A 60,948-nucleotide genomic window follows, 5' to 3' on the forward strand; every position below is an offset into this window, starting at 1 on the left:
TACGGTGATGTTGGGGATGAGGTGAGATGGGAGCGGGTCCAGTGCACAGGTGGTTAGATGTGATCTTGAGAGTAGAGTGGAAAGATGATCTTCTGTCATGGTGGAGAAGCTGGATTTTGAGGAAGAAGGCTGAGTTGTTGTGAGGAGTGGCTGTGGTGATTGTGGGCCAAAGCTTGCTCTGATGTTGTCAATCTTCTGCTTGAAGAAAGAGGCAAAGTCTTCAGCTGAGATGAGAGGAGAGGGAGGTGGTGCCGGGGGACGGAGGAGAGAGTTGAAAGTGTTGAATAGCTGTTTAGGGTTGTGGGATAGAGAGGATATGAGGGATGAGAAGTAGGTTTGTTTTGCAGCGGTGAGTGCAGACTTGAAAGTGGTGAGAGCTTGTTTGTATGTAATGAAGTGCTCAGTGGAATGAGACCTCTTCCATCTGTGCTCAGCAGTTCTGGAAGCCCGTCTCAATTCTTTAGTCTGACTCGTGTGCCAGGGTTGCCTGTTGATTGTGCGGGTTTTGGTGTGTGTGAGGGGGGCAGCTGATTCGAGAGCTGCAGAGATGGTGGTGTTGTATAAAGTGGCAGCAGCATCTGCATTGTTTGAAGAAGCAATGTCTGCAAGAGGGAAAAGAGACTGAGAAAGTGAGTGTAAGACAAGGTGATTGAGATTTCTGCGAGGGTGTGAAAGTTTGTGGGGGGGGGGTGTACTTGGAGAAGAGAGGGAAGAGAATGTGAGTAGGTTGTGGTCAGATAGTGGGAGAGGTGAGTTAGAGAGGTTAGATAGGGAGCAGAGGCGAGTGAAGATGAGGTCCAGCGTGTGGCCATCTTTGTGAGTAGCTGCAGAGGACCATTGAGTGAGCCCGAAGGAGGAAGCGAGTGTTAGAAGTTTAGAGACAGATGAGTGAGAAGTGTCAATGGGGATGTTAAAGTCACCCATGATGATGGTGGGGATGTTGGTGGAAAGGAAATGTAGTAGCCAGGTGGTGAAATGGTCAAAAAAGGCAGTGGCTGGCCCTGGAGGGCGATAAATGACAGCCAGTTGGAGATTGGAGGGGGCGTAGATGCGTACGGAGTGCACCTCAAAAGAGGGGAGAGTAACCAAGGGTTGTAGTGGAATTGGGGTAAAGGAGAATTGGTTGGACAGGAGCAAACCCACTCCTCCACCATGCTTGTTACTGGGGCGGGGGTGGGAGAGAGTTGGAGACCGCCATAAGAAAGTGCAGCAGGAGAGGCTGTGTCAGAGGGGGTGAGCCGGGAGAGGCAGGGTCAGAGGGGGTGAGCCAGGAGAGGCAGTGTCAGAGGGGTTGAGCCAGGAGAGGCAGTGTCAGAGGGGGTGAGCCAGGAGAGGCAGTGTCAGAGGGGGTGAGCCAGGAGAGGCAGTGTCAGAGGGGGTGAGCCAGGAGAGGCGGTGTCAGAGGGGGTGAGCCAGGAGAGGCAGTGTCAGAGGGGGTGAGCCAGGAGAGGCAGTGTCAGAGGGGATGAGCCAGGAGAGGCAGTGTCAGAGGGGGTGAGCCGGGAGAGGCAGTGACAGAGGGGGTGAGCCAGGAGAGGCAGTGTCAGAGGGGGTGAGCCAGGAGAGGCAGTGTCAGAGGGGGTGAGCCGGGAGAGGCTGTGTCAGAGGGGGTGAGCCGGGAGAGGCTGTGTCAGAGGGGGTGAGCCAGGAGAGGCAGTGTCAGAGGGGGTGAGCCAGGAGAGGCAGTGTCAGAGGGGGTGAGCCGGGAGAGGCAGTGTCAGAGGGGGTGAGCCATATTTCTGTGATGCCGAGGAAGGAGAGTTTATTAGTGATGAAAAGATCATGAATGTAGGATAGTTTATTGCAGACAGAGCGAGCGTTCCATAGAGCTCCTGTTAGTGGGACTGGGGGAGCGGGGGCTGGGTGAATATGTATAAGGTTAGAGAGGTTGCGGAAATTGGTGTTAGAGTGTGGATGGCAGTTAGATGTGACAATGGGGATGTGGTGAGGAGGGCCAGGATTTGGGGAGATATCCCCAGCAGTGAGGAGAAGCAGTGAGAGTGTTAGTAGGTGGGAGCAGGAGAGGCCATAAGATGGTCGTGTGTGTCTGGAGACAGAGTGTGTAAAGTGGAGGAACAGATCTGAGGAGAGGGTGAGATGTGTGGGGAGGATGGAGGGAGAGACGAAAAGCTCATTACTGGGTGTAGGGATTATAGGGGAAGATAGAAAGTGAAGTATTATAAGTTTGCACTCTGATAATGCTAAAGTATGGAAACCATGAATGTGTGAACATGGACCTGCATTACTGCTAAGGAAAATCTAAGAAAAATGAGATATTTAGCATATAGAAATGGCCATTTGTAAATCTGCCCAGTTGCTCCTTCACGGCATATCTCGTAACTGGGTACCTAACGCTCTGCTGAAGCCTCTCTCTGGGTTAAAAACCTCCTGTGTATGGGCACGTAGGAACCTGCTATATAGGATGAGATTACCTGTGGCAAACCCAGAGAGCGGCTCCAGCAGGGCGTTAGGTACCCAGTTACGAGATATGTCGTGAAGGAGCAACTGGGCAGATTTACAAATGGCCATTTCTATATGCTAAATATCTCATTTTTCTTAGATTTTCCTTAGCAGTAATGCAGGTCCATGTTCACACATTCATGGTTTCCATACGTTAGCATTATCAGAGTGCAAACTGTCTTTTTTTTGCATTTTATGTCATGTTCAGTTATGCACCTGTTCACACGTCAGGTCGACGGAGTGTAGTCAGTCTTTTTTGTATATATTACATCTGTGACTTTCTACTTTGTTGAGTAAGGATATCAGCCTGAGAGATCCTATGGATCTGAAAATTAGGCTCCGGAGTCCATGCTGTCAGACTTAAAGGTTGGTCACTGCTGAAGAAGATCCTGGGCTATTAGAAGAATAAATGGCTGTTCTACCTTTATCTTGTTCGGAAATATAAACTATTTTGTTTTTGGGCCAGAGCAGTGCAATTAGAATTGACAACTAGTGGGGGGCAATCCCAGACCCTGTAAAATTTGGAATATGTACAGGATACTTAGTATCTATGCACTGAATCCGAACATGACGTTCTAAGGGATTTCCATGTAAGTTTTTGGGTTCGGCCACTCAGATAAGGAAAAATAAAGAAACTAGGGAATAAAGTAGGAGCGTTATACTTACTGAGTCTCTGCGCTGCACTAACACTATTTCCAGGGCTGCTCATTAGGGCTCCGCCACACATCCGTGAAAACCACGTCCGTGTAAGACGGGCCGTTTTTCGGGTCCGTTTTCCGTTTTTTATGTCCGTTTTTATGGTATGTGTGGCCTGCGTGTGTATCCCGTATGCTAGCCGTATGTGCGTGTGGAATGTCCGTGTGTGCGTGAGTGAAATATCTGACATGTGTATGTGTTGTCCGTGTGAAATGTACCTGTGTGATGCAAAATGTCGTTACTACATGTCGGAAGACAGAGTAGCGTGATGAGAATGAACTCGGGTGAACTTCACCCGACTTCATTGTCATGCTGCGGCTCTGTCTTTGTGCCGTGTACTGATTAGCGGTCACCTGTGAAGGATTCACCGGTGACCACTAATCCCCCGAGTGACTGAAGTGTCCCCCCCTCTCTCATACTCACCGTTCCCCGATCCCCGGCGCTGCACGGCGTTCACACTGCTCCGGCGGCTTTTTCTAATTTGAAAAAGCCGGCCGCCCATTAATCAATCTCGTATTCCCTGCTTTACCCGCCCACCGGTGGCTGTGATTGGTTGCAGTGAGACACGCCCACCACGCTGAGTGACAGGTGTCACACTGCACCCAATCACAGCAGCCGGTGGGCGTGTCTATACTGTGCAGTAAAATAAATAAATAAATAATTAAAAAAACCCGCGTGCGGTCCCCCCCATTTTAATACCAGCCAGATAAAGCCATACGGCTGAAGGCTGGTATTCTCAGGATGGGGAGCTCCACGTTATGGGGAGCCCCCCACCCTAACAATATCAGTCAGCAGCCGCCCAGAATTACCGCATACATTAGATGCGACAGTTCTGGGACTGTACCCGGCTCTTCCCGATTTGCCCTGGTGCGTTGGCAAACCGGGGTAATAAGGAGTTATTGGCAGCCCATAGCTGCCAATAAGTCCTAGATTAATCATGTCAGGCGTCTATGAGACACCCTCCATGATTAATCTGTAAATTACAGTAAAAAAACACACACACCTGAAAAAATCCTTTATTAGAAATAAAAAACACAAACAAATTCCCTCATTACCAATTTATTAACCCCGACAAACCCTCCATGTCCGGCGTACTCCACGGACCTCCAGCGTCGCGTCCAGCTCTGCTGCATGCAGGTGACAGGAGCAGCAGAAGACACCGCCGCTCCGGTCACCTCCACGCAGCTAATGAGATGAGTAGCGCGATCAGCTGCTGTCACTGAGGTTACCCGCGGCCACCGCTGGATCCAGCGGTGGCCGCGAGTTACCAGACTGACAGCAGCTGATCGCGCTACTCATCTCATTAGTAGTGATGAGCGAGTACTAAAAAGCTCGGGTGCTCGAAGCTCGGGCCGAGCCACCCAAGATACTCGTGTACTCGGGCCGAGCAACGAGCCCAATGTTATCCTATGGGAGACCCGAGTATTTTTGTGAAATGACCCCCCGGCAGCATGTAGAAACCCTAAAAATGTCACAAAAGTATCAGAAGAGTGCTCAAATGACATGGCAACAGCATGGGGAAGACCCCTTGAAGCATTTATCACTCAAAAGTCACAGCTGTGAACAATTTTGTCCGCGTTTCACGCCATTTTTACGGACTCACCAGAAAACCTTCCAAAATGACCCCAAAATGATTTTTCATGGCAGAAATGTTAAGGGCACATACCCAATAGTGAGATAGAGCTGGTGTATGTTACTTTTGGAGATTAATACATGAAAGATTTTACGTGAAAACATTGTGTGGCACTCCGATGTCCCTGAGAAGAGACGTACATGAAGGCCTCTTGAATCTAATGTGCCCATTTTGAGGAAGTGAGTCTTTGTAGTATTTTCCTTTGCCAGGGCAGTCCAAAATTGTGAGGTTCACCAATGCCCCTGCATAGAGACGTGCATGAGGGCCTGTAAACCTGAAGTGCCCATTGGAAGGAAGTGGGTGTATTATAGTATAGCCCTTAGGCAGGGCAGCCAAAAATTGGGAGGCTCCACGTTGTCCCTGGGTAGAGACGTGCATGAGGGCCTCAAAACATTAAGTGTCCATTGTCAGGAAGTGGGTGTATTATAGTATAGCCCTTAGGCAGGGCAGCCAAAAATTGGGAGGCTCCACGTTGTCCCTGGGTAGAGACGTGCATGAGGGCCTCAAAACATTGTTCCCATTGCAAAGGAGCGGGTCTCCTGTCGTTGTAATGTCCATTCTGCAAAGAATGGGCGAACAAATTTACCACTGGGGGTATACCTGAAACAAAGGCCTAAGTATTGCAATTTGTAACAGTCATCATGGTGGCGCATGAGGAGAAGGAGGAGCAGTCCAGCGATTATCCAAAGTCCAGAAGTGTGTACCCATGGGTGAGTGGAGGTACATGGCAAACTTTAAATTCCGCTCTCATTTGCTGGTGGTGTGGTGAAGTCTGGCCCAATCCAACCCTTGTTCATCTTGATCAGAGTCAGCCTGTCAGCATTTTCAGTTGACAGGCGGGTGCGTTTATCTGTAATGACTCCACCTGCAGCACTAAAAACACGCTCTGACAAAACGCTAGCGGCAGGGCAGGCCAGGACTTCCAAGGCGTAGAGAGCCAATTCATGCCACGTGTCCAGCTTGGATACCCAATAATTGTAAGGCACAGAGGAATGTCGGAGTACAGTTGTTCGATCTGCAAGGTACTCCTTCAGCATCTGGGCAAACTTAGGATATCTTGTGGCACTACCCCGCACCTCAGGGGCTGTGGTACGTGAGGGGCTGAGAAAACTGTCCCACATCTTAAAGACTGTTCCCCTACCTCTGGCGGATTGGACTTGTGCCTCTCTCGGCTGTACGCCTCGGTTGTCCACTGATTCCTGACCTATGCCGCTAGCGTTTTGTGAGGGGAATGCTTTGCCTACTTCCGTGACTATGGCCTTCCGGAACTGCTGCATTTTGGTTGACCTCTCCTCCACGGGAATAAGAGACAAAAAGTTCTCCTTGTAGCGTGGGTCTAACAGTGTTACCAACCAGTAATGATTGTCGGCCAAGATGTTCTTAATGCGAGGGTCACGAGACAGGCAGCTTACCATAAAGACAGCCATGTGCGCCAGACTCTTAACAGCCAGGACTTCAGTAGCCTGACCAACAAGATGACTGAACATGCTGTCCTCCTCCTCCTCCTCCTCCTCATCTACCCTGTCCTCTGGCCAGCCACGCTGAACCGAGGATATGACTGGTGTGCATGTCATATCCTCAATTTGGCCGGAGAGTTGCTCCATGTCTTCATCCTCCTCCTCGTCATAGTCCTCCACTGCACGTTGTGATGAGATGAGGCTGGGCTGTGTGTTATCACCCACACCCACTACTGTTTCTTGCTGCAACTCATCGCGCTCCGCCTGCAATGCATCATGTTTGTTTTTCAGCAGAGACCGTTTTAGAAGGCAGAGTAGCGGTATGGTGATGCTAATAATGGCGTCATCACCACTCACCATCTTGGTGGAGTCCTCAAAGTTTTGGAGGATGGTACATAGGTCTGACATCCATCTCCACTCCTCAGGTGTTATGTGTGGAATTTGAACCATTTCCCGACGGCTTAGGTGATGCAGGTACTCAACAACTGCCCTCTTCTGCTCACATATCCTGACCAACATGTGCAGAGTTGAATTCCAACGCGTGGGGACATCACACACCAGTCTGTGAGCCGGAAGATGCAAACTGCGCTGAAAGCCGGCAAGGCCGGCTGAAGCAGTAGGTGACTTTCGAAAATGTGCAGACAGGCGGCAAACTTTTACCAGCAGATCAGACAGCTCTGGGTATGACTTTATAAACCGCTGAACCACGAGGTTGAGCACATGGGCCACGCATGGAACATGTGTCAGCTGGCCTCGCCTCAAAGCCGCCACCAGGTTCCGGCCATTGTCACACACGACCTTTCCTGGCTTTAGGTTCAGAGGTGTGAGCCAGTGATCTGCCTGCTGTTTCAGAGCTGTCCACAGCTCTTCTGCATTGTGGGGTTTGTCACCGATGCAGATTAGCTTCAGCACAGCCTGTTGCCGCTTCGCCGAGGCAGTGCTGCAGTGCTTCCAGCTTGGGACTTTTGTGGAGGGTACAGTGGATGAGGATGCGCAGGAGGAGGAGGAGGCTGAAGAGCATGACATTCCTGAGCTGTAGAGTGTGGGTGAAACACTGACTGAGGTAGGGCCTGCAAACCTTGGTGTGGGAAGGACGTGTTCCGTCCCTCGCTCAGACTGGGTCCCAGCTACCACAATATTAACCCAGTGTGCCGTCAACGAGATGTATCGGCCTTGCCCACAAGCACTTGTCCACGTGTCTGTGGTTAGGTGGACCTTGGGTGAAACAGCGTTGTTCAGGGCACGTGTAATGTTTTGTGACACGTGGTTATGCAACGCGGGGACGGCACACCGGGAGAAATAGTGGCGGCTGGGGACCGAGTAACGTGGGACATCTGCCGCCATCAGGTCGCGGAATGCTTCTGTCTCCACCAGCCTAAAAGGCAACATTTCCAGCGCAAGCAGTCGCGAAATGTTAGCATTTAGAACTGTGGCATGTGGGGTGTTGGCAGTGTATTTGCGCCTGCGTTCCAAGGTTTGCTGAATGGATAACTGAACGCTGCGCTGGGACAAGGACGTGCTTGATGATGGTGTTCTTTCTGCGTAGGCAACTGCAGGTGCAGGAGTGGAGGAGGCTTGTTCGCAGGCAGCATGGACAGGGGATTGGCTCGCATGCACAACCAGCGAAGACGTAGCAGTGACATCAGCAAGCACTGCTCCTCGACTCTGTTGTACTTCCCACAAAGTCGGGTGCTTGGCTGACATGTGCCTGATCATGCTGGTGGTGGTCAGGCTGCTAGTTTTGGTACCCCTGCTGATGCTGGCACGGCAGGTGTTGCAAATGGCCTTTTTAGAATCATCTGGAGCCAACTTAAAAAACTGCCAGACTCGGGAAGACCTAACATTTGTACAGGCACCTTGTGTCGTCGTGTTGTTCCGGGGAACGGTTGCCTGACTTCTGCCTGGGGCCACCACCCTGCTTCTTACTGCCTGTTGTGATGCTACGCCTCCCTCCCCCTGTGCACTGCTGTCCTCGCTCTGCATATCCTCCTGCCAGGTTGGGTCAGTTACTGGATCATCCACCACGTCGTCTTCCTCTTCCGCACCCTGCTCCTCCTCCTGACTTCCTGACAATTGTGTCTCATCATCGTCCACCACTTGTTGAGACACGTTGCCAACTTCGTGAGAACGTGGCTGCTCAAATATTTGGCCATCTGTACAGACGATCTCCTCATGACCCACTTCAATATGAGCTGGCGAGAGGCCAGAATGTGTGAATGGAAACGTGAACAGCTCTTCCGAGTGTCCAAGTGTGGGATCAGTAATGTCCGAGGACGTGTACTCAGCCTTGTGGTAGGAAGGAGGATCAGGTTCAGAAATGTGCGGTGCAGTATCACGGCTACTGACACTTGACCGTGTGGAAGACAGAGTGTTTGTGGTGGTGCCAATCTGACTGGAAGCATTATCTGCTATCCAACTAACAACCTGTTGACACTGGTCTTGGTTCAAGAGCGGTGTACTGCTGCGGTCCCCAAGAATTTGGGACAGGACGTGCGAGCGAGTAGATGTGGCCCTTTGTTCTGGCGAAATTAGAGCTTGCCCATGACCTCGGCCTCTGCCTGCACCACCATCACGTCCACTTCCTTGTTCCTTGCCAATGCCCTTGCGCATTTTGCAATGCTGTGCTGACGTGTATTCACTACTTGTGCGTTATATAATAGTTTGGTAAAAACGCACACAAGTGCACCTGTACGCTGCCACCGACAGGCACACACGTGCGGTTTTTAAATGCAAGCACGGACGCACCAAGAACCTAACACAGGTTTTAGGAGCAAAAATTAAGAACTCTGACACTATCAGCCACTGCTGACTGACGTGTATTATACACTACACTTGTGCGTTATATAGTAGTTTGGTAAAAACGCACACAAGTGCACCTGTACGCTGCCACCGACAGGCACACACGTGCGGTTTTTAAATGCAAGCACGGACGCACTAAGAACCTAACAGGTTTTAGGAGCGACAATTGCTGAGAAGTCTGACACTATCAGGACTGTTTTAGATTGTGTACACCAGCCCCAGATATGATGAAGGCTGGTATACGGTCACCACTAGGAATGGCTATATACCCTGCCTGCCTGCCTGCCTGTATACTGGTACAATAGTCCTGACAAGGACTCTTCTGGTCACTAGCCTGTATTCAGACCTGGCTATACCCTGCCTGTATATAGCAACAATAGTCCTGAGAAGGACTCTGCTACTGTACTCCGACCTGGCTATACCCTGCCTGCCTGTATACAAGTAGAATAGTCCTGAGAAGGACTTTTGGTCACACTGTTTGCAGCCCTGCAACTGAAAAAGCTATAAAGGGCCGCAAAGCTTTCCCTGAATCAGCGACACTCTCCCTGCACTCACTGTCTGGATAGCTGTGAGCAGAGCACAGCGCGCCGGCCGGTATAAAGGCTCGGACACGCTGTGCAGGCCGGCCAATCACTGCAATTCCACAACTAACAGGGCTGTGGCATTGCAGTGGTCTGCCAGCCAATCCCTGCATGAGGGCTGGCTCTCAAAAGAGCGCCAACATGCAGGGATGAAGACCACGAGTACAGCACGAGTATCGCGAGATTACTCGGTCCCCGCCGAGCAGCCCGAGTACAGCGATACTCGTGCGAGTACCGAGTAGTTACAAGCATGCTCGCTCATCACTACTCATTAGCTGCGTGGAGGTGACCGGAGTGGCGGTGTCTTCTGCTGCTCCTGTCACCTGCATGCAGCAGAGCTGGACGCGACGCTGGAGGTCCGTGGAGTACGCCGGACATGGAGGGTTTGTCGGGGTTAATAAATTGGTAATGAGGGAATTTGTTTGTGTTTTTTATTTATAATAAAGGATTGTTCGGGTGTGTGTGTTTATTTACTGTAATTTACAGATTAATCATGGAGGGTGTCTCATAGACGCCTGACATGATTAATCTAGGACTTATTGGCAGCTATGGGCTGCCATTAACTCCTTATTACCCCGAATTGCCAACGCACCAGGGTAAATCGGGAAGAGCCGGGTACAGCCCCAGAACTGTCGCATATAATGTATGCGGCAATTCTGGGCGGCTGCTGACTGATATTGTTAGGGTGGGGGGCCCCCCATAACGTGGAGCTCCCCATCCTGAGAATACCAGCCTTCAGCCGTATGGCTTTATCTGGCTGGTATTAAAATGGGGGGGGACCGCACGCCGTTTTTTTTAATTATTTATTTATTTATTTTACTGCACAGTATAGACACGCCCACCGGCTGCTGTGATTGGGTGCAGTGTGACACCTGTCACTCAGCGTGGTGGGCGTGTCTCACTGCAACCAATCACAGCCGCCGGTGGGCGGGTAAAGCAGGGAATACGAGATTGATTAATGGGCGGCCGGCTTTTTCAAAATAGTAAAAGCCGCCGAAGTTTTTATAACAGCCGTGCAGCGCCGCGCTGGAGATCGGGGAATGGTAAGTATGAGAGAGGGGGGAACTGACCGACAGACAGCTAGAGGGACAGATAAGACAGAGAGACCGACCGACAGACATAGAGACCGACCGACGGACTGAGGGAGAGAACGAAACATAAAAAGAAAAAAGACTGACATGACATGAAAAAAGCACAAAACATACAGGGAACAAACAGAGATGCGTCCGTGTCACTCGGACGTGCGCACAGACCCATTGACTTTCATTGGGTCCGTGCTGCGTGTTGCGTGAATAAAACGGACATGCTGGCGTGAGACACGGCCCACAAAACGCATCACGGAGACGGACTAACGGACATAACCAAAAACGCAAGTGTAACCGCTGAGATATAGTAACATTGGTGCACGTTTGGCCGTGTCTCCAGTATACACGGAAACGGACCAAACACGCACGTGTTTCACGGATGTGTGTTTCAAGCCTTACCCTCATACATATTCGCTGCTTCCCCTCCCCATCGGCAGTATAAGCATCTGATTGGTTACAGTCAGACCGTGCCCCCATTTGGTATGACAGTATGTGTGATAGCTTGGAATCAGACGTTATCTGTGTCTCTATAGAAGTGTAAAAATAAATAAAATAATTGGCTTAAGGTCCTTCCATATTGTGATATCCAGCACAGATAAAGGCTACGGCTACAGGCTGCAGCTACAAAGCCCATGTGCTGATCTTGGCTGTATGTTAAAATAAAAGGGACTCTATGAGTTGTTCTTTTATTTTTCTTAATTATTTAAATAAATAATAAAAAAAACCTCTGTCATCCCCAAATTCTACACCCAGCAATGATAAAGCCGTCAGCTGCGGGCTGATATTCTCAGGCAGAGAAAGCCCATGTTTACTGGGCATCCCCAGTCTAAAAATAGCAACCTGCAGCCACCCAAATATGTTACATCCATTAGATGTAACAATCCCAGCACTTTACCCGACTCAGCCCGATTTCCTTGGCACAGTAAAAATCGTGGTAATACAAGTGGTTAATGACAGCTTACTGCTGCCACTAAGCCCTAGATAAGTAATGGGATGCTTTTTTCAGACCCATCCTCATTACTAATGCTATAAGTGAAAAGATATTAACCAACAGATAAAAAATACTTTATTTGAAATAAAATACAAAAAATCCCCACCCTATTTTTTAACCCCAACCACCCACTTGTGATGTAATCCACACTAGGCCCCACAACAATCCTGGATCTACTACATATTGAGGTCACAGCGGGCAGCCACAGAACATGACCGCACCCAATTGCGTCAGGCATAGTCTAACTGAGCCACAGCTGTGACATCACTCAGTTTATCTACGGTCACACCTGAAGGTTCCACGGTACCCCACCTGTGACCTGCAGGTAACCTGACCAAAGGTGACCTCATTGAACTCAGTGACCTCACCTCAGGTGAACAGAGTTTGCAGATCTGCATCTTCTGGCAGAAAACTGTTTTTCTTTTCTTTGTGGGGGTGTTGCCAAGAGATGCAGATTTAGTGCTGAAATTTATACACCATATTCCTGCACTGAATCTGCATCTTCTAGCAAAAAAGCATCAAAATGCAATGCGGCATTTATGCATTTTTTATGTTGGGGGTGGGGTAGTAGATGCAAGAATATGGTATATAAATTTCAGCACCAAATCTGCATCAGTAGATGCAGAAATCTGGTGAAGACGTTTCAGCACCAAATTTGTATCTTCTGGCAGAAAACCGCACCGAAACAGAGTCAAAACTATTTTTGTGTAGTTGTTTTGGAGGGAGGGGTTGCTAAGAGATGCAGATCTGGTGCTGAAATTTTTACACCATATCCTGCACCGAATCTGCATCTCCTACCCCCCACCTTCAAAAAAAAAAAAAACCAACAACAACAACCAGGGATGTGACTTACAGCCTAACATTAATTTGATTGCCATAGCAGCGGCTTTCAAATGTTGCCCTCTGCTGTTTCTTACGGCAGGGGACCTTTGCTTGACCTTGGGGTTTGATCGCTATGACTAAACCACTAAATACAGCGATCGGACTGTTTTGGGCTAAAAAAAATGCCCAAACCGTGCGATCCGGTATGATCCAGCAATGATTTGCTTCAACAGCATCAGATCATAGGATGGAGATCAGCAAACAGGGCATCATGGGGGTGTGTGGGGATATGCTGCAGAGCGCAGGATAAGAAAGAATCTACAGAGACAAGCTGCGGATGTGAAAAGTTATAAAGGCCTCTAGACAAGATGGAGATTAAAAGAAACATGACTCAGAGAAGATGGACCTGGATGTCACCGCTCACTGCATAGAGAGCGGCAGTTTTAACTGCACCTCTGTCACTTATTGACAGCCGTCCTTAATGATGACTTCCAAATGTGGCGCCCCTGAGGCTTCAGGCACCACAGGGTACTGCATCCCCGTTAGGGTGTAGGCTTAAGGGTACGTCTCACATAGCGAGATCGCTAGCGAGATTGCTGCTGAGTCACAGGTTTTGTGATGCACCAGTGACCTCATTAGCGATCTCGCTGTGTGTGACACTAAGCAGCGACCTGGCCCCTGCTCTGAAATCGCTGATCGTTACACACTGCTTTGGTTCATTTTTTGGTCCTCGGGCTCTCGCAGGTCAGCGCACATCGCTGTGTTTGACGCTGTGTGACAGTGTCCCAATGACCGCTGAGATCGTTATACAGGTCGCTTCTGCGACCTCTATTGTTAATGCATCGGTGGTAAGGTCTGACTGTGTGACATCTCACCAGTGACCTCCCAGTGACTTACCAGCGATCCCTATCAGGTCGTATCCAGGATCCAGGGAAGATTGGTACTGGTTCCCACCTGCACAAACATACAGTCAGTGGGTTGCCCTCAGCAATGGGGACTGGACTAGGGTCGGATCACAGTAGGGGGTCAATACAGCGGTGGGTTTATAGGACGTCACCACACCAGGGGCTCCCCAGATCCCCGGGACTGGAGACTCAGAGTCAGGGAGAAGCAACCACCAGGGTGAGTCAGCAGCACGCAGTGGGAAGAGCAGGTTGACCTAGTGAGAGTAGTGAACCAGCCGGTGGCAGCAGCTGGGGGTAACAGCTCAGAACACACAACACTACAGAAGGAGAACAGCTTCAGACACAGACAGAGCGGACGTGCCATGAGCAGATCTGTGGGTCAAGGCATTCAACATAGTCGCTGGGGAGAAGCAGGCGCTTTTGGGATACAAAATACTAGGACAGGAATACGTCACGTTGTCTACCAACTCTGCAAGGGTCACAGGGAACAGCTACAGTCACCAGACCCGTCCCACGAGTCTGTAGCAAGTAGCACATAGTATCCGGGGTTTAGTGTTTAGCGTGTGCTCCAGCATGTAAATGACTGGAATTGTCATGCTGATAATGGCATTGTCAGCGCTAAACATATTCCTCGCCATGTCGAAACTGTGCAGAAGGGTGCGTAGGTCCTTGATCTGAGACCACTCCATCAGGGTGATCTGCCCCACCTCTGCATCTCGTTGGCCCAGGCTATACGTCATGACGTATTGCACCAGGGCTCGGCGGTGCTGCCACAGTCGCTGTAACATGTGGAGAGTAGAATTCCAGCGTGTCGCCACATCACATTTCAGGCGATGAACCGGCAGGCCGAAAGACTTCTGGAGCGATACAAGTCGCTCAGCTGCGGCGGATGAAAGGCGGAAGTGAGCAGACAGTTTTCGTGCCCTGTTCAGAAGGCCATCTAGGCCAGGATAGTGTGTTAAAAATTGCTGGACAACAAGGTTCAACACGTGAGCCATACAAGGCACGTGTGTCACCTCGCCCAGGCGAAGGGCCGCACCCAGGTTTGCAGCATTGTCGCACACGGCCTTACCAAGCTGCAGGTTGAGTGGAGACAACCATTTACCAAACTCAGTCTCTAGAGCTGCCCACAACTCAGCCGCTGTGTGACTCTTATTTCCAAGACATTTCAAGATAAAGACCGCCTGATGCCGTTGCGCTCTCTTGCCAGCATAGTAATGAGGGGTGCGTGATTCCTTGTGCGCAGTTACAACGCTGGTGGCCTGACCAGGCAGGCTTGGGGCGGAGGTGGAGGAACCAGACGAGGTTGAGGAGGCAGAAGCAGTGGAGGAACTTGGACAGACAGAGGATTGATGCCCAAGTCGTGGGGACGGCAAGACTTGTGCAGCAGACCCTTCACCATCTATCACCATAGTTACCCAGTGCCCAGTCAGCGACATGTAACGCCCCTGTCCATGCTTACTGGTCCAAATATCAGTGGTGAAATGCACCCGTTCACACACAGAGTTTCTCAAGGAAGCGGTGGTGTTGTGTGCGACATGCTGGTGTAGCGCAGGCACACCTTTCTTAGAGAAGTAGTGGCGACTGGGCATCTGGTACTGGGGCACAGCGACAGACATAAGGTCTCGAAAATCCTGTGTGTCTACCAGGCGGAAAGGCAGCATTTAGGTAGCCAAGAGCTTACAGAGGGATAAAGTCAACCTCTTATCTTTGTCATGGGTCGCAGGAAATGGCCTTTTATTTGTCCACATCTGAGGGACAGAGATCTGGCTGCTGTTTGTAGACAGTGGTGAGTAGGGTGTCCCTGGAAAAATGCAGGTTTGTGAGGAAAGTGCAGGCGGAGACATGATGTTGCCTTCATCCAACGTTGGTGCTATCGATGTCTGAGAGAGCTGTACACATGCACTTGTTTCCCCTTCCAAACTAACTGACGACCTACCAAGAGTTTTTAAAGTGCAAAACAGTACAAATTTTTATTTAGACAAGGTGAGGGTAAACATCCAAAATATCATTAAAAACACATTAAAAGATTAATGACAGATTAGTCCCATATAAAATAGTGACATTGGCAATGGTGTACACGTAAAAAACACATGAAAGCAGCACTATCAGTTTTACAGGAAGGACACGTGGGCATTAGGTGTCAGTGAGCTGTTTCTCTAGATACCAAACAGCCCATAAGCATTACAGTATAAAGTTGTATCTAGCCCAGATAGGGCAAATAGCCCCACTGCAACCCCTGCACCGATAGGCATGAATAGTGCCTATTAAAGAAGAAAACACCAATACTCAGCCAAAGAAGGTGGAGATAAGGGGGACACCGTCAGGAACGAGCCTCAAGATAACCTACGTACGTTTCGACTTTGACTAATGGTAATCTTCATCAGGGAGAGGCATCTCGTACCGCTCACTCCTGATGGCAGGCTTTAAATGTATGGTAGTAATCGCCACGGACCCGGAAGTCTCGCTAACGGCGGTTGCGCCAGTACGCCGAGCGAAGTCACGTGAGACGCTGGCTGTCACGTCACACTCGCACATGCGCGGGAGCGGGGACGCGTCTCCAAGGCTCCCGCGCATCAGATGATGGATCATACGATTAGTTTCTATGTCCTGTGGTGCTCTCCTGTGACAAATACGAACATGAAGTCCTCAGACAACTTCGTGACAGAAGCACCTATAAGAGACTCCCCTCCAACCCCCTGGTTGTGTTTTCCACCGAACTCACCGCGATATTACATAGGGCTCTGGATACCGGCCTCATCAATAAAAAGATGTTTGACGGATTATGTAAAAAACATCCCAGAGTTCCCACATTTTATATACTGCCCAAGATCCACAAAGATGCTGTCAATCCGCCTGGACGTCCGATTGTGTCCGGCATAGGGGGTTTATGTGATCCAATTTGCAAATTTATAGATTACCATTTAAAACCTTTGGTTGAGACATTACCCTCTTATGTCCAGGACACTACGGACATCCTTAGGCCCATTGACAGCATTTTTCTGGAGGATGACATGATCCTTGTGACAGCCGACATTGAGAGCCTCTACACGTGTATATCTCACACAGATGGAATATGAGCGGTCCGTTTCTTTCTTGAAGTGTCCGGTCGGGGTGGCGAGTTGAATGAGCTGATAATCGAGCTGCTTGAGTTTGCCCTGTCGCACAACTTTTTTGTATTCAAGGATGTCTACTATTTACAGCAGCGCGGCACTGCCATGGGCGCGGCTTGTGCGCCCTCGTACGCGGGCCTCTTCCTGGGCTACTGGGAGCCTGGGCTACTGGGAGAGGTTGGTCTTTGCTGACGAGGGCTCCAGGCTTAGTGCCCATGTGCAGTGCTGGCTAAGATACATTGACGACATTTTGTTTGTGTGGCAGGGCACGACTGAGCAGCTCGATCGGTTCATGGGACAGTTAAACATCAATAACTTTAATATCAAGCTCACTTATAAGAGTAGCAGATGTAGGACTGAATTCCTTGATATCTCGATTGAGGTGGATCAGAAGGGATCGATCCAGACGGATGTTTTCCGTAAGGAGACATCCGTCAACGCATTACTACATGCTTCATCTGCTCACAACCCCTCAACAATACGCGCCATCCCGACCAGTCAGTATTTAAGAATGAGACGGATTTGCTCTTCCAATAGTAGTTTTGAGGCTCAGTCGGCTGATCTCAGGGACCGATTCCGTGAAAGAGGTTACAGTGGCAGAAGTATCAGGGCAGGCTATAATCGGGCCAAGAGGACCTCCCCGCTACAGCTGCTCACGGATACCTCAAATAAACAGGCACAACGTGATGTCGCGGTGAGATTCATTGGAACATACAACCAGGAGTGGGAGACTATGCGTCACATCCTGAATAAGCACTGGCCGGTCCTAATGACAGACCCGGCCTTAACAGAAATACTTGCCCCGAACCCCTCAATGACCTCTAGGAGAGCAAGAAATTTGAAGGACCTTTTGGTCCAGAGCCACTACGTTCCACCTCAAGTGAATCCATTTGGGTCTCGGGGACCTCCACATGGATGCTTTCCATGTGGTCACTGTATGGCCTGCAGTAATGTCCTTCGGAGTAACACATTCAGTTCATCAGATGGACAGAAACAATTTAACATCAAACAATATATTACATGTGGAACTACATATGTAGTGTATTTTGCCACATGCACGTGCCCCCTGACCTACGTGGGACTCACCTCTCGGGAGCTCCGCGTTAGGGTCAGGGAGCACATGAGGGACATTGCTGCGGCCAAAACGGAGGAAGATCCGACGATACTCAAAACACTGCCCAGGCACTTCAGATCACACCACTCGTGTGATCCCTCGAAATTAAAGATTAGGGGAATTGATGTAGTAACGGGGGGAATCAGGGGTGGTGACCTTAAGAAACGCCTGGCGCAGTGTGAGACTAAATGGATAGTGACTCTGGACACATTAATTCCCAAGGGCCTTAATGAATCGGTGAGCTATGCTCCTTTTTTATAAATATAAGATGACACCGATCGTATGTATGTATATTTGTATATATGCATGTGTATGTGTGTGTATATGTATATATATATATATATATGTATATGCTTGCTCCCTTTTATGTGGGTGTATGTGTATATATGTGTGTACATACTTGCTCCCCTGGAGATCATTGATCCCCACAGTATCTGGTCTATGCAATTACATATATTCATTTTTATATATGTGATACCTAACTACATGATATTAGGATTTTGTGATTTTGACATGTTTTCATTACCTGCATCCTTTATCTTTTAAGTTTTTTAACCTTTTTACCATGTGCTCGTACATCTCCCCCTGAAGTTCAGGCTTATGTAATTTTTTATATGTCCTTTTTGTTAATAGGACATAGAAACTAATCGTAGGATCCGTCATCTGAATAATTAAGATCTTTGTCCTACAAAGAAATCCAAGGATGAACTTCCTGATATGACGTTGTTATGCTCCATGAATATTGAACATCACAAGATGCGGATTACATGCACAGGGACTAATGTTTGTGATTACCTCTGCTGTTGTGATGCGCGGCTGTCTCTGTGCGGTCGCGCTTGGTGCCGGGGCTCTCCGCGCACAGCCGCGGCCGTCTATGCGTCGCGCGCATGCGCGGGAGCCTTGGAGACGCGTCCTCGCTCCCGCGCATGCGCGAGTGTGACGTGATGGTCAGCGTCTCGCGCGACTTCGCCCGGCGTACTGGTGCGACCGCCGTTAGCGAGACTTCCGGGTCCGTGGCAATTACTACCATACATATAAAGCCTGCCATCGGGAGTGAGCGGTACAAAATGCCTCTCCCTGATGACAATTACCATTAGTCAAAATCGAAACGTACGTAGGTTATCTTGAGGCTCGTTCCTGATGGTGTCCCCCTTATCTCCACCTTCTTTGGCTGAGTATTGGTGTTTACTTCTTTAATAGGCACTATTCATGCCTATCGGTGCAGGGGTTGCAGTGGGGCTCTTTGCCCTATCTGGGCTAGATACAACTTTATACTGTAATGCTTATGGGCTGTTTGGTATCTAGAGAAACAGCTCACTGACACCTAATGCCCACGTGTCCTTCCTGTAAAACTGATAGTGCTGCTTTCATGTGTTTTTTACGTGTACACCATTGCCAATGTCACTATTCTATATGGGACTAATCTGTCATTAATCTTTTAATGGGTTTTTAATGATATTTTGGATGTTTACCCTCACCTCGTCTAAATGAAAATTTGTACTGTTTTGCACTTTAAAAACTCTTGTTCTCTTATACTATGCTATGTTTTTGAGTTTGTGCTAATGGTGTGGGGTCCCAGCAGAATCTGGAACCACCCCTCAACCTTTTTGGTTCCTTGGAGTACCTTTTCCCTGACGACCTACCAAGTAAACTGCCTGTTGCGGTTACAGTGGTGGAAGGTGTGCGTGGAAAACCAGGTGTGACAGCTGTCCCCACAGTCCTAGAAGATGAAGAGCGCACGGATGCACTGGAAGGGGCAGGCGGTGGATGGTCCGCTCCGCTAGGCCGCATTGTAGCATGGTGAGCTTCCCACTGGGACATATGATATTTATTCATGTGACGATTCATGGAAGAAGTTGTCAAACTGCTGAGGTTTTTGCCTCTACTAACAGATTCCCGACACATTTTACAGATCACATGATTTGGGCGATCCTTTGCAAGGTAAAAAAAGGACCAGGCTAGGCAAGGCTTAGAGGACATGCGACCTGCTGAGCCACCACGACTAGTGCTCAGAGGCAGAGTGGTGGCTGAGGATGCAGTTGTAGACGTGCTTCCAGTACTCCTCCTCTGTCCAGGAAGGCGCAAGGTAACTTCGTCGTCAGTTGCATCCTCCTCCACGGCCTCTGTTGACCTCCTTGAGTGCCTGACTGTGGGTTGACAGTAGGTGGGATCTAGAACTTCCTCATCAAGCATTGTGTTTGCACTCCCCTCACCCTCAGACAGAGCTTCTTCCTGCCCTGACCGAATATTTAAGTTGTCATCCCAAACTAGTATCTGCGTCTCATCGTCATCAGTATGTTCCTTATTGTCTATAACAAAAGATGTTACAGTTTGTGAATAAGGGTCAACATTATGCTCAGAAACTTGGTCATCATGGCCTGAATCTGAGTCCTAAGGGTTCTGGGCATCACTGCAGACCATTTCCTAGTCTGTACTCACTGTAGCTTGGGAGCATACCTCTGATTCCCAGGCTATAGTGTGACTGAACAGCTCTGCAGACTCAGCCACCATACTGTGCAGGGCGGATGGAGACTTGAGAGCTGGGAGAAAGCAAGTGTGATTGGGATGACAACTCAGAGGACTGTTTTTTTTTTGGGATGCGGTAGTTGAGGTGGAGGAGAGGGCACTTGTTGGAGCACTTGAGATCCATTCAAGCATGTTCTTTTTGTGCATCATCTACCTTTCTTACAGTTGTTCGGGCCTGTAAAAAAGGAAGCACATCGGATTGTCCACGGAAAGTAGTAGACATCTTACTTTTGCTGGAAGATGGCCTATCTTCAGCAGATGTTAATGGAGCTTTGCCACCTTCCCCACAGACAAACTTTTTTTCCTTTGCCAACACGCCTGTTCCCCTTTCCCCCAGCATCTGTCATTTTGCCACTCATTTTGATTGCGACAAGATTGTCCACTTAAAATGTGGTAGAAAAAATTGAGAGGTGGTGTAGATTGCAGAGGTGGTCTAGCTTTATTGACAGCAGAAGAAACAACACTGACTATCCCTGACAATGCAACTACGGCCCTAAAACTGGCAGCACAGTTTGCTATTATAATAGCTTAGTAAAAATGAGTTTGAGGGTGCAATGCAGAGGTGCTGCAAATAGCTTTGCACCAGTGGGACACTAATGTAGTCCAACAGCCACTTTTTGGATGCCACTAAGTTTACTCAGTGTTTGCTATTATAATAGCTTAGTAAAAATGAGCTTGAGGTTGCAATGCAGAGGGCTGGAAATTGCTTGGCATCAGTGGGACACTAATGGAGTACAACAGCTACTTTTTGGATGCCACTAACTGGCAGCTCTCTTTTAAATTAAAATGGCTTTGCAAAAATGTGCAGGAGGGGAGAATGCAGAGGTGGTGGGACTTGCTTGGCACAAGTGCCACAATAATGGAGGACAGCAGCCACTCTTTGGATGGCACTAACTGGCAGCACTCTGCAATTAAAATAGCTTTGCTAAAAAGGGCAGGAGGGTACAGTGGCTGTGTTGTGGGTCAGTGTAGAGGAAAGGAAGCCTCACTTTCTATCCCTCCTAATGGTGAAATACAGCAAGGAAGTCCCTGAGCTTAGCTACACAGACGCTGCTATCTGTAGCTGTTAAAAACTGTTTCCACGGACCTGACTGCCACCTATGGCTCTGAGCCAGTTGTAATTAGTCATTAAAAGGGCTGAAATAAAATTCTGTCCCTAATCTGTAGAACGCTGTGTGTAGAGCGTACACAGCAGGATCGGCGACAGGAGCTGCGTGAGAGGTGACTGACACCCAGACGCAGAAGGCTGATAATGCCGTGCTGGAACAAAATATCCGTTTTTATAATGCAAGGACATGTGACATGGACATCCTATCACACATGCCCTTTCTTCTCTGGCAAAAAGTCCACTTAGCTGTGTGTGTGTGTCTGGGATTGGCTGACATGCTGGCCCGCCCCACTACACGCGCGCTTAGGGAAGGAAGAAAAGAAAAAAAAAATGTCGATCGCCATTATCCCAGCAGCAGTGATCTGAACGCGCAGCCCCCACACACTATACGCTGAAATTTCATAATAGTGTGAGTCACACTATTACAGCGAAAAGCCAGCTAGTAATTAGCTAGGCTTTTGCTGATAGAACCGTTCTCAAACGTAACTCGAGCTAACGAACTTTTAGCAAAAAGCTCGAGTTCTAGTTCGATCTAGAACAGCCCCCAAAATCTACTAATGATATTGCTAACATCAGCATGCAAATCCCAGTCACACACACACCAGTGGGTAGGTCTAGTGGAGAAAGGGCCGCCCAGCTAAGAGTCAGGAAGACTGTTGGGAGGTGACAGGGCAGTTGGCTTCAGGGGAGCAAGGTAGTGATGGGCAGGCCCGCTCTTTTTGGTGATCCAGTTCCCATGGCTGAGCTCACCAAAAAAACCTGGCTCTTTCAGCTCGTTCTTGGCTCCTTATTAAATATGTGTTCACCCCCAGTGAACCCATATTTAAGATTATAGTAACACCGCCAAAACCCCGCCCACCCGCGGCTAAACCCCGCCCACTTACAAGGGACCAAATATAATGTTGAGTAGGCGGAGTTTAGCCTTGGGTGGGCGGGGTTTCAGCAGCGAAAAGAGCCGTTTAGAGATTTTAGTGGCTCTCACTGGTGATCCGGCTCCTGTCGGTCACAGCAGGGAGCCGGATCTTTTGTGTCGGATCGTTCATGACCGACACATCATTAGAGCAAGGAGAGAGGAGTGAAGAAGTAGCTCTCCGGGGGAGAGAAATCAGGGGGTTGGAGCTCCCAGGATAGCGAAGCAGCAGCCCTTATGATGTGAGGGGCTGAGGAGTAGAAGCTCCCGGAAGGTCGGACTAGACTGGAACACAGCAAAGCAATATCATTGGGAGCGTACACCTGGACGGGCTCCCCTCCTGAGTGGGAGCGGTACTCCAGGACATTTGGTTTAACTACAGTCTGTGTGTGTAATGGCCTTCGAAAACAGAATCAACCTCATCCAGCACCATGACTACCAACCGTGAGTTCCCTGCTCCCTGCTTTCCAACCTCCCAAACCTACATCCCACGTGTGACCGATAGAAGCTGTATTGTGATATAGAATCAGCTAGCAACCAGCGGGATTAATAATGTGAAAAGGAGACAGGAAGTAGTTGTGGAGCTCCAGGGAATGCTGGGAAAAAAAGAGTGGTGTCCATGACAACCAGGTGAAAAACATCTGTGAGAGAGATTTTTTTGAGGGAACAGACCAGTGGGTTAGATCAGTGTTTTTCTTGAGAAACAGTCAATATAAATAAGGTGACTCAGGACAGACAAGATTCTGTATTATCTCAAGATAGGAGTAGAGGCAGCGTCAGACTGACTACCGGAGGAATCTCCAGTAATGCTTGGCCTGGATTCAGTTACCTGCTTTGCACTCCGGAGCTCTCAGCTGCAGCCCGGACCGATCTCAGAGTATGCAGGACTGCACCGCGAGTGCCGAGTGATGGATTCCCCGGCGATTGCGGTTCAGTTCATGACAGCTGCGGACAGGCCAGGCTGATCTCCGGGGTTCAGGTGAGAGCACTGGAGATCAGCCCGGCCTGTCCGCAGTTATCATGAACTGAACTGCAATCGCCGGGGAATCAATCACTCGGCGCTCGTGGTTCAGTCTAGGCTGCACTCTGGAGCTCAGGTGAGAGCTCCAGAGTGCAATGCAGGTAACTGAACCCAGGCCTGGCATTACTGGAGATTCCTCCGGTAGCCAGTCCGACGCTGAGTAGAGGGACAGCACAAACTATTTTCTTCCTACCACACCTCCATTGTATGAGGCGAGTACAGACTGCACAGTTCTAGACACGCTTTGAAGAGGACTGATCTGTGAGGAGAAATCCTTTGTATAGAGTTGTTGATGAGTTAAGGCCGCTTTACACGCTGCGATATCGGTACCGATATCGCTAGCGTGCTTACCTGCCCCCATCGTTTGTGCGTCACAGGCATATCGCTGCCCGTGGCGCACAAAATCGCGCGGACCCGTCACACATACTCACCTGCATAGTGACGTCACTTTGAACGGCATACCGCCTCCTTTCTAAGGGGGCGGTTCGTTCGGCGTCACAGGGACGTCACTGAGCGGCCGCCGAATCAAAACGGAGGGGCGGAGATGAGTGGGCCGAACATCCCGCCCACCTCCTTCCTTCCGCATTGCTGGCGGGATGTAGGTAAGGTGAAGTTCCTCGTTCCAACGGTGTCACACATAGCGATGCAGGAACGAGGAACAACATCGTCACTGCAGCAGCAACGATAATCGAGATTAGGGGGGGATGTCACCGTTTTTGTAACGTTTCAAAATCGCTAATAGCTGTCACAAGCAAAAACATCGCTAACGCGGCCGGATATGCATCACAAAATCCGTGACCCCACCGACATCACTTTAGCGATGTCGTAGCGTGTAAAGCGGCCTTTATCGTATGAAAAAAAGTAATTTCATGTATTGGAAAGAAGTTAAATAAAATCCCAATCATTACCTTCACTTTTGAATTGCGTGATAACTGTGCCTGAAGATCCGGCCCTCCCTTTACTGTACAGAAGAATAATGGTCGCCCTGTGTAAGATTTCCCTGGGATTCCAGAAGAACTCATGTTAAGTATAAGCCTTCACATACTGAGGGTCGTATTTGCAACATTGGTGGCCCGTACGGGGAATCCTGAGACGGAATAAGGCTGTAATTAAGCAGAGGCACAGCTATTGTAATGCACAGCACCACAACTCAGCTCTGCTAAACCATTTAAAAGGGACCAGCATTGTAAAAGCACTATAGCAGAATCAGTAGCGGTGGATGTGGAAACACAAATCAATAGTGTCAGTGAGCTGCTCCTGCAGTTATCTTTTGAGGAATTGAGTACAGTAACACAACAAAGTCAGCCACATTAGTGGGAAAAGAAAAGACCACGCCTGGACTCGACCTAAAGGAAAAACCACAGTTTCTGCTCAGCAACCAATTATCTGGACTTCAGATCACCAAGAGATGTTGGATGAATTAGTCGATTACCTTGTAAAACCACCTATAATGGCATATCCTGATTTCAACCAACCATTTGTTCTTCATTGTGATGCCTCTGAAAGGGGACTTGGAGCTGCCTTTTATCAGCATCAAAATGGTAGATTGAGAGTTATCGGCTATGGTTCCAGAACGTTGTCAGATGCCGAGAAAAAGTACCATCTACATTCTGGAAAACTGGAATTCCTGGCATTCAAGTGGGCTGTCTGCTAACGATTTAGAGATTATCTCTATTACAGTAAGGAGTTTGAGGTATACATTGATAACAACCCCATGACCTATGTCCTCACTACAGCTAATTGAATGCTACAGGTCAAAGATGGGTGGCTGAACTAGTTGACTTCAACTTTAGTATCAAGTATAGGCCAGGAAAAGGCAATGCGGATCCAGATGGATTATCAAGAATGCCAATAGAGCTTGAACAGTTGATGCAAGAATGCTTCGAAGAAGTCAGTCAAGAAGCTATTGTGAGCACCACTCAAGCAGTACAAGTGCATCATGCACACCGTTGTGGTGTCCGTTGACTGTAGCAACTACCGTGAAAGCACCAGAACAAGATCACCCTATGTACATGTCGCGGGCGGAGGAGGGGACGCTGCGCTCTCCCACTGCTCGGGTCCGGCTGCCTCTGCTGCTGCGGCCTCCGCTGCTCGGTGGCTCGAGCGATGGGCCGGATCCCGGGGACTCGAGCGGCGCTCCTCACCCGTGAGTGAAAAGGGGTTTGGTTTTGGGGATGTATTGTCCGTGACGCCACCCACGGTTGTGGTGATTGTGTGGACACCACCGCTGCTCTGTATGGGGATCCCGGGAGTGGTGACAGGGAGCAGCTTTGTTGTTATTTCTCCCCTCCGTGGGTAGGGGGTTGGTTGTCCCGGGGACCGGTGATGTGGTAGGGGTGGATGGCAGGCCGGGTGTGGGGCCTGGTGAGGTGCAGGGTCGCGGAGGAAGCGCTGTGCCGTACGGCACGGTGGTACTCACTCAGCCTGAGACGTTGACACAGTTCTCGGTAAAACACACGGCTGGAAAGATGGTTCCCACGGACGGCTGCTGTTGCTTTTCCCCGGTAGTTAACGGTGACTGTCTCTTTCCCTGAACCTTGTGAAATGTTGGTAGCGATGGATTCCCACCGGTTACCCGCTCCCCGACTTGGATATGGGCCGGAGGAGCCCCTCTTTGCCCGCAGGCGCTGGCCCTTAGAAACTGGTACCTTGGCAGTGGCGGTGTCTCTCTCATACGGTTGGACGGTTGCCTTCAATCGGGACTTAGTTGTTTGGAGACCCGGAGGTCCCCTTCACTGACGGATTTGGCAAATTCACGGCGACTCCTAGCCTTGCCGGGATCCGAAAGGCCCCTGCCAATGGTGCTGGCTTCTCCTTGTATACCGGTCCTGTACCGCCGGGCCACTGCCCGTCCACGGTCCTTTCGGCAACCTTCGATCAGCCTCCACTGCGGTCACCGCCGTCTGCTAACCTTGCTGTCTCTGTCCGGGGCACACACCCGGACCAACTTCAGGCTCTACTTCTGTCACTTTTCTCCTCTCCACTCCTTTCCTCCTTCCACTTCCTCCTCCAAACTCTATGTGCCTGTGTTTTCCCTCCTCCAGGACTGTGAACTCCTCGGTGGGTGGAGCCAACCGCCTGGCCCACCCCCTGGTGTGGACGTCAGCCCCTGGAGGAAGGCAACAAGGATTTCTGGTCTAGCTTAGGTGTACCTAACCGGGGTGTAGGGTGTGGTGATGTCATTACCTGTGACCCCTGGCTTGCCCAGGGCGTCACATACATCCAACAGTTATCAAAAGAAACAATCTGGAAAGCTCAATGGGAAGATCAGATAATTAGCAGAATTCTACCTTATGTGGAACAAAACCGGTTTCCTAGGAAGAGAGAGAGAGATACAGAGTCACCAGCAGTAGCTGTGTTATGTAGAGAACGGGCGAAGATCTACCTCAGCACAGACGGTATCCTGTATAGAAAAAGAGGACAGAAGCAACAGCTACCGTGTTTCCCCGAAAGTAAGACAGTGTCTTACATTCTTTTTACCCCCAAAAGTGCCACTATGTCTTACTTTCGGGGTATGTCTTATATTGAAAAAATCCCACAGCAATCGCAGCAAGTATCCATGCAATGTACCGTATGGGGACTTGCCGCAATTGCGCCCTAAGTGTACCGCAAGTTAAGGAAACTTAACCACCAGCGGCTGCACATGAGGGCAATGAGGCTGCGTGATTTTGTATGTTGTCCATGGTCCTGATGGACCACGGACAACATTACTGCAACATTTCAACATTTCTCGGTAGCCGAGCGTTCAGCTGAGCGCCCGACCGCCGGCATGTGTCAGCTCTCAGCTGAGCGCTCAGCCGCAGGCATGTCAGGGCGCTCAGCTGAGCGCCCGACCGCCGGCATGTGTCAGCTCTCAGCTGAGCGCTAAGCCGCCGGCATGTCAGGGCGCTCAGCTGAGCGCCCGACCGCCGGCATGTGTCAGCTCTCAGCTGAGCGCTAAGCCGCCGGCATGTCAGGGCGCTCAGCTGAGCGCCCGACCGCCGGCATGTGTCAGCTCTCAGCTGAGCGCTCAGCCGCCGGCATGTCAGGGCGTTCAGCTGAGCGCCAGACCGCCGGCATGTATCAGCTCTCAGCTGAGCGCTAAGCCGCTGGCATGTCAGGGCGCTCAGCTGAGCGCCCGACCGCCGGCATGTGTCAGCTCTCAGCTGAGCGCTAAGCCGCCGGCATGTCAGGGCGCTCAGCTGAGCGCCCGACCGCCGGCATGTGTCAGCTCTCAGCTGAGCGCTCTGCCGCCGGCATGTCAGGGCGCTCAGCTGAGCGCCAGGCCGCCGGCATGTCAGGGCGCTCAGCTGAGCGCTCGGCCGCCGGCATGTTAGGGCGCTCAGCTGAGCGCTTTGCCGCCGGCAAGTCAGGGCGTTCAGCTGAGAGCTATCACATGCCGGCGGCATGTCAGGGCGCTCAGCTGAGCGCTCGGCCGCCGGCATGTTAGGGCGCTCAGCTGAGCGCTTTGCCTCCGGCTAGTCAGGGCGCTCAGCTGAGCGCTCGGCCACCGGCATGTCAGGGCGCTCAGCTGAGCGCTCGGCCGCTGTAACTGTACTATAAAGAAGAAAAAAAAAAAATAAATTTTTACTACGTCTAAAGCCCGCTACACACGCTTCAATATATCTCACAATCCGTCGTTGGGGTCAAGTTGTAAGTGACGCACATCCGGCATCGTTTGTGAGGTATCTGCGTGTGACATCTACTTGCGATCAGGATTGAACGCAAAACCGTTGATCGCAAACACATCGTATCATTCTCTAGAATTGAGCGTTTTGTTGCACGAACCTAGTGAATTGTAACGTGTGACATCCCTCATACGATTTTGGTGTCTGATGCTATGTGCGCAGGTGTGCGCTCTGCACCGCAGCTTAAAAAAGGTCTGCTTCAGAGCGCAGCTGAAAAGCTGCGTTCTGAAGCGCTTCACAATGTCTGTCATTCACTAATCTTGTCAGTCGGTCACTATCTCTGTCCCTCACTCTCTGTCCATGTCAGTCTATCCCCCTCTCTCATATACTCACCGATCCCCGTTCCCCGGCGCTGCACGGCGTTCACACTGCTCCGGCGGCTTTTACTGTTTTGAAAAAGCCGGCCGCCCATTAAACAATCTCGTATTCCCTGCTTTCCACGCCCACCGGCGCCTGTGATTGGTTACAGTGAGACACGCCCCCACTCTGAGTGACAGGTGTCACACTGCACCCAATCACAGCAGCCGGTGGGCGTGTCTATACTGTGTAGTGAAATAAATAATTAAATAATTAAAAAAAACGGCGTGCGGTTCCCCCCAATTTTAATACCAGCCAGATAAAGCCATACGGCTGAAGGCTGGTATTCTCAGGATGGGGAGCTCCACGTTATGGGGAGCCCCCCAGCCTAACAATATCAGCCAACAGCCGCCCAGAATTGCCGCATACATTATATGCGACAGTTCTGGGACTGTACCCGGCTCTTCCCGATTTACCCTGGTGCGTTGGCAAATCGGGGTAATAAGGAGTTATTGGCAGCCCATAGCTGACAATAAGTCCTAGATTAATCATGTCAGGCGTCTATGAGACACCTTCCATGATTAATCTGTAAATTACAGTAAATAAACACACACACCCGAAAAACTCTTTATTAGAAATAAAAAACACAAACATATACCCTGGTTCACCACTTTAATCAGCCCCAAAAAGCCCTCCATGTCCGGCGTAATCCAGGATGCTCCAGCGTCGCTTCCAGCGCTGCTGCATGGAGGTGACCGGAGCTGCAGAATACACCGCCGCTCCGGTCACCTCCACGCAGGTAATGAAGACAGCCGTGCGATCAGCTGCTGTCACTGAGGTTACCCGCTGTCACTGGATCCAGCGGTGGCCGCGGGTAACCTCAGTGACAGCTCAGCTGATCGCGCTACTCACCTCAGTTGCTGCGTGGAGGTGAGAGGAGCGGCGGTGAGTAGCGCGATCAGCTGAGCTGTCACTGAGGTTACCCGCGGCCACCGCTGCATCCACCGCTGGATCCAGTGACAGCGGGTAACCTCAGTGACAGCAGCTGATCGCTCGGCTGTGTTCATTACCTGCGTGGAGGTGACCGGAGCGGCGGTGTCTGCTGCAGCTCCGGTCACCTCCATGCAGCAGCGCTGGAAGCGACGCTGGAGCATCCTGGATTACGCCGGACATGGAGGGCTTTTTGGGGCTGATTAAAGTGGTGAACCAGGGTATATGTTTGTGTTTTTTATTTCTAATAAAGGATTTTTTCAGGTGTGTGTGTTTATTTACTGTAACTTACAGATTAATCATGGAGGGTGTCTCATAGACGCCTGACATGATTAATCTAGGACTTATTGGCAGCTATGGGCTGCCAATAACTCCTTATTACCCCGATTTGCCAACGCACCAGGGCAAATCGGGAAGAGCCGGGTACAGTCCCAGAACTGTCGCATATAATGTATGCGGCAATTCTGGGCGGCTGTTGGCTGATATTGTTAGGCTGGGGGGCTCCCCATAACGTGGAGCTCCCCATCCTGAGAATACCAGCCTTCAGCCGTATGGCTTTATCTGGCTGGTTTTAAAATTGGGGGGAACCGCATGCCGTTTTTTTTAATTATTTAATTATTTATTTCACTACACAGTATAGACCCGCCCACCGGCTGCTGTGATTGGGTGCAGTGTGACACCTGTCACTCAGCGTGGGGGCGTGTCTCACTGTAACCAATCATAGGCGCCGGTGGGCGGGGAAAGCAGGGAATACGAAATTGTTTAATGGGCAGCCGGCTTTTTCAAAACAGTAAAAGCCGCCGGAGCAGTGTGAACGCCGTGCAGCGCCGGGGATCGAGGATCGGTGAGTATGAGAGAGGGCTGCTAACTTCAGTAATTTAGGAGATTAGCGGTCACCGGTGAGTCCTTCACTGGTGACCGCTAATCAGGGCGCGACACAGACAGAGCCGCAGCATGACCGTGAAGTCGGGTGAAGTTCACCCGAGTTCATTCAGACAGTGCGGCTCTGTCTGTGTCTGCTGTCATCTGCCATTCTGCTCTGCTACATGGCTGTCTGTGTCTGCTGTTAGCGGCCATGTAGCAGAGCTGAACGGCAGATGACATAGTAAAAACACATCCCTACACAGTACACACGCTTGGCAAGTCAATAAATAAAAAAAAAAAAAGGTGCCCAATGCATACGTCACAGAACACATGATCTAAAGGATCGCACACAAAATTGACCAATTTAACATAGACTACTAACGCTCGTGTGACAGCAAATGAACGACCAACGTGCAATCTCATAAGATCCCGTATGCAACCTGGGCGTGTCACATCGCAAATGCGATTGTACAACTAATTGCAACGTGTAAAGTGGGCTTTACTTTCGGGGTACGTCTTACATTAGCCGATCCCCCCAAAACCCCCACTGCGTCTTACTATCGGGGGTGTCTTACTATCGGGGAAACACGGTAGTACTACCAGCAAGATACCATCGACTGGTCTTCAAAGAACTACATGAAGACATGGGACATCTAGGTGTAGAAAGGACTACAATTTTGGTTCGGAAACAGTTCTTCTGGCCGTACATGCAGAGACATATCGAGAAGTTTGTGACCAGAGAGTGTGGTTGTTTGAAAGATAAGCATCCTAACACACCAACTCGAGCACCTATGGGCAACATCCAAATGACTTACCCATTTGAGCTGGTTTCAGTTGACTTTTTGCAGCTGGAGATGTGTAAAGGTGGATATGAATACATCTTAGTAGTGATGGACCATTTTACTCGATTTGCTCAAGCATATTCAACCACCAATAAGTCTGGCAAGACGGCGGCAGAGAAGATGTTCAATGACTTTGCTCTGAAGTTTGGGTTCCCAACCAGTCTACATCATGACCAAGCAAGAGAATTTGAGAACCAGCTCTTTGCCAAGTTAGGAAAATTCTGTAGGATCCAGAGATCTCACACTGCACCCTATCATCCTGAGGGTAATGGGCAAGTGGAACGCTTCAACCGTACATTATTGTCAATGTTGAGAATGTTACAGCTGACCAGAAAAAGGATTGGAAGAATTCTGTATCAAAAGTGATTCATGCCTACAATTGTACCAAGAGTGAGGCAACAGGTTATTCACCATTGTTTCTGTTGTTTGGTCGATCTCCAAGATTACCCATTGATATAATGTTCGATACTCCAGTTTCAGAGACTTATAAGACATACCCTGATTATGTTCAGAAATGGAAAGAACGAATGGCAGAAGCTTACATCATAGCATCGAAAATAGTTACAGAAGAGCAAAACAAGAGCAAAGAATACTATGATCGGAAATGTCATGGAGCGGAATTGATACCTGGAAGTCGGGTGCTAGTCAGAAACATACGTCAGAAAGGAGGTCCAGGAAAGCTTTGTTCGTACTAGGAAGACAAGGTATATGTGATCAGCAAGAGGATGTCAGACACCAGCCCAGTTTATGAGAACAGACAGGAAACGGGAGACAACAAAACTAGAATAGTGCATCGGAACCTGCTACTATCCTGTGATTACCTCCCACCGCAACAAGACATTCCAGAAGTGAATCATCGCCGATCAAAAACAGCAGAGAAAATACCACAGATTGAAAATTCTGAGGTGGACAGTGACCTTGAAAGTTCAGTTGAAGATCAAACTTTTGTACTTGAAAGTAAACTAAGTCGGTAAGCTCCAGTATTTGTACAAAGAAACTCAATGGAGGTCAATTTCCAATGTGATGATCAAACACCACTTGCTGGAGACATAGATAGGGATCTAGGATCAGAGAAATCATTGGAACATACAGAAATTGATGATCCGACAGAAGATTCAGAATCTACAGATATAGATCAAAGAGCATCGGAGGAAGTGCTGGAATTGAATTCAGAGGAAGAATCGGTATCAGCGGAACAACCTTGCAGGAGAACTTCAACTCGAGAAGTTAGAAAATCAATGATGCTGACCTATGATACACTAAGTGAACCGAGCAGAGCACCAAGGACTGTTGAATTGAAACAGGTATCACTGCCTATGGATAAGGTAAGCTTACCTGAGTGGAATCTCAGTGATGTACTTTACCCGAGATTTGACCTGAGTGAATAGACTCCTTGCCTGAACTTAAATTAAAAGACTTTGTAACCACAAGGAATGATAACCGTAGGTGAGACTAGTTAGCATTAGCGGGGTGAAGACGGACGGAAAGCTCCAGCTGAAGAGATGTTGATTGTTAAGTTGTTTTATGTTTTGCAGGAGATCTACAAGCAAGAGTTAGCTAGGATCAGATTGTGGTTAATATTGAACATACGATGTTATATGATTTTTAGCACCTTTTTCCATATACACAGATAAGGGACAATAACTCCTAGGATGGGTTAGACCATCGAGAAAGAATACGAATATCGGGACGACATTAAATTAGGAGGGAAGAGTGTGACCCATAGAAGCTGTACTGTGATATAGAATCAGCTACCAACTAGCGGGACTAACAATGTGAAAAGGAAACAGGAAGTAGTTGTGGAGCTCCAGGGAATGCTGGGAAAAAGAGAGTGGTGTCCATGACAACCAGGTGGAAAACATCTGTGAGAGAGATTTTTTTGAGGGAACAGACCAGTGGTTAGATCAGTGATTTTCTTGAGAAACAGTCAATATAAATAAGGAGACTCAGGACAGACAAGATTCTGTGTTATCTGAAGAGAGGAGTAGAGGGACAGCACAGACTATTTTCTTCCTACCACACCTCCATTGTATGAGGCGAGTACAGGCCGCACAGTTCTAGACACGCTGTGAAGAGGACGGGTCTGTGAGGAGAAACGCTTTGTATAGAGTTGTTGATGAGTTATCATATGAAGAAAAGTAATTTCATGTATTGGAAAGAAGTTGAATAAAATCCCAATCATTACCTTCACTTTTGAATTGTGTGATAACTGCCTGAAGATCCGGCCCTCCCTTTACTGTACAGGAGAATAATGGTCGCCCTGTGTAAGATTTCCCTGGGATTCCAGAAGAACTCATGTTAAGTATAAGCCTTCACATACTGAGGGTCGTACTTGCAACACAAGGCATACCCCACACCGAGTCCCAGGGCATTCCCCCTACCCGTGGAGGGTCACAACACCTGGCTGCCCCACTCCATCATCCCCGGGTACTCCCAACTGCAGCGGTGGTACTCCTAATTACAACATACCACAGGTGGCGTCACAAACTCTATAAAATCCCTTGTAAATAACCCCCTTCATTTGAGTGGCCGCATGACCCCGGGGTCCGGAGACCCTCGAGCCACTGAGAACCTGGATCCGAGCAGCTCGGCTGCTGATAGAGGGGCAGCACAGTAGGACGTGTCATGCACGCAGGCTTCAGAAGAAAGGAGAACAAAGATGGATGATAGAGGAGGCGCCGGTACAAGAGAACGGAGACTTCCATAAACATTAAAAGTTCAATAATTGCGTCATTTTCTAAAATGTTGCCAAATTTCTGATTTTTTCACAAATAAACACAAAAAATATCATCCTAAATTTAACAGTATCATGAAGTACAATATGTCACAAAAGAAACAATTTTATAATAACCAAGATTTGTTCAAGCTCCAGAGGTACTGCCTCATAAAATGACAGTGGTCAGAATTAAATTGAAAAAAAAATATTGACCTGATCAGGAAGGTGAAGAGTGGCTCTGGTGCAAAAGGGTTAATAGACTCTCGGCCGCAGGTTGTACAACGTCACATTTCCTGATATACGCCCTATAACAAACACTTTCAGTTTCCTTTCCTGAGAAAAACGAAGCCACAAAGCCATGGCGTCTGCTATTCTGAGTGAAGAGCTGCTCTGCTCCATCTGTCTGACCCTGTATACAGATCCTGTAACCCTGAGATGTGGACACAACTTCTGCCGGGAATGTATTGATCGTGTGCTGGATACACAGGACGAGGCTGGAGTTTATTCCTGTCCTGAATGTAGAGAAGAGTTTCAGGAGCGACCGACACTGAAGAGGAACATAACTCTGCGGAACGTAGCAGAACGTTTCCGGTCTACTCATCCACATCAGGAGCAGATCACCGGGATCCGCTGCACTTACTGCATTCACTCTCCTGTACCTGCTGTTAGATCCTGTCTGCTGTGTGAGGCTTCTCTGTGTGATGATCACCTGAGAGTTCACAGCAAAGGACCAGAACACGTCCTAACTGATCCCACCACTTCTCTGGAGAACCGGAAATGTTCTGTTCATAAGAAGATCCTGGAATATTACTGCACTGAGGACGCTGCTTGTATCTGTGTGTCCTGCAGTTTGGCCGGAGAACATCGGGGACATCGGGTGGAGATGCTGGATGAGGCCTCTGAGAAGAAGAAGATGAAACTGAGAAACATTCTCCAAAAACTGATCACAAAGAGAAAGAAGACTGAGGACAGAGTCCAGAGTCTGGAGGAAAACAGGAGAAAAGCTCAAGAAAAAGCGTCTGGAGAAGCCGAGAAAGTCACTGCTCTTTTTATGGGTATCAGGAGACGGGTGGATGAGTTGGAGAAGAAGGTCCTGAGTGAGATCTCCAGAGAGAAAAACCAGGTGTCACTGTCACTGTCTGATGTGATCCAGAAGCTGGAAATAAAGAAGGACGAGCTGTCCAGGAAGATGAGGCACATTGAGGAGCTGTGTAACATGACTGATCCACTGACCGTCTTACAGGAACTAGACACCGGTGACTTGTGTGATCCTGAGGAGGATGGAGGTGATGAGGACACAAGAGGACATAACAAACATGATATAGATGTGGATGTAATTACAGGGATGTTAGATGCAGGTTTCCGTGATATAATGACAATTCTACAGAACATCTCGCCTGCAAAACCAAAAGAAATTACAGCACAACCCTCCATTGCCCGATCTGTGACCAGTTACACACAAGATTTACATTTTTCGGGTATAAAATATGGGGGCAGTGATGTAATAGCAAGGACTAAGGGTGATCGGGAGAAGGTAATGGAGGGAGGGATCTATGGGGTCGGTCCTGCAGACATACTAATGGATGTAAACACGGCTGCTAATAATCTGCTTATATCAGATGACCTGAAAACTGCGACCTGGACAGGAATAAGACAGAATCGTCCAGAAACAGCAAAGAGATTCCAATGTCCTCAAGTGATGAGCAGGAGGGGATTTACCTCAAGACGACATTACTGGGATGTGGAGATCAGGAGATCACGTTGGTGGAAGGTGGGGATGTGTTACCCCAGTATAGACAGGAGGGGAGGTCAGTCACATATTGGAAATAATAACAAGTCCTGGTGTTTACAAAAAGGGCAGGGGTATAATAATCAGTGTTCAGTGACACATAACAGTAAAGTGATCCTGTTACCTCACCAGATCTCCAGTGATGGAGTCAGGATCTGTCTGGATTATGAGGCCGGGCAGCTGTCCTTTTATGAGTTGTGTGACCCCATCAGACACTTACACACCTTCACTGCCGCCTTCACCGACCCCCTTCATGCTGCACTGTGTGTATGGAATGGTTCTTTAAAGATAGGAGCAGTTGTGAGGAACCTTCATCATGGAAAAAAATCTACCCAGTAACTGGTGACATCACAGGGAGCAGAATACATGATTGGTGAAACATTCCGCCAGTGGGAGGAGCCTCATGAATGATTCTAGGGGTGTTTTTATATGAAATATTTTTGTCGCATATTTTACCGTTATTCTCTTTTTTTTCCCCCAAATACAAAGAATGATAGACAACAGATTATTCTGCTATCGCTCCTCAGAACAATTTCCGACCATATAAAAATTCTTTTAAAAGTTGCACTACTTTTTTGTAAAACAGGGAAAGAGATGATTTTCCTGAAGCTGTCACCAGAGGAAATGTCCCTGTATGGCCCGAGCCTTATATACGATATCAACCATAAACCTCTCATCACCGGGATCAGTGCAGATCCTGAAAAGAAGCTTCATTAATCTTTAAGGAGCGTCCACACTAGTCGGACACTGTGGGTTTTCTATACATGAATGGAGTGCAGAAAATCTGCAGCTTTTTACAACAGAAGCAAGAAGGATGAGATTTTAACCCATTCAGGACAGGACAATTTTTCTATATAGAGCTATATATAATATAATGTAGTGACAATGACTGATCACCATGATTCTGCAGGGCAATATGAGTGCGGCAATACCAAAACTCGGGTCGTTTATTGATATATTTTACTAGAGAAAAAAAAAAATCTCAAATTCAAAAAAATAAATATTTTTTTATTTGTGGCACCAGTTTTTTGAGATCCATACCTTTTTTATTTTTCTATAGAGTTGTGTGAGGACTGTTTTTTTGCTTGGTGAAGCCGACAGTTTTATTGATACAAATTTAGTGCCCGCGCAGCAGATTAATCACTTTTTATTGTATTTTTGGGAACTGCGGAAACTGAAAAATCTCAAATTTTACTTTTTCAAAAAGTATAATTTTTAGTTTGTTAGACCAGACTTTTGTGGACTCGGTGATTCCAGTTTTGTTTATTTTTATTGTTTTTATTTTTTTTATTTTAAAACTTGAAAAAAAAGAATGGAGAGGATTTTAAAGTTTATTTTTTTAAGCATTTTTTTTAATTCAATTTTTTACTCCATCTAGGGGACAGGTAACCACAGTATTGCAATATATAGTATAAATTGCAGTCTCCGTTGAAGCTCGTCCTGTAGCTTCATACACGCGCAACCTGACTGTGACATATGGTTACGTCTGGGTGCAGGAAGGGGTTAAGAAATGTCATTAACTCAATGTAGAATAAAGTCCCAGATCTTCCCCATGGAACGTGACCGGTCGTGTGGATTAATTCTAGTTATTTTGTGGATTTTTACCCCAAATTAGAAAGAAATCTTCATCAAACCCTCAGTAATTATATTACAAATTTGTATTTGTCACTTCTGTTAAAGGAATTTTAATACTCATATTAACAATAGTCTGTATTCATTATAAGTATTGCTATAGGAATTGTAGTTTCATATAATCGCTGAATATTAGAAGTAATTTTAATACTCTGTACTCATCATTTCTGTATCTACTGATGTATTAGGAGGACGGAGTTACGGTAGTTATCTCCCCCCTTGCTTATCTACAGTGAAGGAAATAAGTATTGGATCCCTTGATGATTTTATAAGTTTCCCACTGACAAAGACATGAACAGTCTATAATTTTAAGGGTAGATTAATTTTAACAGTGAGAGAATATCCAAAATAATATCCAGACAATCACATTGTGTAAATTCTATAAATGTATTTGCATTTTGCAGAGAGTAATAAGTATTTGATCCCTCTTGTAAACAAGACTTAATACTTTGTGGCAAAACCCTTGTTGGCAGCAGTACAGTCAGACGTTTTTGTAGTTGATGATGAGGTTTGATGTCAGGAGGATTTTGCTCCACTTCTCTTTGAAGATCATCCCTAAATTATTAAGATTTGAGGCTGTCACTTCGCAACTCAGAGCTTCAGCTCCTCCATAAGTTTTCTATGGGAATAAGGTCTGGAGAATGGCTAGGCCACTCCATGACCTTAATGTGCTGTATGTTTTGGGTAATTTTCGTGCTGGAAGACCCAGCCATGACCCATTTTTAATGTCCTGGGGGAGGATGGAGGTTGTCACTCAGGATATTATGGTACATGACTCCATCCATTGTCCCATTCATGCTGTGAAGTAGTCCTGTGCCCTTAGCAGCATAGAAACACCCCTAAAACATGTTTCCACCTCCATGCTTGACAATGGGTATGGTGTTCTTTGGGTCATAGGCAGCATTTCACTCCCTGAAAACATGGCGAGTTAAGGTGAAAGAGCTCAATTTGTGTCTCATCTGACCACAGCACCTTCTCCCAATCACTCTCAGTACAATCCAGGTGTTAATTGCAAACTTCAGATGGGTCGGCTGCACATAGGCCTTCTTCAGACGGGCCGGCTGCACATGGACCTTCTTCAGCCAGGCCAGATGCACATGGACCCTCTTCAGACGGGCCGGCCGCACATGGACCTTCTTCAGACAGGCGGCTGCACATGGGCCTTCTTCAGACAGGCGGCTGCACATTGACCTTCTTTAGACAGGCGGCTGCACATGGGCCTTCTTCAGAAAGGCCGGCTGCACATGGGCCTTCTGAGCAGTGGGACTTTGCGGGTACTTCAGGATTTTAAGCCATTACGTCATAATGTGTTACCAATGGTTTTCTTGGTGACAGTTTTCCCAGCTGCCTTGAGATCATTAACAAGTTCCCCCCGTGTAGTTTTAGGCTGATCTCTGACCTTCCTCATGGTCCTGGAGACCCTATGAGATTAGATTTTTGAATGGAGCTCCAGATCGATGTTGATCGACACTCATTTTGTATTTCTTCCATTTTCTTACTATTCAACCAGCAGTTTCTCCTTCTCACCCAGCATCTTACTCATGGTTTTGTAGCCCATTCCAGCCTTGTGCAGGTCTAGGATCTTGTCCCTGACATCCTTAGAAAGCTCTTTGGTCGCCCATGTTGTAGAGCTTAGAGTCTGTGGATAGGAATCTACAGGTGAATGTAAGACAGCTGTCTTTAATGTAGGTAACGAGTTGATTAGAAGCATCTAAGGTGGGCTTTACACGTTGCGACATCGCTACCGATATATCGTCGGGGTCACGGTTGTTGTGACGCACATCTGGCGCCGATAGCGACATCGCAATGTGTAAATCCTAGGAGCGACAATGAACGAGCGTGGAATAGTCAAAAATCGCTGATCTGTGTCACGTCGTTCATTTTCATAATGTCGCTCCTGCTGCAGATACGATGTTGTTTGTCATTCCTGCAACATCACACAGCTGAAGCCGCAGGAACGACAAACATCTCCTTACCTGCGTCCACTGGCTATGCGGAAGAAAGGTGGGCAGGATGTTATGTCCCGCTCATCTCCGCCCCTCCGCTTCGATAGGCCGGCCGCTTAGTGACGTCGCTGTGACGCCGAATGCACCTCCCCCTTGAAGGAGGGATTGTTCGGCGGTCGCCGCGATGTCGCCGACCAGGTATGTGCTTGTGAAACTGCCGTAGAGCTATTGTTCGCTACGGCAGCAATCACCATATATTGCATGTGCGACGGGGGCGGGTGCTATCGCGCTGGACATCGCTAGAAATTGCTAACGATGTCGCAACGTGTAAAGTACCCCTTAGAGAGTCTGTGCCCAGTGTTGCCCAGGGAGGAGAAGAAGAAGAGAAAGAGGTGCTCTGACATTTCGGTCACATTGCATTGACCATTTTTTCAGCAATAAGTGTCTGTAGGAGCCAGAACTCTTAATGGATGGTAGGGGATCAAATTCTTGTTTCTCTCTACAAAATGCAAATAATTTTATATAATTTTTACAATGTGATTTTCTGGATTTTATTTTTGGATATTATATCTCTCACTGTTAAAATTAACCTGCACTTAAAATTACTAACTGTTCATGTCTTTGTCAGTGGGAAACTTACAAAATCAGCAAGGGGTCAAATAAATATTTCCTTCACTGTATGTTTCTCCTGCAAATCTCATGTGAACAATCCTATAACTGGCAACAGGTAACGGGAAATGTATTATATCTGTTTTTTCTTCCTGATCATTGTTATTTCCATGGTTGTATATTAGAGATCAGATGATAAATCCATGCACAGAGATTGTACGTTCTGTATTTGATACTTGGAGATATTAGGACAATCGCTGCCGCGGCTGCAGGATCCTCCTCTTTGTTGCTGCTTGATCAGTTGCTGAAAATCTACCAGAAAAGTCACAACCAAAATGGCGGCAAAAATCTTGTTATACTTTTTTACAATATGTCCGCCGACACAAACTGTAACATTTGTTGGGAGAAGGAATAAAAGTTTATGAAATGGTGAAAATAATAATGAAAGTGGTGACTGGTAATAAATATTCATTTCTGTAGCGATTGTCATTTATTGGAATAAATTTCTTATATTATCAGATAAAACATTACAGGAGTTTTTTTTTTTTTTTTTTATTTTTGCCTGCCCCTAATTCCGGATTACACAGAAGCTGTGCGCTCCATAGAGCCTGTAAAAAAAGGTGTAAATTTCTCCGTGTCACATTTTGGACTGGAGGATGGATTAAAAAGTGGGATTAGAATAAATTGGCAGAGATTATTGTGCTGGTTTCTTCTAGCAGATTTGGGATGGGGGCGATGTCTGAGACAGACTAAGAACACCACGTTGTTCGAAACGTGTCCTCTTTGTGGGCTCCTACGACCCTGGAATGGACTTTTTAATATGCCTTTATAAATAAAGATTCTATAATTTTAAGAAAATAGCCGCTTTGGATCAGATTGCTGGAAACCCTCTCTTTCACCCCTCGATGCAAAGGTTTTGCCGACCTTCTCTTTTCCGTGCACGGTCCAAAGCAGTGGTCTCCATCTGAGCAGGTGAGCTGGATAAAAATCTTTTTCTTTTTTCTTGTAACATAAAAAGGAAGTCTTCGCATTCCACATTTCGGCCACTAAATGTAGACACAATTATGTGCAGCCTCTTCTACGGACACAGACAGGATAGGGCGAGTATATTGTGTGAATTCTATATATATTTGTGTCAATATCTTTAATGTCTGGAATCGTTATTTTTATTAAATCCTGGATGAAATATTGGAGCTTGGATTATGGGATGTTCTCAGGAATACCGCTCATATTTAAGTTATTTCTTCTGTTTCGATCTTCCAGATCTGCCATCTTTGCTTTTAGATTTTTTGTTTTCTCTCAGTTCTTTCTGGTCTTTATAAGTTGATTCTACGTCTTGTTCCATGTTGTTTATACACTTCCAGTTTTGTGTTAATATTTTGTATTGAGCTCTGGATAATATTACATTGTTTCTCTATATTTATTTGAATTGACTTGACAAACGCTTTAAAGACTTCTATAATATTCTCTTCTGTTGACGTTTCTTCCAGCTGTTCTTATATTGTCCCAATGATCTTCCTGATAGAGCTGGGTGGACTCGCAAATAACCGGGACTGGTGGGTCCCTGCTAAATTTTTAAAAAAAGCCCGGATGCGGTCTGGAATCTGGTACCCATATAAGTCTATGGGAATCAAAATCGGAAGATCAAATTTGTTGTTAGAAGGAGATAGAGGTGCTTCCAGGTCACGATTTCCCATCCGAAGCCAGCAATTAACCCTCATTGAATACAATGCTTTCCTCGCACATCGGCACATGTAATTGGTTGCAGTTAGACACGCCCCCACCCTGAATGGCAGTGTGTCAGCTGACTGCAACCAATCACAGGTGCCAGGATGGCCAGTGGGCAGAGAAAGCAATGCAAGTGTCTGCGGGTCAGTATTGGGGTATAAAAAAATAAATGAATTGATAAAACAATTGGTGCTGGATCTCAATATTTTGATACCAGCCCAGATAAAGGGCACGGCTGCAGACCCAGCTGCGGGCTGTATCATGGCTGTGTATCAGAATAAGGTCATAGTCACACACTTGCACGAGTCTTGCATCGCATCACCCGGCAGCAGCACACTTTCCTGACAGGAGGACGTCAGCCTTATGTATTTCTATGCAGCTGCACGCTCGTGTCCGGAGAGTGTGCGGCCGTTCCAGGGGATGCGATCCGATAGTCGTGCAAGTCATATGGCTCATGTAAGCGCACCGTAAGGCCGGAGTCATACTTGCGCGAGTCTCGCATCGCATTACCCGGCAGCCGCACACTCTCCTGACAGGAGCGGGTCGGCTGCATGTAGTTCTATGCAGCTGCACGCCCTGATGCGATGCAAGAATAGTGCGCGTGATACGGTTCGTGTGAGTGCACTGTAAGGCAGGAGTCACACTTGCACGAGTCTCGCATCGCATCACTCGGCATGGCCTGACGCAATCCAAACACGAGCGTGCAGCTGCATTGAACTACATGCAGCCGACCACGCTCCTGTCAGGAGAGTGTGTGCGGCCGTGCTGAGACTCATGCAAGTCCCTCTCAAGTGTGACTTCGGCCTAAGAGGAACCACATGCAACGTTTTTTTTTAAATTTAAGTAAATAATTTAAAAAAAAGGTTGCACAGTCCCCCCAATTTTGATACCCAGCCAAGATAAAGCTGATAGTTGGGGCTGTATTCTCAGGCTGGGGAGGTCCAGCCTAAAAATATCAGCCTCCTGCCGCCCAGAAGTGTCGCATCCATTAGATGTGACAATCCTGGAGCTTTATCTCGCTCTTCCCGCTTGCACTGGTGCAGTGGCAATTGGGGTAATTAAGAGTTAATGGCAGCCCACAGTAGCCACTAAATCCTGTATTGTAATGGCAGCGTCTATGACACCCTGTTACTAATCAGTGACAGTAAATAAACACAGACACCGAAAAAATATTTTATTTGGAATAAAATACAAAAAACACTTTCTTTCACCACTTTATTATCCCCAATACACCCTGCAGATCCGACGTAATTCACACAAGGTCCCACGACGATTCCAGCAATAATGAGCGGCGGCCGCAGGAGCAGCGTACAGCCGCACGGGAGCAGTTTACAACCGTTATGGAGCCTCGGTAAGTATGAAGCGCTCGTTTCACTCTTATTTTTTTTTCTTTTTTCTATTTAACTTTTCAAGTGCCGGATCCAGATCAAACAGCCGGAATCCCGTGCCCGACACCAGGGAAACATTGAAACCATGTGGATGCGGACTTGTACAGTCCGGTCCACTCAGCCGTACTCCTTGATCCTTATCTGAAGTATAGTAGATTGCTGATTATTTAACTTTAGGTGAGTCACCAAAATTTCTCCTGCGTTTTAATTTATTTGAGCTGTTGGAGGTGGATGAATATTCAGAATATTCTTCAACTTGTTCACAATCCTCCTCTGCTGCATCTGCCCCTGTAAGATTATGTTTATCTGAGTTTAGTGCTTTGTACAATGTTTCTGTGGGGTTTGTACCTCTTGTTTGGCTTTTGCTAATCTCGCTTCTTATATTAGAGGAGTAAGTACCTTGTGGGTAATCAGGGGTAAAATGTTCGGGCTTTCTGTAGAGACACTGATGTCTGCCTGCTTGATCTCGTTATGAGTGGACCTCTGACACATTGTACCCACTTCTCCCGGGACAGCACGTGATCGCTCATGGGAATCCCCACAGCCCTGGGAAGGTCTATGCCTATTCTGCTGCCACGAGGGAATGGCCGAGTCTCTGACCTGATGGGAAAAGGATTAGACCAGCTCCACATCAGAACCTTGTCTTGTTTATCTAGCGTGGCAATGGGGTTTGTGTGTGTCTGAAGTGGTGGGCTCAGGCATCTAGGTATATCTTCTCATCGCCGCTGTGTATCTCTGGAGCTGCGGTGGAGGGTGCTGTGAGATTCTGTCATCTCCCGATCAGAGTGGTCTTTGCCTGTTGATACTAGTGTTGGGAACGGGTCCATGACAGGGGCTGAGGCTTAACCATTGTCATGCAAGTCTTAAGGATGCGCTGGGCTTTACCATGAGGCTGAGGGAGCTGCAAGAGTCTGAACTTTATTAGAGAGATCTTTTTTTGCTTCACAAATACTGAAGTCAAAATAAAAAAAAACAAACACAACTCACCAAATACTGAATGTAAGCACATGGCCTTAGGACTTATGGGGCCTTGAGGTGACATTGTTGTGGTGCGGGAGGGTTATTTTCTCCAAACATCTGCTTTAAAGTCGTTTTTCCAATTTTTGTTTCCTGGGAGCTAAGTCTTACTGCCACATAGACTGAGTGCGGGCCATGTGCCCTTTACATCACACACACACACACACACGCACGCACACACGCACACACGCACACACTGTTCAGCATTTTAATTGATTCCTTCCAAATAAATTTGGGCTATAAAATAAGTTTATGTAATACTCAAATAACCAAATACTTAAAAATAGGATCTAACAGTTTTACTGTGTTAGTGGTGAAAACATTAACTTTTTGCTTCAATTTTTCCAAATTGCTGAAAAAATGGTCAATACAATGTGACCGAAATGTCAGAGCACCTCTTTCTCTTCTTCTTCTCCTTCCTGGGCAACACTGGGCACAGACTCTCTAAGGGGTACTTTACACGTTGCGACATCGGTAGCAATTGCTAGCGATGTCCAGCGCGATAGCACCCGCCCCCGTCGCACATGCGATATCTAGTGATTGCTGCCGTAGTGAACATTATCGCTACAGCAGCTTCACACGCACATACCTGGTCGGGGACGTCGCTGTGACCACCGAACAATCCCTCCTTCAAGGGGGAGAGCGTTCGGCGTCACAGCGACGTCACTAATCGGCCGGCCAATAGAAGCGGAGGGGCGGAGATGGGCGGGACATAACATCCCGCCCACCTTCTCCCTTCCGCATTGCCGTCGGGCCGCTGGTAAGGAGATGTTTGTCGCTCCTGCGGGTTTACACACAGCGATGTGTGGAGCTACAGGAACGACAAACAACATCGAACTTGCGGCCGAACCGACATTATGGAAATGAACGACGTTACACAGATCAGCGATATTGTACGCTTCTGCGCTCGTTCATCGTCGCACCTAGGATTTACACGTTGGGATGTCGCTACCAGCGCCGGATGTGCGTCACTAACGAGGTGACCCTGACGATATATCGTTAGCGATGTCGCAATGTGTAAAGCCCGCCTAAGGGTCTAGAGACTGAAGATACAGTTTTATAGACTGCTGCAGGTGGACTTCTTTTATGGAAGAGGGAGGACAGCAAAAGCGAGGAGCCCCCTTAGTGAATATGAGCTGCCCAGTATTCACTCACAACACCAGGCTTTTAGGTCATAACTTACCATGCTACCACAGTTTAATGCTTTCACTCTGTGCATTAGAACAATTTTGATGCTCAGCCATGATCATGTTCCGGTTCTGTTGTAAGACGTTATAATGAAACCCTGAAGAGCACCCTGGATGAAGCTGCACCTGCTACATGCAGAGCAACTCGGCACAGATGGCAGCAGCCCTGGCACATGTTGCAAACACGTTTTCTCCAGAGGTGCTCCAGGTGCGCTGAACGTCTGTGTAGAAAATCCAATCTAGCCAAGGATTTCATCCATTATAAGTTTATGCACAAAACATACAATGCTGCCCTTCGCCTCTCCAAATAAGCGTACTTTAACACCCTCATCACCTCTCTAGCCAACAATCCTAAACGACTTTTTGATACTCTCCATTCCCTCCTCGGACCAAGAGTTCTAGCCCCAACCAACAACCTCAGCGCAGACGATCTGGCCAATTATTTTAAAGAAAAAATTGACCATATACGCCAGGAAATTTTGTCACAGCCTCATAACACCACACATTGTTTGGCCTACTACACTCCATTTAGCTCACTTTCACTCTTTGATCCAGTCACAGAAGAAGTTACTAGGTTCCTCGCATCTTCTCGCCCTACTACCTGCACCAATGACCCTATTTCCTAATATCTCCCTTAATCTGGCACCCCAGCTGTCAACACTCACCTAACTAAAATATTCAATCTCTCTCCTCTGGTGTCTTTGCCAGCATACACCCATTACTTAAAAAAACATCCCTGGACCACAACTGCGCTGCTATCTCCCCTTCCTCTCCAAACTCCTTGAACGCTTGGACCACTCCTGTCTAATCCGCTGTCAGATAACTCTCTCCTCGACCCTCTACAATCCGGTTTCCGATCCTTACATTCTATTGAAACTGCTCTTACTAAATTCTCTAATGATCTACTAACTGCTAAATCTAACTGTCACTGCTCCCTGCTGATCCTCCTTGATCTCTCTGCTGCATTTGATACTGTGGATCACCATCTCCTCCTCACCATGCTCCGCTCTATCGGGCTGAAGGACACCGTTACTTTTCTTCACAGGATGTTGTCACCTGTTATTCACCTATACATTAGTCCCTCCAAAATACAGATCGACTTCTACCTCTACCGCTGCGCTGGTCTATTGCACCTTACTTGTCCTCTCTACTGACGTGGAGGACGGTAATTAGTGAATTGCCAATGACAGACACAGAGTCCCTGCAGCCCATCTGTGTCAGGGGCTAACAAAGAAAGAACAATTAAAATCACCAGTGGAATATAATTACCAGCTCCGGTCTCCTGCTGTGAGAGAAACACTTCAGACTATGGGCCTCACAGTTCTTACTGCTGAGGTAAAATGAAAGCTGAGTGCTGATTGATTGCTGAGGTAAACTGAAAGCTGAGCTCTGATTGGTTGCTGTGGGAATAAAGGCAGTTTTGCTGTGAGGTTTTTCTGATGACTGAGGCCCTATAAGTGTCATCCTGTACAGACCGGACAAGGGGAACAGACGACCGGATCTGTGTTCTCACAATATGGGATGAGAGGGTAAAATACATTGACCCTTCTTGGACGGTAGACATATATATTGAGAAGATATATGAGATAAATAATGGAGTGGTTGCATGGAGCGGGCTCAGGAGCTGCGATTGCCACTGTTTAATCACTTAAATCCATTATCAGTTTTTGACAGAAGCATTTAAGTGGTATGATCCTGGTGCGGGGTCCATTCCTGAGCCCCCCACCTTACCCCTTTAACTCCTTTAGCCCCCAGGCATTTTGCATTTTTCCGGGTTTTTTTCTCCCTCTCTTCCTTCCGAGAGCCGTAACTTTTATATTTTTCTGTCAATCTTGCCATATAAGGGCTTGTTTTTTGCAAGATGAGTTGTAGTTTTAAATGGAACCATACGTTTTACCATATAATGTAGTGGAAAACGACAAAAACATTCCAATTGAGGAAAAATTGCAAAAAAAAGTGTGATCGCACGATAGTTTTTGGGATATTTTATTCACCGTGTTCACTATATGGTAAAACTGATGTGTTGTTGTGATTCCTGAGGTGGGTGTGAGTTTGTAGACACTAAACATGTATATGTGACGCCCTGGCCTATCAGGTCGTCACAGGGTACTGTGCAATCTGCCCTTCTGTACAGTATCCACCTCCTCCTTGGTTACGGGTCCCTGACCTTTGATGTTGCCAAAACAAGCCAATCAAAACCCTAGGAACACTCTGCACCACACCAACCAGAAACACCAGTGGCTGACCTGAGTGGAAAAGGGTCGCCCACTTGGGGGGTTGGTTAAGGGGAGGTCAGGAGTGTTAGGAGACAGTGAGTGAGTTGTCAAGTGATTCTCGAGAGGAGAGGTCAGAAGCTGGGTTCCTTGAGACTACTAGGTGGCAGACATTGGTGTAGACCTGGTAGGAGCTGGTCCCCAGTCGCAGGGGATCATGACAAGGGGCAAGGACTGTCGAGGAGGACAGCCGGCAGCCTTGTGCCATCACCGGGCAGGGGCCAGGGCATGACGGGGTACGTAGACCCTAGGTCAGGAAGGAGTTTCAGGTGTCCTGACAATTTACCCGACGAGGACGGAGCCTTCAAGATCCGTTCCCCACCCGCTCCAAAATCGGGGTACTAGCGCAACGAGGGGGATAGGACTTTCCCACTACATAGTCCAGAAAATTACAAGCGTGAACCCTGAGAGCAAGCTCACCCAATTAGCCACACTGGTAAGCAGAACCCGTTTGGTTCAGGCTAAAGGGAAAAACTAGAAGAACGAGGTGCCAAGGTAAAGGTTACAGACTAACAAGCAACACCATTGGGCATGGGATCCAGGCGTGCTCCCTCCCTGCTGCAGCAGTATCAAGAACTTTGGTTTACCACGGATGTCAGTGTCAGCGTTATTGGACTGAGTGAGAACGCAATTGCCCCTTACCGTTCCAATGGCACCTCCATGTCACCATCACCGAATCACGGGGCATTCCCCCCTACTAGTGGAGGGGTTAACCATCTGGCTGCCTGCACCATCGCCCTCGGGTACTCCCCATAGCAGCGGTGGTACTTCACCTTACCACGCACCCCCTTTATTCTGAGTGGCCGCGTGACCCCCACCCTCGGGTCGGGAGAACCCTCGTGCCACCGCGGATCCGGATGCTGACGAGTGGGCGGCACGGATACATAGCCCTCGCAAATTGTGCAATTTCATGTTGGAACACACCCTATAAAAGAAACTTTCAGTTTCCTTTTTGTAAATCCAGAAGTCATGGCGTCTGCTGATCTGAGAGAAGAGCTGGACTGCTCCATCTGTCTAAGCACTTATACAGATCCTGTAACCCTGAGATGTGGACACAACTTCTGCCGGGTCTGTATTAATCAGATATTGAACACACAGGACGGATCTGGAGTTTATTCCTGTCCTGAATGTAGAGAAGAATTCAAGGAGCGGCCGACACTGAAGAGGAACATAACTCTGCATAACGTAGCAGAACGTTTCCGGTCTACTCAGTCAGATCAGGAGGAGATCACCGGGATCCGCTGCACTTACTGTATTCGTTTGTCTGCGCCTGCTGTTAGATCCTGTCTGCTGTGTGAGGCTTCTCTGTGTGATAATCACCTGAAAGTTCACAGCAAAGGACCAGAACACGTCCTAACTGATCCCAGCACTTCTCTGGAGAGCCGCAAATGTTCTGTCCATAAGAAGATCCTGGAATATTACTGCACTGAAGAAGCTGTTTGTATCTGTGTGTCCTGCAGTTTGGCTGGAGAACATCGGGGACACCCGGTTGAGATGCTGGATGAGGCCTCTGAGAATAAGAAAAAGAATCTGAGAAATGTTCTCCAGAAACTAATCACAAAGAGAGAGAAGACTGAGGAAAAAGTCAAGAGTCTGGAGGAACACTGGAGAAAAGCTGAAGAAAAAGCATCTGGAGAATATGGAAGAGTCACTGCTCTTTTTATAGACATCAGGAGACGGATGGACGACCTGGAGAAAAGGGTCCTGAGTGTGATCTCCAAACGGGAAGAGAAGGTGTCACTGTCTGATGTGATCCAGAAGCTGGAAATAAAGAAGGACGAGCTGTCCAGGAAGATGAGGCACATTGAGGAGTTGTGTAACATGACTGATCCACTGACCGTCTTACAAGATCCAGACACCGGGGACTTGTGTGATCCTGAGGAGGACAGAGGTGATGAGGACACAGGAGGACATGATGGAGGTGATGAAGACTCAGGAGGACATGATGGAGGTGATGAGGACATTATAGGACATGATGGAGGTAATCGGGGTGCAAAGCTGATTTCTCACATATCTCACACAATATCTGATATAATAAGGGCTATAAATGGGACTTTCTATGTACAGGATCCTGCAGACATGTTACTGGATGTAAGTAATCTTATGTCAAACGACCTGAAAACTCCAATTTTGTCAAAAATATGGCAGAATCTTCCACAAACTGCGAAGAGATTGAATTATTCTCAGGTAATGAGCAGCCACAGATTTACCTCAGGACGACATTACTGGGATGTGGAGATCAGAGAGCTTGAATTGTGGAGGGTGGGGATGTGTTACCCCAGTATAGACAGGACGGATGGTCAGTCATTTATTGGAGATAATAACAAGTCCTGGGGTTTGTGTAAAGAGAAAGTATGTAATAATCAGTATACAGTCAGACATGGTGGTGAAGGTATCCGGTTACCTTACCAGATTTCTGGTTATGGAGTCAGGATCTGTCTGGATTATGAGGCCGGGCAGCTGTCCTTTTATGAGCTGTGTGACCCCATCAGACACTTACACACCGTCACTGCCACCTTCACAGAGCCCCTTCATGCTGCGTTATGTGGAGGTCTTATGGAGATATAAGGGGGAAACAGCTGTTGTAGAAGAAATCTAGTCAGACACTCGTGACATGACATGGAACAGAATATATGATTGGTGGAGCATTCAGCCAATGGAACGAGCCTCGTAAAGGATCTAGTTACTTGGGGAGTTTTTATATGAAATGATTCTTTGCCGTTATTATCAGAGACGAAGAGAAAATATTTTTTTTGTAAACTGCTACAAATTAACACATCTACGTAGCGATCCTTGTAATAGTTGCACAACATTTTGAAAAATAGGGAACTAGAGAGACAATTTTACTGCAGATGACACATGAGCAAAAGTCATTGTACAGCACGAGCCTTACAGGGATTTATATCAACCATAAACCTCTTATCACTGGGATCAGTACAGATGCTCAGCTTCTTACAGGGTAAATAAGGATTATTGTGCCATAAGGAATGTCCACATGGGTCAGATAGAAAAACAGGGCTACCGTCTACCCCCCAAAAAGAAAATGATTCTGTGCCATTCCTATTTTACCGACACCCATTGGCCCCCAAACTTTTTTTTCATTCAATGGTTCACAAAAATTTAACGTAAGTCTAATGGTTGTCCATGTAGTGTAACATATTGTTTGCAAACAGGAAGGACTTTATACTTGTGGATCAGTATGCAGAAAAGGAGCAGAATCAATCATGTAACTATGTTCTTTTAGACTTTGTGTAGTTTCAAAATTTTCCATCCTCGTTAATGTTGGTGACCGTGACTTATTATGGACACAGGTGGTGGTCCATGTAGACGGTTCCTCATGGTCAGAGTTCTGTGGCTATATGTTATTGACCTAAGAAAATATTCAAATTTTAGTAAACTCCCACTAACAACAGAGTGGCTATGATTTTTTTAAAAAATTGGTTATTTTTATCTGTTTGTATATTATTTTCACATTGTTTAACTTTCATTTATTAAGGCTTAAAAGGGGTATTCCCATCTCCAAGATCCTTTCTCAACATGTAGTAGAATTATTAATAATAATAATAATAATAATAATAATAATAATAATAATAATAATAATAATAAAAATAATAATAAAAATAATAATAGCAAATACCTCCACTTACAAATGTAGTATAGTTCTTCTGATTCACTGTGTCACTTACCTCATGTTCAGGGCTTTGCAGGACATTAGATATCCATCGTTATGACCATGAGCAACTGACTAAAACTATGACTATATGCGTGGTCATAACCATAAATAACTAAAGTCTTGCAATGCCCTGAACATGAGGTAAGTGACACAGTGAATCAGAAGAACTATACTACATTTCTAAGTGGAGGTATTTGCTAATAATAATAATAATAATAATATTATTATACCTACTACATACATTTTGGGATAGGGTCTAGGAGATGGGAATACCCCTCTAACTAGATGAATCCTTGACATATGTTCTCCCATATAATACCCATCACTGTTTATAAGTATTGCCATCCGTTCTGCTGGAAATGCAGAGATGTCCCCCTGTGACCTGAGTACTACAACAGGAAGAAATATGATTATATATTAGAAAGTCTGGAGTAGAAGAGACCAATAACAATTATGGCCTGTTATACATTATGGAATTATTCCGTGATCACACAGTGACCGGCCTAAACCAGGGTCTGAAGGGTCTTTTTGTGCCATAATAATGTACTTTATGGCAATATGAGCTTTTAGGTAGAACCAAGAGCTGCAGTGAGTTACTCTGCAAGACGCTCAGGACCACATCATCAGTCAACTACTTGCTATTGAATCATCCCTTTAGTTTTGAAAGAGAAACAATTTATAGAAAAGTATTTGTATTTTGTGGTTGGACATTTCACAGATTGAAGAGATTGTCTTCTAATAGGAAAGACCCTTCTGATTCCATATCTTTCCCCCAGGTAAAATAATAAAGCCTATACTCACCTCCTGTGCCGGTGCCCTTCCAGTGGTGTCCAGGGCTCATATGGGGTTGTGACGTCTTACAGGCCCTGCATCCAATCAGCACCGGTTTCCTTCATCCCCGCTTTTAGACCAAACAAGTCAATCAATAGGAAGTAAGCACAGCCACAAGACTCACTTCCTGTTGATTGGTTGTTTGGTCCGAAGGTGGGGAGAAGGAAGCCATTGCTGATTGGACGCGGAGCTTGTGTGATATCACAACCCCACGTGAGCACCGGAGCCACAATCCTGGACATCGCTAGAAGGCGCCGGTACGGGAGGTGAGTATAGGCTTTATTATTTTACCTGGGGTAAACATGTGGAATCAGAAGGGGTTTTCCTAGTAATGGATAACCATGACATTAATTGTAATTTAAGACAATTATAACGTTGTCATTTGTGTCTCACAGTAAGGCTGTAATCAGATTAGTTATTGTTTTTCCTTTCTGAAAATGTCAGTAAAATATTTTATCTCAATAACAGAAAACAGCATAAACCTCACATGTGAACACGGCCTATAACTAACAATAATTAATGGGAAATGTATTTACACCTGATTTTTTTTGCCTTGATAATTTTACTGATAATTATTTCTATCCGGAATATAACACTGGTCGTGTATTAGTGATCAGGAGACAAATCCATTCACAGTTTGTAAATCCAGCTTCTGATACTAAGAGATAATGGGACAATCACTGCGGCGGCTGCAGGATCCTCCTCCATGTCGGTTTATCAGCTGCTGAAAATCTAACACAAAAGTGACAACCAAAATGTGGTGTAAACTTTTTTTTTTCTTAAGCAAAATACGGACACTGACACAAAATACTTGTTCGGTGATGAAATACATTTTAACTTAAATTCATGAAAATATTAATATATTAATGAAAATGGTGATTCATAATGAAAATTAATTTCTGTAACGATTGGCATCTAATAATGAAGGTTTTACTGGAGTAAATTTTGTATATTATCAGATAAAATATTAATAAAATATTACATGATGGTTTTGTTCTTCATCTTCCCCTCATTCAGGATTACACAGAATTTGTACCGTCTGTAGTGATGGGCAGATAACCGGGATCGGCGAGTCTGGCCATATTTATAAAAACATAAATAAAAAATGGCTCTGGCACAGAATTTAATGCAGATGTCCGGCTGTATGCTGGTCTCCATGTAACTCTATGGGGACCAGAATTCGGCTCTTAAAAATGGTGGTAGAAGGGATAGGGGGATTGGATTATATGTTTTATACTTATTGAGTCTCCGGCGCGGCTGTAACTGCTTCCGGGCCGCTCATTCTGCTTCCGGGGCCGCTCATTTGCCTCATACATATTCACTTCTTCCCCCTGCCCACCGGCAGTCCTGGCATCTGTGATTAGTTACAGTCAGATGCGTCCCCAGCAAGAGTGAGTGTGTCAAACTATTTGCAATCACAGACCCTATCTGCAGGGCACTGTAGATTGGTGTAAAAATAAATTTAAAACAGAAATTGATATAGGGTCCCCCATATTATGATACCCAGCACAGGTAAAGCATACAGCTACAGGCTTCAGCCCCCAGCCTTGCGCTTATCTAGGCTGTGTATCAAAATAGAAATGTTATATATTTTGCTTCTTGATAGATACGGTGGCTCAGTGGTTATCACTGTAGTCCTGTGGTGGCCATGATTGGTGCATATACCAGGATGGGGCTATATACAAAGATACGGCCAGCATGGGGCTATATACCAGGATGGGGACATGATAGGGACATATACTATGATAGAGCTATATATCAAGATGTGGCCAAATATTGACATATACTAGGATGGGGCTATATACCAGGAAGGAGACATGATGGGGCTATATATACCAGGATGAGGACATGATGGGGCTATATATACCAGGATGAGGACATGATGGGGCTATATATACCAGGATGAGGACATGATGGGGCCATATATACCAGGCTGAGGATATGATGAAACTATATAACAGGATAGGGACATGATTGGGACATATACTAGTATGGGGCCTTTCTACCAGGATGGAGACTTGATGGGGTCATATATTTGGGACAGGACAGCATGGGACAGGATTGGGCCCTATATACCAGGATGGTGACATGATGAAGTTATATATACACCAGGATGGGGATATGATGGGGCCATATATACCAGATAGGGGCATATATACCAGGATGGGGTAATGATGGGGACATACATACCAAAATGGGGACATGATGAGGCCATATATATCCGGATGGGTACATATATATATATATATATATATATATATATATATATATATATATATATATATATATATATACACACCGTATATACCAGCATATAGTCATTGTTGGGTCATACAACAGGATGGGGGACATATTTATCAGGAAATGGCCCAAGATGGGGGGACATTAGTACAGGATGGGGGGGGGTCATTACCATGCAATTAAGAGGATGGGGGCAGCTTGCATGTCTTCATAGGATTTCAACTGCTACAATGGCTTAAATGGTTGGGTGGGTCACACTTTAGCATCCAATGGACCATGGTGCAGTCACGCCACTGCATAACTCTATATTTAAGGCTTACTTTTTTCTAAAAGTTGTACAGCAATGACTGTCAGTTCCCAGCGACATCCATGGGGGAAGGGGTTAGCGAACCACTGGTTGCCATGGTAATCCATCCACACAGGAGAACGCTCTATTTAAATGCTGCTGTTAATGATAGAGACCTATATCTAAATGGTTAAATAGTAAAAAGCACTAGCTCCACTCGCTGCTGTTACAGGCAGATGTATATTGCTGGTCCTGAGCCCACTCCATATTTGATGACCCCGCCCGGTCACCACCATTCAGGGAGAGAATCATGGCTGTGCTCCATGTGATAGTGTCATCATCTCCTCCAGCTAAAAGCAGGAGTCACCATAAGCCCCACAGAACGGGGTCACCTGTCACCAAAATACTGATCGGCTTCTTCCACTGTTCTGTCACTCATCACTTTACTGACAGAAAACGGAGAGTAATGAATTTCCTAAGACAGACACCCGAGTCCCCAACCTGCCGTATCTATTAGGTGCCAACAAAAACACAGCAACTAATATCACCGGAGGGAAAATGTCCTGCACCGACCGTCTCCTGCGAATGTCAGCCACTGACTGGAAGATTATAATGAGCCGCACACGTCTCTCACACTGATGAGGTAAAGCGAAAGCTGAGCGCTGATTGGTTGCCGAGGTAAAATCAAAATTGAGCATGGATTGGTTGCTGTTGTAAAAATGGAAACGATGTGATTGGTTGCTGTGGGAATAAAGGCAGTTTTTCTGGAAAGTGTCTCTGATGTCTAAGGGTACTTTCACACTTGCGTTGTTTTCCTTCCGTCACAATCCGCCCTTTTGGAAAACAGCGGAATCCGTTAACGGATTCTGCTGTTTCCCATAGACTTGTATGGATGACGGATTGTGGCAAAAGGACCTGCGTTGCTTCTGCTGGGCGACGCTCCGTTGCTTCCGCCCAAGCGGGAGGAACGCAGCATGTAACTTTTTTTGAGCAGCGGAATCCTCAGGAGTTCACTGCGCATGCTCTCTCTGGCTCCCTGCACCCGTAATCAAGGTACATATCAGGTAACCAAGCTAAGTGCTTTGCCTAGTTATACCTGATATTTACCTACGTGTACAGGGAGCCCGACACTTCCCCACTTGGCTCCACCCCCTCCCACACTCCACTCCGCATGTATACACACACACACACCTACTCACCTGTCCTCAGCGCCATGACCCTGCTCTGCTCCACCCGCACTCCGCCCCCGCACACATTCTCGGCGGCCGAGAGATCAGCTGATCACCCGGCGGCCGGCTACTGGGAGCGATCAGCTGATCACCAGGCGGCCGGCTACTGGGAGCGATCAGCTCAACACCCGGCGGCCGGCTACTGGGAGCGATCAGCTGATCACCCGGCAGCCGGGTACTGGGAGCGATCAGCTGATCACCCGGCAGCCGGGTACTGGGAGCGATCAGCTGATCACCCGGCGGCCAGCTACTGGGAGCGATCAGCTGATCACCCGGCGGCCGGCTGCAGGGAGCGATCAGCTGATCACCCGGCGGCCGGCTACTGGGAGCGATCAGCTGATCACCCGGCGGCCGGCTACTGGGAGCGATCAGCTGATCACCCGGCGGCCGGCTACTGGGAGCGATCAGCTGATCACCCGGCGGCCGGCTACTGGGAGCGATCAGCTGATCACCCGGCGGCCGGCTACTGGGAGCGATCAGCTGATCGTTCACAATAGTCTGCCGCCGGTAAACTGTAAAAAAAAAAAAAATAAATCAAAAACGGATTCCGTTGTTTTGCAGCATCCGTTGCATCCGTTGTGCCACTATATGCAACACATCCGTTGCATCCGTCACACAACGCAATGCAACGGATACCGATCAACGCAAGTGTGAAACTAGCCTAAGGTCCGATAAGCGTCATCGGCAGGATGGACCTGTGTCCTCACTATACAGTATGAGAGGGTAAACTCCAGCATCATGCTGAGAGAAGACAAATAATAACTGCTGTTAACAAAATAGAATGTATTAACAAAAATGTATTCTGCACACAAAAAACACAAAACAAATAGAAATGTAATTATTAAAAGGCAAAAACTAAGCTAATAGAAGCATTTCACAATATATATTTCATCACCACAGATATTCCACACAGATTTAACTAAATTGGCCAAGTAATGGGCAAAGAGACAGACCTGGGAAAGAGATAGACAGAGCACGTCTGTCTCCCCCTCTCTTTGTCTGTCTCTTTTCCTGTCTGTCTCTTTCTTTCCTTGTTTTTCTCTATTTCTCTGTCTCTTTCCCCGTCTGTCTCTATCAAGGTCTGTGTCTTTCCCCATCTATCTTTCTCTGTCTCTCTGGTTGTCTCCTCCTTCTCTGTCTACCTGTCTCTGTCCCTGTATGCATGTCTGTCTGTCTCATTCCCTATCTGTCTCTTTTCAGGTCTGTCATTTTCCAGGTATATCTCTTTCCCCGTCTGTCTATGTCTGTCTCTTTCCCTGTCGGTCTCTTTCCCTGTCGGTCTCTCTGTCTGTCAGTCTCTCTCTGTCTGTCAGTCTCTCTCTGTCTGTCGGTCTCTCTGTCTGTCGGTCTCTCTGTCTGTCGGTCTCCCTCTGTCTGTCAGTCTCTCTCTGTCTGTCGGTCTCTCTCTGTCTGTCGGTCTCTCTCTGTCTGACGGTCTCTCTCTGTCTGTCGGTCTCTCTCTGTCTGTCGGTCTCTCTCTGTCTGTCGGTCTCTCTCTGTTTCTTTCCCTGTCTGTCGCTGTCCGTCTCCCCACCGACATCTTATTACCTCACCAGACGTGTGAGTGTGCAAAATTTTGTGGCTGTAGCTGCGACGGTGCAGATGCCAATCCCGGACACACACACACACACACACTATATATATATATATATATATATATATATACAACCCCTGGCAAAAATGATGACCTCCCCTGGCTCTGAGGATGTTCATTCGGTACTCTGTATTTGTAACTAGTGATGAGTGAGCACTACCATGCTCAGGTACTCTATATTTGTAACTAGTGATGAGTGAGCACTACCATGCTCAGGTACTCTGTATTTGTAACTAGTGATGAGTGAGCACTACCATGCTCAGGTACTCTATATTTGTAACTAGTGATGAGTGAGCACTACCATGCTCAGGTACTCTATATTTGTAACTAGTGATGAGTGAGCACTACCATGCTCAGGTACTCTATATTTGTAACTAGTGATGAGTGAGCACTACCATGCTCGGGTACTCTGTATTTGTAACTAGTGATGAGCGGGCACTACCATGCTCAGGTACTCTGTATTTGTAACTAGTGATGAGCGGGCACTACCATGCTCAGGTACTCTGTATTTGTAACTAGTGATGAGCGGGCACTACCATGCTCGGGTGCTCTGTATTTGTAACTAGTGATGAGCGGGCACTACCATGCTCGGGTGCTCTGTACTCGTTAAGTGCAGTCGTATGCTCGGATGGGTGTGACTCTGAGTATAATGGAAGTCAATGGGGAAATCTTCTAAAAAAATGCTGGAGTTCCCCATTGACTTCCGTTATACTCGAGTCGCGCCCATCCGAGGATGATCCGCTCTTAACGAGTACTGAGCCCCCAAGCATGGTACTGCTATATATAATATGTCAGTAGGTACAGTATATGCTTTTAAGCTGTTCCTGCTTCATAAAGTATATGTGTGTGATGCCCCTAGACCACTGTATTCAGGTCGTCACAGGATTCTGCGCGCTCCTTCTCCTTAGTGCGCTATTCAAATCCCTCATGGTTCTGGGTCTCCATCTTATAGTGCTGTCTCCAACAGCAAATCAAATCCTAAGAACACCCTGCACCACACCCACCAGTGGGTGGCTTAAACATAATAGGGTCGCCCACCTAGGGGTCAGGAAGGGGAGGTGAGGAGTGAAGAGTGGAATGAAAAAGTGGAGTAGTACAGTGGAGGAGGCTGGGAGTAGCGGCTCCCAGTCAGGAGAAGCTGTCTAGGTTGCAGGCGGTGGTCTGGACCAAGAGGAGTCGGACCCCCGGTCGCAGGGGATTGAGGCAAGATGCCTAGACCTGTCAAAGAGGATGGTCAGCAGCCTGCTCCTATCACTGACCCGGGACTGAAGGTACGGCGGGGTACACGGACCCTAGGTCGGGGAGAAGCTTCAGGCAACCCGACAGTTAACCTGCGGAGAGCGGAGCCTTTATGGACTGTTCCCACTAGGTCCAGAATCGGGGCACTAGCGCAACGAGGGGGATAGGGCCTTCCATACAAGCAGCCCACTGAAATCCCAAGCGTGAGCCATGAGAGCAGTCTCCCACACTTAGCCACAGTGGGGAGCAGGGCCCGGCATGTTCCAGACTACTGGGCCACTACGGTGAATTTAAACTTTGTGGCAGGAGGCAGGTCACGCATCACCAGGCAGCACTGCGGGGGACGGGACCCGGACGAGCTCCCCGAGAGAGGCAGCGGCACCAGGGACTTGGATTACCCGGTTGTCAGCCTCTGTTTATTGGCTGAGTGAGTACCTGACTGATTTCCACTTAACGGCACCCAGTAGCATCATCCAGAGTTCTGGGGCCTACCCCTACCCGTGGAGGGTAATGACACCTTGTTGCCCCACTCCATCACCCTGGGTACTCCCAACGGCAGCAGCGGTACTCCCAGTTACCGCACACCACGGGTGGCGTCATGAACTACAACTCCTCTGTAAATATCCCCTTTTTACTTTAGAGTGTGGCCACTAAGCCCCCGGGTCCGGAGACCCTCGAGCCACGAACTGACACTATCTCGGATCCGAGCGGTTCGACCCGCTGCTGGGGCGGCACACGTGACTCATGAAGCCGGTGTATGAAGAAAGCTCAGTAACTGCTGCCGCTTCACTACTTAAGCCTCACTCCGGCATTTTTGTTATTGCACCTCTGGACTGGTGCTTTAAATCTAAGTCCCCTGACGCCGTCTGATACTCACCTTCCGGTGCCTTCACCTATGTTCAGCAGCGCTCCAGTCTCCGGGGATTTGTGACCTGCTGGCAGCGCGGGTGTTTTTTGGAGGTCACCAAGCAATGGATCTCCATGGGAGCCTCGTTCTGGCTCTCATAAGATGCATTGAGCTCTTGTGATGTAACTTCTGGCTTCCAACCAGTTACATGTCATGTGTACACGAAGGCGCCGCGGGATCGGAATGATTCCTAAGTGGTGAAGATGCCAGAAGGTGAGTTCATGACCGGGGGCCACGCCATCGCTGAAAAAACAAACTAATGTAGGCGTGGTGCCAGGGCCGGCGTCAGCACCCGGCAAACCCGGGCAAATGCCGGGGCCCTGGAGAGCCGGGCGGGCCCACTCGGCCTCGTCAGTTCTCCTGTCCCTTGGCCGGGGCCCACTCGCCTTTACAGTTCTGCTGCCCCGGCCGAGTTCCGGGGACCGCAATCCTCTGCAGCAATCTGCGGCGCCGTCACTTTAAGGCGCGCAGACATCCTGGTTTGAACTTCATCTGCGGGCGGAGGTACCGCCTTCTCAGTCCCACAGGTGAAGGAGGCGAGCTTCTGTCCGGCGCTGTGTGGGCCCCCTCTCCACCGTGACCTAATCGGGTAAGTGCAGATTGTGTGTGTGTTTGTCTGTATGTAGCAGAGTTGTGTGTGTGTGTCTGTCTGTATGCAGCAGACTTGTGTGTGTGTCTGTATGCAGCAGACTTGTGTGTGTGTGCTTGTCTGTCTGTATGTAGCAGAGTTGTGTGTGTTTATCTGTATGTAGCAGAGTTGTGTGTGTTTGTCTGCCTGTATGTAGCAGAGTTGTGTGTATTTGTCTGCCTGTAGCAGAGTTGTGTGTGTTTGTCTGCCTGTATGTAGCAGAGTTGTGTGTGTTTGTCTGTATGTAGCAGAGTTGTGTGTTTGTCTGTATGTAGCAGAGTTGTGTGTGTTTGTCTGTATGTAGCAGAGTTGTGTGTGTTTGTCTGTATGTAGCAGAGTTGTGTGTGTTTGTATGTAGCAGAGTTGTGTGTGTGTCTGTAAGTGTATATGACTGTATAGATTTCTCTGTTTATATGTATTTTTGTGAGTTTGTCTTTAAATATGTATATGTACGTGTTCGTATCGGTGTCTGTGTGTGGATGGGGCCCACTGGGACTCTTCTGCCCGGGGCCCACAAGAACCTGGAGCCGGCCCTGTGTGGTCCAATGCCCAAGTCGATCTGTATAAAATAAAAAGCACCTTTTATAATACGCACCTGCGGGGCGGTCCAATGAGCATCGCTGGTCTTGATCCGCGCCTCCTCTTACACTCCTCCGCACACGCACTTCTCTCTGCCCTGCAGAGGGCGCAACAGAGTACAGTGATGCGCAGGCGTGGGGAGAGGTCAAACACCCGCGCCTGCGCACAGCTATGCTTTGACCTGCCCTCAGCAGGGCAGAGAGAAGTGCGTGTGCGGAGGAGCGCAATGGAGCAGGGACGGTGATCGCAAACAGAGGAGGCGCCGGATCAAGACGAGACCGCCCCCAGGTGAGTATAAGAAGTGTGTTTTACGTTATAGACATTGACCTGGGCTCTTATATACAATATTCTAGATTACTGTATATAAGAGCTCATTGGTGGCCACAGATTATAGGGGATACGTCTGGTGACAGGTTCCATTTAATACTTCTTTTCTGTTCTATCAACACAAAGGATCTTCTCAGCCGCCCACATCTTCTGAGGAGAAGCTACAGCTCCTGCTGCGGGGGAGGGGCGGGAGATCGGCGCTGCGTTCGATCACTGCAGTCTGTGCTGCTCTATTGTCGGCTGGGAAC

The 60,948-nt window shown here is 47.6% G+C and overlaps 2 protein-coding genes across 2 annotated transcripts; both read left to right on the plus strand.

The window, feature by feature from the left end:
• Nucleotides 1–33,954: 33,954 nt before the first annotated feature.
• Nucleotides 33,955–37,303, plus strand: LOC142302639 (E3 ubiquitin/ISG15 ligase TRIM25-like). The gene has a single exon (XM_075343742.1). The coding sequence runs from the start codon at nucleotides 33,956–33,958 to the stop codon at nucleotides 35,723–35,725; it is 1,770 nt and encodes a 589-aa protein (XP_075199857.1). The 5' UTR covers nucleotide 33,955; the 3' UTR covers nucleotides 35,726–37,303.
• A 10,832-nt stretch (nucleotides 37,304–48,135) lies between these two features.
• LOC142302640 (E3 ubiquitin/ISG15 ligase TRIM25-like) lies at nucleotides 48,136–50,772 on the plus strand. The gene has a single exon (XM_075343743.1). The coding sequence runs from the start codon at nucleotides 48,136–48,138 to the stop codon at nucleotides 49,732–49,734; it is 1,599 nt and encodes a 532-aa protein (XP_075199858.1). The 3' UTR covers nucleotides 49,735–50,772.
• Nucleotides 50,773–60,948: the final 10,176 nt, after the last annotated feature.

Source organism: Anomaloglossus baeobatrachus, chromosome 4 (genome assembly GCF_048569485.1).
Source record: "Anomaloglossus baeobatrachus isolate aAnoBae1 chromosome 4, aAnoBae1.hap1, whole genome shotgun sequence".
NCBI lineage: Eukaryota > Metazoa > Chordata > Amphibia > Anura > Aromobatidae > Anomaloglossus > Anomaloglossus baeobatrachus.

Bases quoted from the DNA above. Each gene is read 5' to 3' on its own strand.
- LOC142302639 (XM_075343742.1), top strand. From the start codon at position 33,956: ATGGCGTCTGCTATTCTGAGTGAAGAGCTGCTCTGCTCCATCTGTCTG.
- LOC142302640 (XM_075343743.1), top strand. From the start codon at position 48,136: ATGGCGTCTGCTGATCTGAGAGAAGAGCTGGACTGCTCCATCTGTCTA.